This window comes from Oreochromis niloticus, linkage group LG12 (genome assembly GCF_001858045.2).
Source record: "Oreochromis niloticus isolate F11D_XX linkage group LG12, O_niloticus_UMD_NMBU, whole genome shotgun sequence".
Taxonomy (NCBI): Eukaryota; Metazoa; Chordata; class Actinopteri; order Cichliformes; family Cichlidae; genus Oreochromis; species Oreochromis niloticus.
Window position 1 is genome coordinate 14,546,495 of NC_031977.2, and position 60,163 is coordinate 14,606,657.

General features: G+C 41.4%; 5 protein-coding genes and 2 non-coding genes across 14 annotated transcripts; 4 read left to right on the forward strand and 3 right to left on the reverse strand.

The window, feature by feature from the left end:
• Nucleotides 1-11,368: 11,368 nt before the first annotated feature.
• arrdc3a (arrestin domain containing 3a) lies at nt 11,369-19,231 on the reverse strand. 2 transcript variants are annotated; one of them, XM_003452618.5, is made up of 8 exons: nt 18,709-19,231; nt 16,723-16,804; nt 16,457-16,604; nt 16,052-16,154; nt 15,635-15,891; nt 14,866-15,022; nt 14,625-14,767; nt 11,369-14,526 (listed from the first exon to the last, which is right to left on the reverse strand). In XM_003452618.5, exons 1-8 carry the CDS (start codon nt 18,986-18,988, stop codon nt 14,458-14,460), a joined length of 1,239 nt encoding a protein of 412 aa, XP_003452666.1. In that variant the 5' UTR covers nt 18,989-19,231; the 3' UTR covers nt 11,369-14,457. The 2 variants fall into 2 exon arrangements, with proteins under 2 accessions (XP_003452666.1, XP_005457541.1); XM_005457484.4 differs by having other exon boundaries at nt 16,723-16,875; nt 18,709-19,229.
• Nucleotides 19,232-20,650: 1,419 nt separating this feature from the next.
• On the forward strand, nt 20,651-25,093 carry arsk (arylsulfatase family, member K). Its single transcript, XM_005457485.4, has 8 exons — nt 20,651-20,894; nt 21,102-21,231; nt 21,325-21,484; nt 21,727-22,012; nt 22,111-22,282; nt 22,617-22,841; nt 23,369-23,584; nt 23,891-25,093. Exons 1-8 carry the CDS (start codon nt 20,727-20,729, stop codon nt 24,160-24,162), a joined length of 1,629 nt encoding a protein of 542 aa, XP_005457542.1. The 5' UTR covers nt 20,651-20,726; the 3' UTR covers nt 24,163-25,093.
• A 654-nt stretch (nt 25,094-25,747) lies between these two features.
• On the forward strand, nt 25,748-42,765 carry skic3 (SKI3 subunit of superkiller complex). The gene is given in 42 exon segments (XM_005457489.4): nt 25,748-25,807; nt 27,221-27,317; nt 27,435-27,531; nt 27,534-27,577; nt 27,822-27,913; nt 28,077-28,152; nt 28,248-28,394; nt 28,641-28,739; nt 28,890-28,998; nt 29,098-29,238; nt 29,349-29,447; nt 29,590-29,714; nt 29,894-29,980; nt 30,126-30,229; nt 30,356-30,482; nt 30,607-30,786; nt 30,928-31,052; nt 31,139-31,389; nt 31,531-31,633; nt 32,344-32,526; nt 32,669-32,807; nt 32,895-32,973; nt 33,450-33,511; nt 33,598-33,654; nt 33,749-33,817; nt 34,144-34,218; nt 34,447-34,588; nt 34,714-34,807; nt 34,935-35,012; nt 35,114-35,238; nt 35,337-35,460; nt 36,069-36,293; nt 36,502-36,574; nt 36,692-36,745; nt 36,966-37,077; nt 37,443-37,571; nt 37,671-37,795; nt 39,562-39,726; nt 40,376-40,528; nt 41,041-41,171; nt 42,178-42,301; nt 42,458-42,765. Coding segments are annotated over 41 exon segments (4,692 nt in total). The 5' UTR covers nt 25,748-25,807; nt 27,221-27,227; the 3' UTR covers nt 42,536-42,765.
• On the reverse strand, nt 42,616-50,505 carry LOC109204587 (uncharacterized). 7 transcript variants are annotated; one of them, XM_019365922.2, is made up of 3 exons: nt 46,180-46,201; nt 45,853-46,059; nt 42,616-43,695 (listed from the first exon to the last, which is right to left on the reverse strand). In XM_019365922.2, the coding sequence occupies exon 3, from the start codon at nt 43,663-43,665 to the stop codon at nt 42,982-42,984; it is 684 nt and encodes a 227-aa protein (XP_019221467.1). In that variant the 5' UTR covers nt 43,666-43,695; nt 45,853-46,059; nt 46,180-46,201; the 3' UTR covers nt 42,616-42,981. The 7 variants fall into 7 exon arrangements, with proteins under 7 accessions (XP_019221467.1, XP_003452709.1, XP_025767775.1 ...); XM_025911990.1 differs by lacking the exons at nt 42,616-43,695; nt 46,180-46,201 and adding exons at nt 46,707-47,407; nt 47,673-47,839 and having other exon boundaries at nt 45,854-46,059; XM_019365918.2 differs by lacking the exons at nt 42,616-43,695; nt 45,853-46,059; nt 46,180-46,201 and adding exons at nt 46,253-46,313; nt 46,707-47,407; nt 47,673-47,839.
• trnai-aau (transfer RNA isoleucine (anticodon AAU)) lies at nt 48,073-48,146 on the forward strand. The gene has a single exon. It is a non-coding gene; the product is annotated as a tRNA-Ile (tRNA).
• A 137-nt stretch (nt 50,506-50,642) lies between the features above and the next one.
• On the reverse strand, nt 50,643-52,371 carry LOC109204588 (uncharacterized). The gene is made up of 2 exons (XM_019365923.2): nt 52,249-52,371; nt 50,643-51,698 (listed from the first exon to the last, which is right to left on the reverse strand). Exon 2 carries the CDS (start codon nt 51,679-51,681, stop codon nt 51,013-51,015), a length of 669 nt encoding a protein of 222 aa, XP_019221468.1. The 5' UTR covers nt 51,682-51,698; nt 52,249-52,371; the 3' UTR covers nt 50,643-51,012.
• On the forward strand, nt 52,364-52,437 carry trnai-aau (transfer RNA isoleucine (anticodon AAU)). The gene has a single exon. It is a non-coding gene; the product is annotated as a tRNA-Ile (tRNA).
• Nucleotides 52,438-60,163: the final 7,726 nt, after the last annotated feature.

A 60,163-nucleotide genomic window follows, 5' to 3' on the forward strand; every position in this document is an offset into this window, starting at 1 on the left:
ATAGGAGTCAAACAAGCACTTGAATCAATTCGCATGGATGTGTGCGCGCGTGCAGGATGGAAAATAATGACCTTTTCCTTAACGAGATCAGAACATGATTCTCTTTCTGTTCATCAACAAGCCGAAGTGATTTAAACCATCTTGTCATGTACCGTCAATAACATGGCACTCAACACCATGGCGCTGGTGTTTCTGACATCATCAACCGCTCCTGGAGGATATCCGGTGGCCTCATCCATGCCAGCAGTGTCACAGAGATTGAAAACTTTGAGTATGTGTTTATTCTTGGGCGCCTGGATGAAGACTTTGACCTTCTCCAGCCCAGTCTTGAAGTAAATAGACTGCCTTTACATGAGACTTGCAGTACATTATAATAAAAGGATTCAGTGGCAATGTTTTGTAGATTAGTTCGAAGGATTTTTTTTTTTAAAACTTAGAGTATTCAATCATTTCAAATATTAGCAAGCCACAGAGCACAGCCCACGTCAACATCAGAAGATATGGCAACAAAATTACTATCAATCTTTATCTTCTAGACACAACATTAAGCTCTTGGCTACATGAAACCTGTAATGAAACGTTATGAAATGCTTTACTCGGTTTGCTGACATAATTGTGATGGATTAATAACACTAACAGTACCTAAAAGTTGTGTAATCGCTTCACCAAAATTCTGCAGTGAGTATCTTAAAAGCCAGCAGGGAGAAGGAATCAGGAGTAAAATCGATGAGCTAACAAGCTAAAAGGCTGACAAGAACTGTATTTGACTGATAATAAATTAATCTAGTACGCCTCGACGATACCAAGCAGTGTGTTTGTGATTCTTTAAAGTTTTGGCTCCAATTTGGCATGTTTGGGAAGCGCCCAGGGCAGCAGCTCTGTGGGAACTGGTGGCAGGCAAGTCAAATTGTATATACAGATTAGTACAAGCTTACTGAAATATCTCAACCCACGAGAAAACATCTGAAGTATTTTTTTACAATATTGAGACAGTATGGTTCCTGTTATATGGCTGGCAGTTTTGTAACAATCCAAACCAAGAAAGAAAAAAAATGCTGGATGAAACCTTCAAAAATAGAAGAAGCAAAGGTGCGATCATTCTTTTTGGAAAATTCTTCAACCACCAGCAGCTCAATGCAAGTGGTATTTTAAGGGAGTCTGAAAAATAACGGCCAAAAGAGGAGACGTGGCTCGACACCTCCCATCCGCAAACTCCCACAGCAGGCGGATTGAAAGAAGCTGTGCGGCTCAGAGCGGGGGAGACTTCACAGCTTCTGTTTCTGAACACTTTTTATTGTATAGCTATTATTAACAGTGTCCATGGTATCGTGTCCATCAAGGGGTTGTAAAGGCAGAGCCTGTATACAGCCAACCGGACTCTCATATCATGTCACTCTGTCTTGTTCTCACTGTGCTGTTTGGCTGCCACGATATCTGGGATCTGGGTGTGTAGGCATGTTTTTATCCATGTTGACATCCATATAAAAGTCAGCACATTGACTCTCGTAACTCCTCTCATACTGACAGTACATCAGGGCCACTATGCTCACATTTTCACAAACCGAGTGCTCATTAAAGTCCTCCATTTGATCCAGACTAGCACAAACCTTCCACATGAGGCTCTCTGATTGGCTGTAGTTTTGGCCTACAGACGTGACAAGGTTGGCAACTTTTCTCGATTCAGAAGCAAAGGACAGAAAGAGTACACATGATGCCAGCCACATACGTTTTTAATTTCATCCCAGGCCAGTCAAGACTTAATCAGGATAAACGGCCTTGCTGCCGAAACGAGCAATTCTAGTTTGCCTAGGGTGGAAGAGCATTTTCTGACCTCAGCGGTGAGGGTGTGAGCGCTCTATAAATATCACATTCTAGATACAATAAGGGGAAATTTGGGCTTCCAGGTTGGCACGCCTGGCTGATATTAAACTGTAAGAGGATGGAGACTGTGTGAAAAGCTGCTGGAATGAAGGAACGTCGAGGGAAACTAGTGGTGACCCGAGTGTGAGACAAATGACCTTTAGAAACCAACGGAAGTCACACATCAGAGAGACAGCCACAGTGTAACTCTGTGTGTGTCCAGCCAGACTCAGCTGGTTTGATCCGGCCGTTCTGCATCATGCCATGTTGCTGCTCCAGCCCAGTTACGCTCCGACTGCACACAAGAACAATATTGTTTGTTGTTGCCCGTCAGTGGTGAAATGTCAGATTCACGGCGGTCGGGGCAAGACGCGAAGGTTTATTGAGGAGGAAGCTGACTGACCGAGTCACACAACGGAGGTAGTGTTATAAGAGGGAATGAGAACAGAAGTTAACTTTTTTATTATTCCCATTCAGCCCGTATGTCCCTCTGTTTCTGTGACTCGCGCTCAGCGACACGCTCTTAGTCCAAGATCTGTCCTCTAGATCAACCAGCACAAACTCTGTCACGTGGGTGTTACATATTTGACTGGTACCACGAACATCTTTACCAGGAAGTTTTGCTCCGTGTTAAGACGATCTTTTTATATGCCGCATGCTTTGGGGGTCACCATTTTTGCAGTCACCCACCTGTTGTTTCATGCTGGCAGGCACCGAGAACAACAGAGAGAACTTCATGCAAAGTGTCATTTTGGTAGGATGACAGTTTGTTGTGCAGACAATTAATCAGAAATGTGTTTTTCTTCTTTCTATCTTGTTCTTCTTTTTTTGCATGTAAATTGTTCTTATTATATAAACTGTATAAAAACGATAAAATGAGAAAATAACAGGTGCTGGTGCCACTGGTTAGACTGTTGCCACCGGAACTATTCTGATTCGCGTCCCGACTCATTCGCTTCCTGTTTGTGTAAACAGTGTTAAGCAGTAAGCTAAATATTGTCATATCTTCATGGTTACGAGATGAAGGTGCTGGCCTCTTTAATAATCATTTACTACCTCAGCAGCTCAGTCCCTTTATCAGCTTATGTGTGTCTCATTAATCTTTTGCTCAGTTGCTGCAGGCGTTTATATGCAGTCCCAGTTAGTTTCACCCAGTCTGCTTACAGTGGCCATCCATCAAGCAATTTTCTTCCACTTAGGATAACAGTGGGGTTGCAGCCTATCCCTCCTGTCACAGGGCGAGAGATCCGGTCCACCGTGGACAGGTCAACAGTCTATTGCAGATTTAACCCAAAGAGACAGACAACCATTCACACTCACACCAGTTTACACCTAACATGCAAATGTTAGTGAGATCGTGAGAGGAGGCCAGAGCGCCCAGAGAAAACTGGGAGAACAATCAAACCCGACACAGAAAGGCCCCGGCCAGCCTGTGGATCCAAGCCCAGAGCCTTCTTTCTATGAGGTGACACCATCCACTTACACGCCTCACTGATTTTCACTGACCGTAGCTGAGAACAGAAGCAACTTTCAAGTCATTCGTATGATAAGACAAGTCGGCTAACAAGCTGTGCATGCGAAGTGAGTGTTTAGTTCACCTGACGCTTAACTCTTGAACTAGTAGACAGTTACATAACCTTTTCTCGTGTTGCACTGACCCAGTTGCACTCCCACAACATATACAGAAATAGGTTTGTGAAGATAGTGGCTACAGTGTCAGGGCGTTTTAAAAGTTGGACAGCAACACAATACGACTCGCCTCATAAATGATCCGCATCAGATATTCTCATCGCTCAGGAGCGGGTACCAGGACAGGCCGAGCAGAGAGTGACCTGATCAGAGGTCAGACTTATGTGCAACACATTCCTGCCTGTCTGCTCAGCTCACAGTCATGATAAACGAAGCTCTCTGCAGCAATGACTACTGCAGCTCCGCTCGTTCAGTTGCCAAAAACTGACTCAGATGAAATGAGAGAGACCTTTTAGTTTTCCCTGTTTTTTTTTTTCTTCACTGGGCAGTTGCTCCAAATGATTAAATGAGTCATGGAACTGGTGCAGACCAGACCAGGCTGCTCTTGTCCTAAAGTGACTCTTGTGTGAGTGTGTGTGTAGTGTGTGTGTGCCTCTCTCTTATAGAAAAAAGAAAAAGTTAGAGTGCAGAGAAGCAAAACTTTTTTTTTTTTTGCTTTAAGAAATCTAATATCTAACTTCACACTTCTGAGGCAACCATACAAAACAAAAGAAAAAAAGAGTTAGCGAGGCTGACTTCGTGAAAGTAAAGACAAATCACACCATCCACAGGGGTTAATTTGTGCTGTGAAAGAACAACAGAGTGTGTGTGTGTGTGTGTGCAACCAGATGTTTAAGAAGGAGGCAGCATGGCTAAAAAAAAAAGTGAGCGCTGTTTGTCCCCTTTATCCTATTGGCTGAGGTCTGTCAGCTGAACCATGGAGCCATAGCCCAGCTCTGGACCCTCATGCCTCAGCGGTGGTTTCTGGTTCAGAGGAGAAGAGAAAGAAAGTCAACAGAGATTTACCTTTATTTTAACAGGAAGGCCCACTGAGATCACGGGATTTTGCCGGGATACAATACGCCGCCTTAATAAATCACAACAAGAAAAGTAGCTTCCATAAGTTTGACAGATCTCAGAAAGTTATAGGAATGAGTTTAGCCGCATCCTCCCTCATCTCCTCACGGTCCTGTCTGGAGATTTAGCTTAGCTCTCAATCATTTCACATCATCTCAAATGATAATTAGAATGAGAGCCTTACTTGTTGTTTTCTGCCTGCTGCTGCTGCTGCTGCTGAATCTCTGAAGGACAGGTATGCAATGCTTTTCTTTCTCTGTAAGGGAGAAAAGGCACTGCATAAATATGTTTGTGCAACAGCAGCAACAGGGAAGGGAAAAGTTTAATAATACTGACTTCTTGTAGGTCATTTATCTGTTCTGTGACACCGGTCTGTTCCTTGTTATTATAGAGCCAGCTCAAACCCCATTAACATTTCATCAACTCGCACTTTGTTATGATTGATATCCTTTGTGGCTTTCATCAAATTGTAATTTGGACACAGCCAAAAGTGTTGCTAGAGGACAATTTGGATGCACTCATTCTTATGATGACGCACGTGTTTTGCTTGCATTTGTGTGAGGCTCTGTGTGTCAGTGAGGCTGTCTGAGCCACCTGGCCATTCCTATCCATTCTCCTGGATTTAGCTTTACAGACACCAGCTGGGCTGACTGGCAATATTGTGTACATGTCTGTCCGTCTGACCCGAGTTGCAAAATATGGGTTCGGGAAATGCCAACTGTCCAGTCCAGTTCAGACCAGACAGACGGAAACTTCTGGAACACGAGCTGGAGTCCCGGGATACCTGGCAACAAATTTAAGGACAAGAAATTTAAGTCCTGCGATTTTTGATGTTCTGCACCATTAATAGCATCTTGATCCCTGCAAGGTGTCAGGAAGCAGCTCTGTTAACCCTCAGCAGAGAATACAACAAATAAGCAGCTCCTCTAAAGAACTAGTTTATTCTCTACAACAAGACAGGCAGAGGGATTTATAAAACTGTTGAACTGTTGAAGTATTGGCCAGCTCTTTATGAACAAAGGCTCTGTTTTATAATTGTATTTTTCAGCTAATATGTCGAATATTCATCCTGAGGGTTGTTAAGAGTGTCTTATTTTGTTCTAGACGTACAGCTCTATGATGATCTTTCGAGTGCAGCAGGATGTCTTAAGTGTACGTATGAATATAGATTCAAAACATCAAGGCAACACTGCACCTCAAGCTTATCAGCATCCTTGTAAACTTTTACACCGGATGTAGAAACACTGGCCCAAGAAATAATAGTCTGTGTTAGAAGTAAACAGATTTTTCAATGCCCAGCTGACATACTTTTATACAATATTAATTCTTTTTCACTACAGCTCCTCAGTTGATACATTTTGTGTATATCTGCAAGCCACGAACCCACTCGAAAGCCCCTTGCAGACTTATAAACATCTGTAGTTTCCCCTGTGGAGATGTATTGTAAGACTCGCCCTGTTTACAGCATTGATAAGGACTTTTATGGACATCACTGAGCTATCACCTAGTAGGTCCTAAATGGACGGATACACTGTATGTTAGAAGAAAAGAAAGGCCACACGATGTTTGGATACTACTGTGTTCCCAACGTTACGAGTGGCCTAGAACAAACCGAAAAGGCTCGAGCCTTTTGATCCACAAACAAATGCTTTATCACCACGTTGGAGAGCACTTAAGTGTGACATTTTATAAAGCACACAGCAACACAACTGAGGCCGTGCAGTGTGCAAATATCACAATAAAAGTGTTATAGTATGCAGTAGTGGACAAAGGGGGTAGAAAGAAAAAGAGAATTGGGGGAGTAACTGCATCATTTAAGCTATTTTTAAATAAAAGGTCATCACCATGGCAAGCATTTTTGCTTTGCAGGCGGGATTTTAAAGGACAGCTTATAATTTGCCTGGAAAGAATGTGAATCCAGTGAAGAGGAGGGCAGCAGAAGTTGGAGATTAGAGGAGCAGAGGAGGGGCAGGCAGCGCAGGGACAGAAGTGCTGGGATGGACAGACGGGGTGAGGGAGGCAAAGGGTAGGGAAGAAGTGACAGATTGGATGTTCGGAGGCAGAGGGGTGGAATAACATGGAGAAGTGACTGGAAGGCTCGGACAGGCTGCCCACCAGACAGCCCCGCCTTCTCTGTGCCCTGATGTACCTGTTGTTTTTTAGGAGCAAGACACACAGGAGGGTGGGGAGAGGAGAGAGAGCTGAAGCTGAGCAGGGACTTTGCACAAGAGCAGAGAAGGGGGATGGGAGCTGTGCTATGAGTCAGCCGTGGCTAAAAAAGGAAGCTGAGCAACTTCCACCGGGGGACCAGCTGGGTAAAATAAGACAAGTGGTGAAACAGCACTCCTCAGCCTGACCTCTCATCCCCCTTGAAACAGAACATAAGGGGGCCAAGGACTTTCAGAAAGAAGTTGTATTTCAACTTGCATAATTCCTGCTTGATGTGGCGTACTATTAGTCACATTTTATATGTTACAGATTTACTGACCAGCACTTCATATCAGACATTAAAAAGGATGTTAGAACAGCTTTATTGAGAAAGATCTTATGCTTCTATGCTTCCTCCCTGACTGAATACAGTTATGAAAGAGATTACAGATATTACCTTTTTTATTAAGCAGCAATTTAGGGACATGTCACCAATTCACCTAATTCAAAGATATAAACTCTAGTATCGTCGCTGTTTTTATGGCAACGTTTTAGTGTCCTTTTACAGGCTACAGCAGAATTTCACTCGCTCTGTGTTAGGTGACATAACAGAGGGGGTAGAGTGTCACTGGTGAAGTCCCCTTAAGCCTCCAGAATAGAGCAGAGCACCCGGCATTGCTCACCATGGTGACAAAATCTAGTAATGTGACCTGTGTGGTATAGCTCTTCAGTTTATGTTGTGCAGTGCATTACAAGTCAGGCTCACTTTGTTTTTCTCCTCAGTTTCATGTAGAGTGCCCTAAGTCATCAATCTTTCCGACCTGGTTATCGTACTATCTCATGCAGTGTTGCCGTGACCGTCTGGGCCTCTGCAATCCTTCAAATACTTCAAACACATCTGGTGTTGAGCTAAGACTCAAAATGGAAACTACGAGAGTGAAAGAAAACAGCGTGGATGCACAAAAAGCTGGAAAAAAGAGAGAAAGAGCGGGGGAGGGGGACTTGTTCAAGTACAATCTGTCCAAAATGAACCCTGGGTCACTCTTTCCCCCTCGTGGCCTGGCTAACACTACTGGCTTTGTTATTCTTCTGCAGTCTGCAATCAAGCTGTCATTTGAGCATCTCGATATAAAAAACACTTTACAACTAGATTCACAAGTGCATATATAGATTCAAAATCCCTTCTTTAGGTCATACAGACTATCTGTTGGCACAATTAAAATGACAGTAAATCTTTAGCACACTGAACTTGATCTCTACTTTTTGCTGATTTCAGCTATTGCTGCCACAAAAAGCTTTTCGGGAGTCACTCATAATCAGCCTGTTTTGATGATTAGTTCTGAGGATGTGCTGGCAAAGAGATGCACAAAGTGTGCAGGACCTTTCCTACTTAATGGCATGGCAAAGTTGTGGTGCTGCACATGAGTTGCAAACATGCCAGGGGAATGGGGTGCAGTGTGTGTGTGTGTGTCTGTGTGTGTGTGAAGGATGGTTGGAGGTGGAATGCTGACCATGCTGGGACTTTGGTATGGCAGGGATGGGAGTCTTGGCATAAGAACATAGCCCACTGTAATTCTGGCTATCATGTTCCTGTCCTTACTAAACATGGAGACCGACAGCAGCCCACGCAGCTCCACTGAGAACATTTAAAAGGATTTTCAATTAGCACCATCATCTTAAATTATGGATGGTCTATGTGTCAAGGGCGAGGTGCCACAGACACAGCCAATTTCAGTCCATTCTTAAATATATATATAATTATGTTTTCTTACTATAAACAGACAGATCAGTGAGGTGAGAACAGACTCTGGAGACTCGAGGCTGAGATTAGCCGAGGAATCTGACATCTGTCTTTCATGGAGCAACTAACTTAGTCAATCAGGCTAAAAACTGACAACTGACATGTACTGTTTAATCGCAGCGGCAGCTGCTGCTGACATACATGCAATTTTTAATATCCATTTACTGATGTCATTCATGCAAGGACTAAAGGTCCCCATGAGGTTTAGCCTAATATTCACCAATCTGCCACAAGATTAAACCCGCTGACAGGTGAAGCAGATAAGTCTGATCGCGTTGTTAAAATGCAAAGTTCTGCTAGCAAAACTCTGTTCCCGGCATTTCTGTGAACGTTACTTTAACATGCTGGCTTCCTACCTAAATGTAGTTACAAGCAAAGCACACATCCACCATGGCAACGGCACTCCCTGAAGACAGCTGCCTTTCCAAACCGCACAGATTCCAGCCCAGTCAAGCTTCTAGACTTGACTGGAATCTGTGGCGTGAATCTCCTGGGAAAACCCCAATCCATGGACCCTGAGACAAACTGGATCCAAAAGATCCTCTGGCAATGCTAGACTGCCAGACAGATGACCAAGATCCAGCGTATCAGAGATGCTTTCATGGCATCAAAGTGGGTTTGCCCAAAAGTAGGCAGGTTGTTTTAATGTTGGAGCTGTATCAAGCACAATCTCAGCACAGTAAACGAGGAAATTAAGAGCTTTGTCCTACCGTGTGGCTACTTCGCTTTTGGCTGTCCGATGTAGCACATTCGGTGAAAGTAAAGTGGGAAAATAGTCTGGCTTTCTAGCTCTTTCTTTGCTACTTTCTTTGTGCCCAGTAATAAAAACAGGTGGCGATCTGGCTGAATTTAGATTAAGATCACAGCTGCTGGCTAATGTTCACGTTCATGCAGGCTGTATCGTCTAAATACTTTTAAAAATTCTATATCCTTCCAGAATATCTGCATCCCTCTGTCACTGAAAAATGTACTTTTTAAAACTTCATGCGAGCATGGTTCAGTGACATGGCAACTAGTTTAGCAAATAAGGTTATCCAGTTACAAATGTGATGTAGAAAGGCCAGAGTTTGTGAGTCTATCTGTAGTAAAATGGGTTTGTCTTGAGAGAAAAGCGTATACTTTAATGATAACTACACAGTAGCTCAGTTCTGTCTGTATCAGCTGCAGAGGTCAGGCTGTGTCATCAAGAGGTCAGACCGTATGGCTTAGATTATATATGTCTGTAATATACTAAATCAATGTGTGGATCATGCTGAAATGCCTCTCTCATTTTATAAAAACAGTGGTCACAATTTTGAGTTTCTCAGATACATTTATGCCTATTCCCAGATCTGTACTTCCATTGCATTATTAGACCTGTGGCTATGCTGGCTGTCCAATTGTTTCATAAGAATGTGTGAGTTCACATCACTGCCGCGTTCCAGTCCCCCCAGCGTGTGTGTGTGTGTTTGCATTTCTATTATGTCACAGTGATGATGTGACACTGGCAGGCAGGCTTACAGGGGCCTCAGCCCGAACATCCCCGTCCACGCTGAACGTGCCTAGTCACACCAGGTTGCCGAGAACCTCTGGATCACACGGGGGCTTCTGGGTAGTGGGATTAGCCTGTGAGAGGAAACAGCTGAGGCCTGTGTAGCGTCAGCAATTGCTAATCAACGCTCTCACCACACACACATGCATGCACACTGCCACAATCTATGGTTTCCCTTAGTAATCCCCTCCTCCTTTTTTTCTCCCCAGTCTACAGGGGTCACACACCCACAAAGGCCCGGGCCCACAAAAGTCAAAAGGGGCCAGGGGGGGATTGAGGGTTGAGAAGAGGAGACAAAGAGAAAACTGAAGTGCTGGGTCAAAGCTGGCCAGGCTGCTGAGTCATCACTGAGGCTGGCTTGAACTAATACTTTGCAAACATTTCCAGTAAAAGTTGATGAGCTGTCTCTTCGAATTTGCCATGTTAATTTTGGGGAAGAAAATTGAAAGCGGTTCCTTCATTCCTCCGTTTCTATTGCACGTCACAGAGCTTTGAAGTATCAGAAACTGTGAGGTCCAGTTATGCAACAGCACCGACATTCTTGGTGTCGGTGAGATCATTTGTGCATCTTGTTCCAGCTGGATTTGCGACAAATACAGTAGGCCCTACAACACATCCTTTCACATCCTGCGGGATCGAATTTGCTGAGCTCACTTGTGCACACATTCACATAGTTTGTAAAGAAAAATCAATCAGTAAAAAACTGGGCTGACGTAAAATGCAAGTCGATACATTACGGATGAAATTGACTTACTGGTCTGCAGAGACTGTTAAACATAATAAAGAGGTCATGTGTAGACAAACCACCAAGAGAGCAGCTCTATAAAGTTAGAAAGCTGCAAGTTGTACAAGTTAAACATTTACCTGAGTTTAAACAATTAGGGCCAGTTAATGTAGGCAAACTTTAACACTGTCTTATTTCAGGACAGACTGAGCTAAAACAAAAATACTGCAGTATTTTTTTTTTTACAAAAATTACAGGCAATTTGAAGTTGTATCAACACAAATGTTTTTGGTTTTAACACAAAATGTGTGCATCGTCCAATATCTTAGTACTTGTGATCAAACTAAGACCCACTCAGTGTCCGTCTTAGTACCTTGCATCTTTTGCCAGTAGGGATCAGTGCTACCTTCAAACCACCTCTAGGGGCAGTGTTGTACTACTTTTCAAGACATGATCTGCATCCAGCAGGTTGGCTGCCTGTGTGCTTGTAATTCTCTTGTGACCCATTTGTATAGATTTTTGTTTTTAAGTAAAGCACTGGATGATGATTAGACATTTAAACACCATTTGCTTTTGTCTTTAGAGGCTGCTTTGCTGTGATCAGTTGTACACGATGGCGGTCAGTGAAACGCAGCAAAGGTGAACAAGTGTGCAATTGACCTACACTTATTGTGTGTACAGCCTTGGAGGGAAAACACACACACACGAACCACAGTTGTGTAATTTAGAACAAATGTTTATTCAAATCAAGAGGAAGAACTAGACGAAAGGTTAAAGCATTCAGAACATAGTATATTCATAGAATATCAATACATCATCAAGATGGAAAAAAAATGAGAATGAAGAAAATTCTTTGAGTAATATTGCACTTTGTTTCTAAAATGTTTCAGATCCCATCTCCTACATCCCATCTCTCTGAACATTTCAGTTCCCGCCTTCTTCAGGTCAGGAATTTAGCTTAGTTTTGACACTGGACTACTCTGAGGCCCAAGCAAATGGACTATGGAATTGACCCACCTGAAACAAATATGTAAGCTTATTCATTACCGCGTAGCTTGATTCAGTTTCCCTAAGATAAAACCCCCCAACAAAGAATTGCAAAACAAGTACATTAGTTACCACAAAAAGAAAGTGTTTTGTCCCAGGTTACATAAATGTTTCTTGAAGGGAGAAGGGTGCTGATCAACAGCTGCCACTCCCTGGCCTGAAGAGCATCAGACAGGTCAGGGAGACCAACCCAAGAGGCTGTTTGTTAAAATTATAAAAACCAACCTATCAATGCCCAGAAATACATGGAAAAAGATAATAGTCAACCCTCATCAGCTTCAGAAAAAAAATAAAATGACACAATCAAGGCCTGTCCAAGATGTCTTTTTTTTGTTTCTTTGTTTAAAACAACCCTTGCTTTAAAGGTTTTTTCTCTCTTCCCTTTTTGTCCATTTCAACAACAAAAAAAAACCCACGGAAAGGTCTGAAAACATACAAGTGTTAAACAAAGAGAAACGAAAACAAGAGTTGCAGAGACATTGAAAAATGAAGCATCATGATCAAGTCCTTTCTGTGTCAAGGCCACTAAGATAAGATCACTTTAATAATCTGCAGTTCACTGAGCACTGTCAGAAGCTGTATGGTTAGTTGCCAGCAGGATCTTGATAAGAGCATGCACACACCGAGCACACACACAAAGTCGCCATAGTTACGTTTTGAAATGTAAACTTAGGGGGAAAAAAAAGTTACTAATCTTAAAAAGACTGAATAATGCATTTGCGTCCTACACAACACCACTTTACTTAAAAATCCTCTAACACATGGTTAATACCAAGTAGTTTTTAAATCCAGACCTTCACCACTGAATGCTACGTTTTTTCTTATTTAGTGTTTTTTTTCTTCTTTTTTTTAAAGTGCTGCTTGTCATCTTTTCCTGAATATGCTGAACCTCTGTTACAGCTGGTCTTTTATCATGAATGAGTTAGGAAACCAATGTATTACTCATTTCAATTTACTACTACTACTGCTACTACTACTACTACTACTACTACTACTACTTGCTCTGACCAGCATGAACAGAAGTTTAGCAACATTCCCAGCATTTCATTTGTGCCGGTTTTACTTTCTTATTTCAAAAACATTTTTCCTTCTTTCCTTTTTTTCTTCTTTTTTTGGAATTAGCATTCTGGCTTCACTGGTCTGGTAAAGTCTGTAATGGATGAAGTGGGAAAGTGCAGCAGGACAAAAAGGGAATGTGATTCGTCTCAAAAAGAAAAAGCTGCCTCGCTCCTCTACAGGTCTGCCTCTCATTTTGGTAGTGAACAAAAACTTCATTATTTTTTCTAAGCAGTGCAATTAAAACAAAAGCCTCACAACATTATCTTCTCTCTCTCTTTTCCCCCCCACTCAACTGTTTAGCAAGTGAGAAGACCACCTGAGACAGTACTATTTGGGCAGGTTTGCAAGCCTGGCTTGCCCTGAGATTAGGAGTAGAGGGGCTGCAAACAATTAGGGTGAGTCCCTCAGTAGGGCACCACTTTATGTCTCACACACACACACACACACACACACACACACACACACACAAATTATACACACACGCACCCACGCAAGCAAGCGCTTTTCCCGTCAGCTTCAAATTGAGTGGCATAAGTCTGCAACCCTGCTAGTCCAAATCCAGAGCCACCACAAAACTAAAATTGCTGCAAGCTTTTCTGTGACTGGAGCGAATACAAGAACAGAATAACAAGAAAAGCTAAACTCAAGAGGAGGGAAACCACAGATTCAAGCTTAGGAGGCAACGAAGTAAAAAAAAAAAAAAAAAAAAAGAGCGAGAAAAGAAAAAAGCTTCCACGTGGAGATTGAGTGTGCTGCAGCTGTTGTACAAGTACTGTCTGGTTGTTGTTAGTCACAAGAAAATGAAATTTCTTAAACAACTTAAACAAATTCAGTGCATTGTTCTTGTACTTTTCAGTCTTTGTTTTTTTTTCTTTTTTTTTTTCTGTTTTTAAAACAAATCCTACTCTCAGCGATGCTCAGAGTGATGCAGATCAAAGTCTTATAGTCTCATAGTCTGGTGCGTTGCAAGGCTGAAACTAAACTATTAGTGATTATTTTTTAAACTCTCATTAAACAGAGCCACACAACTCAAGTAAAGAACAAGATGTGCAAAACAAATCCATAAATGAGGCAGAAGGACCTAGTATTTGCTTTTTTTTGATGACTGATGCTGCTGCTGCTGCTGAAAGCTTACTTTCAGGACTACGGTGGTGACACTTTTCTCTCTTCATCCCATTTCCTTAAGGTGAGTTCTGCTGATGAACGGACATGACAAGTTCTGTCCTTTGTGAGAGGAGCTAAGTCCTTATGTGCCACAGGTACAGAAGAGTCAGGGGTGAAGAGGAGCTTGGCAGGCTGAGCCGTGGCGGTTCTTCCTCGTCATCGTCATTGTCAATACCATCACCAGGGCTCGCGCTACTAGAGGGTTTTTGTTTTTTTTTTTACCCCGCCCTCTTCGCATACAGAATGGATACATGTTCATCTGTACATATGTCACCCTCAGCAAGCTGACACAGGAAAGGAAAGACACCCGGAACTGGTGACTCCCATTTCTCTTGCTGAGGGAAGCCAGGAACAGATTCGTCCAACCCGACTCACTCGTTTTTGTTTGGTTTTTTTTGGTTGGATATTCTTGTTTTTCCTCTTATTGTCGACAGCATTTTGTGATCGCTGTCAACTGAGAAAATAATCAAAGCTGAGCCTTACAGCTAGGCTTCTTTGAGTTTCCCCGAACATCTCAGGGGAATTGCTGGGATATCCTCAGCGTGATGGGCAAGCATCAAGTCTGCGCTCCTCTGTACGGCTGGCATGATCTGGGTTAGGATCAATCTAGAATGGGGGAAAAAGAGGGGAAAAAAGGTGTTTATTCAAGAAAACAAACTGTTCTTGAGACTCTAAAGGAAGGTCATTTGCCATTTGGTGCTTACCTCAGAGTACAGAGGAGGGGGCTGGAAGCGGAACTCGTGAATATAGGCAAAGAGAGGTCCGTCCAGCTCCTCGCGGGCTGCTGGGACATCCAGACAGCTCTGCCTCTGCTCTTCTGTCACAATTTCAGCGTAGCTTGGAGGAGCTACAAATGAAGATGAAACAACACTTCAGCATTCTTGCGATTACGATCCCTTGATTAAAATAGAAAAAGATGTTTCATGACAATGAGATCAAACGTACCTTCAGGCCTTTCAGGCAGACCCATGCCCAGCCAGCTCATGCTGCACTGGCTGCTGACGCTGGAGGTGCGGGAACCAAATGGGTGAAGAGGGATGGTTCCGATAACAAGAGGCAGGTTCAGGGACAGGTTGATCGCCCCAGGTATGTCCACATACACCTGAGCACAGACATGAGAACACCACAACAGTTTAGCATATGCAAAAAATAAAATAAAATAACATGTCATACAGGGTTATAAAAAATGTAAAGGGGCTATGGTCAGTCTAATAAAAGGCTCTGGAGCTGAGCAGTCAGCACAAAATGAAATGGGTCCTTTATCCTCTCAGAAGTACTCGAACCAGGACTGGGTTAGGCATTAGTTTGACAATATGTGGGTCACTGTCATGAGGTCAATCGCTTACACAACGTATAAGCAACCTAGCATTTCTGTTCATGGTGTAAAGCAGGTATAAGCACCCTGATGGCAGGTGCTGCCACAGATATTCTGGGCTAATGCTCTTAGCTGCATGTGGAGATAACAACTGGTGCAATCCAAGGCCTAGTTTTGGCAATGTGAGCTGAGTCAGCCAGGTGCTTTACCAGAAGAGATATTGACTTAGTAGGAAATATAACTTCTACAACAGAATGGCACTTAAAACAAGTAATAATGGTGGTAAGGTCATGGGAGTGTATTGGAAGTAGCAAGACTTGTGCTTCCAAATCTACAATATCAGGATATGCACTGAGAGATTACGTGAAAGTGCTCTAAACGCCTCATTATTGTGCTCACCATGAGAGAGTACTCCACTCTGATAATGCTGCAGTCCAGGATGGAGGGGGAGACTGGCGGGATCTTCAGCATCTTTCCATTCCAGGTCTCCGTTTTGCCCGAGGACAGAGATTCTCCCCGCAGGTTAGCCACCAGCTGCTTAACCTCCTTCATCTTCCCTTTGGCGTAGAAGGTCTGAGTCTGGTAGATGGCCGCCTTTGGCACGACCATGCGTGATGAGCAGTTCTCGATCTCAGCAAAAATCTGGATTGACTCCCCTACGGAGTTAAAAGGACAGGAAGCAGGTTAGCTGAAGTTTATCTACATTTATTTATCAGGTGTGTTTTTGCTAATCAATGCACAAGCTGCAGGGACTTCCACTTGCTTATCTGGTTACGAGATAGCTAAGAAAGTCATTAATTATTCACTTATTCTTACCTGGGGTGTATCCTTTCCTCTCAATTTTGGCACTTAGGGAAATAGGACCTGAGGTGCAGAACCAACAGCAAAGTGTCTTGTCTTTTGTGCCGGCCTGTGGTGACTGGGGAAGGTGGGGGGAAAAAATAAAGACATTATTTTTTGCCACAATAAAAGCTAGATTGATAATCAAACACCAGCTACTCCATGGTTATAACAATGAATAGCAGCTAAATGTTTTCAACACTTGTTCTGTATTTATTTTTCCATGATTCAGGGTGTGTACAGTCTAACCTGCTGAAATTCCCCATAATTAGGAAAATTATGCCCTAAGTGACTCATACTAGGTTTTTATTTCCTTCATTCAGTGTCATCACCAGCTAAAAAGCTCATTCACTGGTCAAGTGAATTGAGTCGTGAGCTTACCAGCAATAATGGAGTGTTGATGTCAATGTGCTCAAAGACTGTAAATTCTTTCTTGGTCTTCATGGGTAGGAGCCATGGCCTGTGGAGTTCCGCCTTTACCCAATAGCGCACACTGCCATGCTTCCCTTCGAAAGAGGTAGCCAGAGGTCTGCAGCAAAAGAGCAGAGCAGGAGAGAAGGGAGAAATAATGTTATAATCACAGTACAGCCAAAAAAAAACCCCAAATAAAATAACTGCAGGTCTCCTAATATTTATGAAACACTTACGTCTGTGGAAGCTCAAGGCTGAATGCATACTCATGTCTTCCTGAATGAATAGTGGTGAGTCCTTCCTCCGAGTTATCATCGTCTGAAAAACAAGGAGGACAATAGTCCAAACACATATATACCATACCTGCGCAAAATGCTCTACGAAGGCATCTGAAAGTCATACCAGAAAAAAAAACAAAACAAAAAAAAAAAAAAACACAGGGTGGGGGAGAAAAAAGAGAATAAAAAGGAATTTACTATAATATCTGGCCGATTTAAAAATTATTGTATGTATTGAGAGATAAACAGTACACCGATATTTAGAGGAAAGTAAAAGAAGTTGATTGTTTGGTGGTGTCAGAAACGGAGCCCTTTTCCCTTCCTTCTTCTAGTGTTATTCCCAGGAACAAAGAAGTGAATCAAAGAGATCCAATGTATGATGCCAATACATTGAGGCTATTATGGGCTGTGTGGAGGTTCGACAAAAATCTTAAATCTGCGTTTTAAAAATAAATAAATAATACTTTTAAAAAAATTAAAAAATAAAAAATTGGGCAGAAGTACAGGAAACGGTGTTAGGATTTCACTGCCCAGCAGAAGAATGAAATGTAGTTTTCGACAGGGTTGTACAATTTCGAGTCTCAAACTGCATTTTCTTTTTTTAAAATACATGAATATATATATTTTTTTCAGTTAAAACACAAAGAGTGCTTTTCGTAAAGAGCTAGGTGGACAGCTAGGGTGCGCTTCTGCCAGCTCAGCACTCCCTCCCTCCTCCCTCCAAGCAGCAGCAGCCGTGTGGTAAACAAGTGCAGAGCTGTCACTCAAACTGCAGACTCCGGCAGGAGGAGACCGGCCTAAACCGGAGCGAGCAGCTTCCCACAGCCACCCAGCCTTCATTACGCATTCAATGTGCGACACCGCAGTACCTACCTACTACACGGCAACAACGTATCAAAGAGCCTACTCCGAACAACTGCAGCAATTTCCCCACTTTAAACGACAATATTTAGAATTTATTAAAATTATCTTTTATCTATCACAATTTTTATGAGTTATCATGTTTGCTTAAGGGCTGAGCTAGTATATATATATATATATTATTATTATTATCGTACAGTATAAATGTTACCTGCCTTAACTGTCTGGGTTTCCACCCCCTTTTTTGCACTAAAAAAAATAAAAGTACAGAAATGACCGTTGGTCAAGCACAGTTAGACCGCTAAACACACCTATAACATGACAGCATTTCGCCTAGTATAGACCCTAATAAGCAGCAGAATACACGTTCACCAAGGGATTAACCATAAGGATAAGTATAGGAACAAAGTATCAAGCACTGCAGCTCCTTATACGTTTCAAACCGCACGTACTTTCATCCGGTAGCTACATTTTACAGCTTTTTTTCCCCTTCACCGAAAAGTTGCAGAATTTTCTGTCTGCAGGATAATGATGTCATCAGCCACAACCAATGGCAGGCAGCCGGAGGTAGGGGCTTGCGTCTTTACCCCGCCTTTCCCGGTCCAGTTTTCTGAACAGGATTGAACCGCTTTGAACAATAGGGGGAAACTTAAGAAAAGCTACAAAGACACACTCTTTAAGATGTGGTTCTGCAATGAAATACGCTTAAAGAGCCTCTAAACACTGCTTTATTTCTCTGGGCCTAATAAAAAGAAGCAAAAACAAAACAAATCTTACGCTGGACGTTAAATACTTCAAAAAATACATCGAGCCGAGCTGCTGTCATTCATTCTGACACCTTGACACAAACAAGCAACCACGGAGCTGTATGTTACGAGCGTAAAAACATCATACATACAAGCACCGTCAAAAAATGCAGCATTATGAAAGTTGGTCAACTTTTTTAATCGTGTCTATCACTCTTGTTATCCTTCAGCTACACCTTTCACTGAGACCGAGCCCACTAAGAGCATCTCACCCATCAGCTCAAGTGAGATGCAAGAACTTCTGCAGGAAAATAAAACCAAAAAAACAAGTCCTCACCTCTTTCGTGTCCGATTAGGATGTCTTTGTGGTTCAGATATTCCACTTCTTCTGTGTAGTTTTGAGTGTAGGCAGTGTTGGATCCAGCATTTCTCGATTCAGTCCAACGAACTTTTGCAAATCCTTTCGCGTGGATTTTGAGAGATTTCACGCGGATTTCTCCGGTGACTTCGATGATCACCCTCCCTGAGACGCAGTCCCCGCTCGAGAAAACGGGAACATTGCTGTCATTGAGACAGTCATAGCTTACTGTGAAGCTCTTTACCTTTCCTAGCACCATGGTGGAAAGAGGCTACACAGACCTTGAAATACTAAAAAAAAGAAAGACTCAATGAAGAAATATCTCATAGAGCCGTTTTTCTGGACACTGATCAGTTTACCACCTCTGCAAAAAGCAGCAGGCACGATCAGTGGCTTCTTCGAGGGCAGTTCATTGAGATCTAGTAACAGCAACTGATGCTGTTATCACCTGCCTATCTGCTCGCTAGTCCCAGTCAGACAAGGAAACCCCGGTAGCTCAGCGCACTTTAAACGACTGCCAGTGTGGGGAAAAACAACCTCTGGGCGCATGCGCGGGGCTTCACTGCCCCCTCCTTCCGCCTTCTGGAACAAGTGTGGCACACAACCAGATGATAAGTAAAGTCAAACAGCTGAAAGACTACACAAAGAAATGTTCGCCAAAAAATATCGTTTAAGAGGCGAGGCTTTAAATCTGATTCGGTTTATTGAAAATACACGAACAGATCTAACAAAAAGTATCACCCAGACTTATTTCTAGACTTTTGATTCAAAGAATGAGAGAAGAAATGTAACCCTCCTGGCCCTCGATTTTAATGAAATTACAGATGGCTTTATGGTATGTGATGCAGCAACGATTCATGGCTCATACATCAGCTCTGAATCTTCTTATAGGTCTACAGCTACAGCCCCAGCCCTGCATCGGCATTTGGTCTCTGTGCACACACATTACATCTGCGATGTAATCCACACAAATAGTTTCACATTATCAGATTTACAGCAGCGTCTGCATCTTTGCACAATCACCAAAAATAAGAAGAGCTCCATTTTGTTGGATGATGCCTGCAGCACTGTCAATAGTATGAATTGTTTCATAGTGTTTAGCCTAGAGATCTAGGGTGAATATACCAGCCAGCTTCTTATATATTCGCATGTAAATCAAACATATTATTTTGTGTAAAGATCAAATGAATCCACGGCACGGGAGACATCATCCTTGTGCTGAAGTCCTAGTGTAAAGATAAACAACTCTGAGGATCAAGACGCCACCTCGCGGCGGTCGTAGTTCCCAGCGTGGGCGGCAGTATCACCTGTTGAACGTCACTGCAACTTACTGTTGATCCAATAACAGCTAGTGAGGGCCAAATGACATAACTTCTGATTTCAATTCAGTGATAATTACAGGGTATAACATAACATTTCGTAATGTTATGCTGCCTAGAGCCATCTTTCCGAGAGCCTTTACAGTTATAGTTAGTTACACAGAATTTGCGATATGTCTCTGTGTCCATGGTCCGTAATTAGATCTACAGTAAAGAGTGGTGCTAATTAATTAAACACAGATTGTATTTGATTAAGAGTTACATCCACACATCCTTTGCTTATCCAATTCGGGGTTTGGAGTTTGAATACATCAGTGGTGCGAATTTGTGGTCGAGCTCTTTTTATGCTTAGATAAATGCTGCCCTCTACAGTTGGCATTTTGTAATGACAGGTTAAGGTAAGATTGGTGTTGATATTATTTGTGTTCTTGCTGCTAAGTTCTTTTCATCTCCTGCTGGTGTTAGAATTACTGACAGTTGGTCTGATTTATGTTATGTTAGATTTTTTCCGCTTAAACGGTGATATTTGCATAAATAGTCAGTTTTTAATGCAAGTTAGAACGTCAACAAAAATGAAACCTCTTATTTTGAAAGTGTAACCGGGATGTGTATAACATATCAGGCTGAGGCGCTTGTAGGCGAGCAGGAACTTTGTGGTCGCCTACTAATAAAAGTCGGATGCTTTTCCGACAAGTCTTTTCTTTCACGTCTATAACTTCAGGAGGACACGAAGCTGTCATGAACATAATAGTGCTGGGTTTCATTTTCCTTTCTCAGCAATGTGGTCAAAGTATTTGCCAGAAAGCATCCAAACCCAACATTGTGATGGTGATGAGTGATGCATTCGTAAGTATGACTTAAATTTCAGTGCTTTATTATTAGATAGTGACTCTTAATAGTTTAAAACAGAATGAGAAAGCTGTATTGTCCATCAAAATTCAACAGCATTGCAGAGATGTTTTATATTTTGTGGTTAAATATTTCCTTATTATCTTCATGTGTACCATGCATCTGTGTATCTTGATCCTCATATGACCTTTTGTGTCTCTTGAGGATGGCCGGTTGTCCTTTGACCCTGGCAGCAAACTTGTACAACTGCCATACACAAACTATCTCAGGCAGCTCGGCTCCACCTTTCTCAACGCTTACACCAACTCTCCCATCTGCTGCCCTTCCAGAGCAGGTAAGCGACATATTTGCCCTCTAGAAAAAAATCTACTTTGACTTTCTTTTAAAATTGCATGTTGTAATTCAGCCGCTTAAACTTTGCTCTCAGCAATGTGGAGCGGTCAGTTTGTTCACCTCACTCAGTCGTGGAACAACTACAAGTGCTTAGATGGAAATGCAACCACGTGGATGGATTTGCTGAAGGAGAATGGGTATCGTACCAAGATGATAGGCAAGCTGGATTATACATCTGGGGCTCACTCTGTCAGGTACTGCCGTAAATGTAAGGTTTAACGTGTAGCATGGTCTCAGTAGGAAAAAACCTTTGCTTTCCTCTTCTTATTTTTCTTTTCCCAAATTAAGATCAATATTATGCACAGACACACACACACACAATCACACAAGGAAAAAATGCTAATGGCAATAACAGACTGTCTGTGTGCATTTGCATTTGTTTCCAAACAGTGCCTTTCACATTTTTCCACTTCCTGTTTTTGTACATGTGTTGCAGTAATCGAATTGAGGCATGGACACGAGACGTTCAGTTCCTCCTGCGCCAAGAGGGCCGGCCTGTTTCTGAACTTGTTGGGAACAAGTCGACTGTAAAGATCATGAGCAAAGACTGGGAAAACACAGATAAGGCCACGCAGTGGATCCACCAGACAGCTGCGCCCACCACACCCGAGCCTTTCGCTCTTTACCTTGGCCTCAATTTACCTCACCCGTATAAGACTGAATCCCTGGGGCCGACTGCAGGGGGATCCACCTTCCGTACGTCACCATACTGGCTCACAAAGGCATGCTTTTTCCATCTCTGTTTTTTTTTTATTTGATTTTTGTATGTCAAAAATCACTGAGTGAAACTAATTTTTGTTTTCTTTTTTCTTACGCACAGGTGAATTCTGACCTCATCTCTGTTCCCAAATGGTTGCCTTTAGCTGCCATGCACCCTGTTGACTACTACTCCACCTTCACCAAAAACTGCAGCGGTGTTTTTACTGACGATGAAGTCAAAAGCATTCGGGCCTTCTATTACGCCATGTGTGCCGAAGCCGATGCCATGCTGGGTTAGTTGACAGCAGTAATCCGCTACAGTCTGGTCTCACAGCTGCTATTTTGGACTCAAAAGATGGTTTTGAGATCTTAAAGAAGAAAACCAAACATGCCTGGAATGGTGTTTTCTTTGAGCTTACAAATGCAGTGTAGAAAAAAAAAGATACAAACCATCATTTTTACAAGACTTAAAAGTGGAGAGTTAAAGCATATGACCCTCACAGACACACTGTCTGTGGCACTGTTATCTTTTCTCTACTGTTTGAATAAAGTTTTTTGATTGAATTCACAGAAAATCCCAAAATGGACTGGCTCTTTCTCCATCTTCTACATGCTCTGTCTCACCAGGTCAAGTGATTTCTGCACTGAGAGAGACCGGCGTGCTTAACAATACAGTTGTGATCTTTACAGCTGACCACGGGGAGCTGGCCATGGAGCACCGGCAGTTCTATAAGATGTCGATGTTTGAAGGAAGTTCCCACGTTCCCCTTCTCATCATGGGGCCTGGGCTCATCTCTGGCCAGCAGGTCAACCAGCTTGTATCTTTGGTTGATCTCTATCCCACTGTGCTGGGTAAGGAGGCAGACAGACAACATAGGATTAAATAAATTCTATTAGGATTATAAATGATTAAAATATCAGTTGAATCGCAGTGTCAGTGGGCCAGAGCTGTCACAGTACGGAGGGATTTAACCTGAATGACTTCTCTCGCCTGCTCCCTTTAGGGATCGCCACAGTGGATCACCTGCCTCATCTCACCCTCTCCCTAACATCCTCTTTCACAGCAGCCCTCTGCATGTCCTTCTTCAGTACATGCACAAACCTTCTCTGTGGTCTTCCTCTTTTTCTCCTACCTAGCAGCTCCATCTTTGAGATCTTTTGTTCCATTTATCCACTCTGCACATGTCCAAACCATCTCAGCCTTGCCTCTCTGATCTCGTCTCCAAACCAGTTGACCTGTGCTCAGCTCAGCCTCCTGCCTTTTTGTCAGTGCTGCAATTGCTGCCTGACTACTGTCTATAAAACAGCATGAAAGTGTTAGTAAATATTGATTAGATTATTTCAAATTGAAAATTGTGACACATTTTTATGTTTTGCAGAGATTGCTGGGATTTCAGCAGTAGGGAATCTAAGTGGCCAGTCCCTCCTTCCTCTGCTGTCCACATCCACCGCTTTTCCTAACCAACAGCAGAGAGCCTGGGCATTCAGCGAATATCATGGTTGTAACGTCAATGCCTCTACTTACATGCTGAGAAGTGATCAGTGGAAATACATCACGTACGCTGATGGCCTGAGTGTTTCCCCGCAACTCTTTGGTGAGCCTAAAGCTTCCGACACTAACTTCAGCTTGTCTTCGTATGTGTCTGTGACGACCTGGCTCAAAAGCCTCAACATAAAAAAGGAGACGAATGCCAGAGTGTTAGTGAGAAGAGGTTTTATCTTAAAATGGCATAGCAGGTTGGCTAAAATGGCTGGTGCCACCAAGGCAAAGACTAGTGAGTTTCTCGAAAGCCCGCCTCAGGTATGCTTTTATCCACACCTGACTAGGTCTGGCCAATTAGGGGCTGCAGAGGGGCGTAACAGTGTCCTTGAATTTTTTTTCTCCTGCTTTTCTTTTGCAGATCTTACACTGGACAAGGATGAACTTCACAATGTGGTTCACAAATTCCCAGATGTGCAAGCACATCTGGATAAGCTGTTGCGTAGCATCGTGGACTATCCAAAAGTGTCTGAAGCTGTTCACGTCTACAATAAAAAAGCATTCGGTGCATGGCGCCTGAGCTTGGGGAGAAACTATAACCAAGTCATTGGTAACCTCCGGTGGCATGTGGATTGGCAAAAAGATGCATTAGCCAATGAGAGAGCCATTGACAAGTGGCTCAATGGCTATTAGTGATATCTTTTTTCTATAAGTAACTATTAGAACAAATTGAAATTGCACTTTGATAAAGTTTGGATATTTGTGTAAGTCACTGATCTGTTCTGCGGTGTCTCATGTTGTTACTGCAGTGGTTACAGTGATGAATAACCTACAAATGTCCTAGGCTCACGGTGTGACACACTTCAGTCTACGTCTCTGACATCGTCCCCTTCACACAAATTTCCACCAGTGTTTTAGGGACTTTACATGATTTTCTTTGTAATGTAGTGTAAATTACTTCTATTGTCCTTTAAATTTAAACCAAAATATCAATTATAATTAATTATTGTCCATAGCCCAGAGGACAATTTGCACAGTCCAAAGACATGCGGTTAATTGCTCTTAAGTTTGAATGTGAGTGTGAATGGTTGTCTCTTTTTGTGTTGTGCCTACATACTGGTGTTCAGAGTGTACCTTGCCTCTTACCCTATGCAGCTGGGTCTTCCCTTCTGTCTGAACTGCTGCCCTGAAGTTTCAGAACATTAAACACAAGGAATAAATAATTTTCCTCCAAAAACTAAATGCTGTTAGGACTGTGCATGCTTTTCTAAGAGAATCAACTGTGTAGTGTTTGCCCACAGAATGTAAAACATGTTGTATCAGTGGCATGATGTACAGTTTACTTTACCTTTTTAGAATTTCTTATGGTGAATTTTAAGGTATTTTTGTACTCTTTATATATGTATATAATTTTTGGACATTTTTGTAAGTCATTTTCAGATGTCTGCACTGATAATATAACATCCAATTTCACTGTACATGTGAAATGACAACAAATATTATTATCATTATTATTGTTATTGCTTCAAACTCCATGCATTTGGTGATGGTGAACTGGCAATGATGACTGGGTTGTAAGAACAACTGGAGCACAATTTAGGCTTCAAAAATAAAGGTAAAAAAATAAAAAATTCGACCCTTTATTTGATCATTTTCTGCAGTGAAAGAAAAACAAATAAGAAACCATGAAAAAAAAAGATCTGTCTAGTTGCATAAAAAGTCAAACTTTTTAAGAAATATTTTAGTTCTTGTGTGGTATGCTTGGTATAACCCTGTTACCAATACTCTAGAACCTGAAAAACGAGATTTAAAAAATAGTGTTTAATAAATAATTATTCAGTTACAGATCAGACTTAAAAAAATAATTGAACCCGTTACTTCTCCGTTCATTTAATCTTGTCAAATTTCACGCTGCACTGGTAGTTGGCTGTGGACAAGAACATGTAAAGCAGACTGTAAACCAGGGGTCCTCAATCTCAGTCCACGAGGGCCGGTGTCCCTGCAGGTTTTAGCTCTCACCCTGGGTCAACACACCTGAATCACATGATTAGCTCATTACCAGGCCTCTGGAGAACTTCAAGACATGTTGAGAAGGTAATTTATCCATTTAAATCAGCTGTGATGGATAAAGGACACATCTAAAACCTGCAGGGACACCGGCCCTCGTGGACTGAGATTGGGGACCCCTGCTGTAAACAAAGCTCAGCAATTGAAGAGGCTTTCCAGCTGAAGCGCCGCTATGAATTTTATTTTGAAAATCAAGTCTCGTTTCTTTTCTTCTACTTCCGTGTCAGGCTGTGTCAGCTGGAGAAGGCTACGCAAGCTGTCAATGTAAACAGTAGGTGGTCCAACTTTTATTGTTTTTTTTTATTTTTACGCATTTTCAAAAGGCACAGGGATTAAAGTTAACTCGGTCAATTGAGAAAGTTGAATATTAAGTGTATATCATGGTTCTAAATTTACTTGCATTCTAAAATATTTTATGATCGGAACAAGCCCACAGCTCAAGCTAATGTTGCTCACTAGCAGCATTAGCCGACAGCCATCTACTAATATAGATAGATAGATAGATAGATAGAACTTTATTAATCCCTCCGGTAGGTTCCTCTGGGAAATTCAGTATATAGAAATTCACTTCAGACTCCTGCAATATTGCAGGAGTCTAACATGAACCTCTTTTGACATACACTGCTCAAAAAATAAAGAAATGGAAATACAGGAATTTTTAAAAACGTTTTTCCTGCTCATGTTTCCTGGCTAATGTTAGTGTCAATACTGGAAGCATGAGGCGACATCTGCACCTACAGAGGTTGTAAAGGTAGTCCAACTCTTTCAGGTTTGCTCTGTCTCGCAGCACAATATCAAGAGCATGGAGGAGATTCCAGGAGACAGGCAGGAGGGCTGGTCAGGGCTGGTCAGGGCCGTAGAAGGTCTTTAAACCATCAGCAGGACCAGTATCTGCTCCTTTGTACAACGAGAGACATGATGAGAACAGCCAGATCCATCCAGGGACCATACAAGTTGCTGAGTACCCTCTTGAGTTGCTGCAGTGTATGTTTTTGTTGCAAAACTGGACTAGCCTGCCCCCCCACTTGGCTTTTTGGGATGTTTTTAGCTCTCTGTAGGTTAATATTTTCAACTTCCATCAAACAATGTGGCGTAATCTCTTCCCTAACACACGACCCAGTCCATATCAATATAAATATGCAGAGAAATTTTAGGCTTCAAACGTTTTGATAACACTTATAGTTAGGGCTGGATCAAGTGACCCTGAAACTTTGCTTAGTTACAATGCAATAGACATAGGTTGGCTGTGAAGGGCTTTCTGCGAATCACTGACCTCACTTCTTTTTCACTGTGTCTATACACACAGACTGAAATGCGAAGTCAATGCATATTACTGCAAATGCAGTACGTCTTTTTTTGTGTGTTTCTTCCCTCACCTCCAACCGGTCCCATCAGATGGCTGCTTCTCCCTGAGCCTGGTTCTGCCAGAGGATTTTTTCTTGTCAAACGGGCCAAGTACTTGCTCACAGGGGGTTGTCTGATTATTGGGGTTTTCCCTGTATTATTGTAGGGTCTTTACCTTAAAATATAAAACTAGCTTATACAGGTGACTGTAGTAGTGATTTGGTTCTATATAAATAAAATTGAATTGAATTTTATTGATTTTTTTCCCCATTGAGATCTGATCATTGTGTAGAGTTTTCTGTTTTTTTGAAAGGTGAATTGCTTTGTTGTCTCTTCATAGCCACAAGATGTCTAATAAAGAAGTGAAAGCTGCGCTGAAAAGTGCCAGAGAGGCCATTAAAAACAAAGAATTCAAAGAAGCTCTAAAACACTGCAAGGTAAAGTATCTCTTTTTGTTTTTAAATAACAGTAAGTTGAAAATTTAATATGCTCTTCTCAGACATACTAGGAATAAAAATGTAAAATTGACCTTCCTTTCTGCATTGTGGGTTTAGACTGTTTTGAAAATTGAGAAAAACAATTACAATGCTTGGGTCTTCATCGGCTTGTCAGCCAGTGAGCTGGATCAACCGGATCAGTCACAGGCAGCCTATAAAAGGCAGTGGAGCTGGAGCCGGAGCAGCTGCTGGCTTGGCAGGTAAGGTACAGAATGTATTAGTTAATGATAACTGGTCTTTCTAGCCATTTAATACTACGCTACTATGATCAGTTAATTTGATAATAATAACCACTTTAAATTACTTCAGATTTAATCTGCATGCCTCTTATGAATTTTTTTTCTTTAAAAAATAGATTCATCTTTACTCAGGATGTTATCCCGTATAAAATACCTCTGTCCTCTATTAATAATGCACAGTGTGAATATTTGTTTTTTCTTTAAGGGCTTGGCAAATTTGTATGATAAGACTGATCAGTGGGACTTCAAAGTTGAGCTGCCTAATGTCTACCAGAAACTTGTTGAGTTGTATGCAAGGTAAGATATGGAAACATTTTATTACCTGAAATGTTCTATAACTATATAAAACAGATAAAAAATAATGATTAATGAAAAATCAAATTGAAAGTAATTAATACACTTTGACAGTTTGCAGAATATTATGAGGTTACTGATTTGTCATCATGTTCTCGATTCGCAGCTCAGACAAAAACAAATGTTATGAGGTGATCGACAAACTGACAGAAATTTATGAGTCTGACAAAGAATATTTAAAGGTATGCAGTTTCAAGACTAATGAAAATAGATTGTTTTGCATATGTGTGTGTTTTATGTTTTTAACACATGTGAATATGTTTATGTGTGTGAACAGCTGGCCAGGGTTTGGCTGCAGCTCATACAGCTGAAGGAAGAGGAACCCGTGGATAAGAAGGAGTTAGTGCAGCTATTGCAAAAGATGACCCAGCTCCTCTCAGACTGTCTTAAGGAGGTGGAGCAGGATAGTGAAACTCAGCAGCATGTAAGACTTCCAAAATGTGGACTTTTAACTTTTAACTCACCATTATGTTTCCTTTATATCAAACACTTTACAGTACTTGAGATTCCATGTCTTCTAACAAAATCCAATGTAATAGGCTGGCTACTGCTGGCTCGCCATAACTTCTACATATCATAACCACCCACTGATTAAGAGAAGCAAAAGTCTTCATGGTGTTTCCTACTGCACACACATCAGTGCTGTTCTTGGTTTCTTTGTGCTTATCAGTTAATCACAGCATTTGAGAAAGCTCTGGTTCTCATCGATCCTGTACCAGGAGAGGACCACAAGAAGGTCTCAGCTGACTATGTCAAATGTCTTTCTCTAGTAAGTGCTGCATCTTTTATGTCTAGCTAACTATCACAGAAACTTAAGGATCATTAGAGTCTGGAAATGTTTATCCAAAAAGGCCAGCTCATTATAGGTAGTTATGCTTCTCAAAATGACCTGTTAATCATGAATCTGGTCTTACTGCAGCTACCACAAGAAGAAGCCAGAATGACTGCAGCATGTCAGTCCATGATTTCCCTCTACCCCAACCAAAGTTATCCTCTTGAGGTTCTTTGTCATCATTACCTTAAAACAGGTAAAATAAAAAAACAAAACAAATCCTTGCCTTTTTGTACTCATAATGGATGTTCATAAATGGCAGAGTCATATGTATCTTCTTCTCTTTTCCCCAAAGGAAACTTTAATGAGGAGGCAGTTAGCTCTTTCTCCCGCCTCATGGATCTGGTCCCTGACAGTGGATTGGGTCATTTGTGTCTGGGGACGAAAGCATTGCTGGAAGGAAGGTATAAAGATGCCATTGATGACCTTACACAAGGTGAGTTGTCACAGTAACAAACAATGTAAAAAACATACCTTAACACTTTATCCTTTAATATGTGCTCTTGATGGTCATGGTTCATTATCTGTCTCCTCCACTTTTACTAGGATTGAAGAAAATGAGCTCAACTACAGGATGGTACAGTCTGGCTGAAGCCCAGTTTAAAATTTACAGATACGCTGACAGCGCTACATCATGCTCACAAGGTACATTTAACTGTGTCCACTCAAGACATCACCAATATTTAATTAAAAAGAGAGTGAATAAAAAGGGTCTTAAGCACTGACTTTAAAGATCAATGTCTTTAATCCCTAAAAAGACACTTCAGTGTGTGTCATTTTTTATTAGGTTTGAATGTGTGTGACTCTGAAGAGAAAGAGCTGAGGATCAGACTTCTTCGACTAAAACTAGAGGCTTTAGTGAGAAGTGGAGGAGAGAAAGCTGGAGAGCAGGCTTTGGAGACATTTAAACAGGTAATGAGTTGGTAAATGCTCGCTTTAACCAGCATTGTATAGCTATAGTATTTTTTAATTTTCTTGCATATTTTTATGTCTAATTCAGTGCATAAAATTGTTGTGGAGATTGTTAGAAGCTGTAAAAAGTTGATATAAGATCAAAGGAAATGCCACATCTGTGTCTGTTTGTTTTTTAGATTCCAGAAGCTGAAAAAGACCCGGTTCTGTTAGCCCTTAAAGGACGTGCATACCTTAACAAAGGACAGACTGATCAAGCACTTAAGGTTGAAATTAAATGAATACTTACTGATTCTGTCAATGAAAACAACATATTTCTGTTATTTTAACTAAGTTATGATTGCAGGACGCGAGGAGTATGCGTCTGGTAGTGATGGACTGGCCAGCATTAAACTAGTCTGTCCTTTATAGGTGTCATCAGAACTGGTGGCTTCCAACCCAAACCTAGCCCAAGGATTGGCTCTGAAAGGACTGGTGCACTTTGCTAAAGGTGAAAAGCAGCTGGCAGAGCAGAGGTAAAAAAAAAAAAAAAAGACAAATAAATCTTTTTTAATTCATACTTTCTATGGCAGTCTACTGTCTTAAACTTATGTAAAAGAGCCCATTTGCATGGCTGTTTTTTGAATTTTTTTTTTATGTAGTTTCCTAAAGGCTGCAAGTCAGAGCCCAGACTGTGGAGAGTATTTTTTTTTGCTTGGACAGCTCTACTGGGACATGGGAGAAGAGACCCGTAAAGACCGGAGCAAAGCTCACACACATTTGCTGAAGGTTTGTGAAATTATTATTGAAAGTGTATGTGGTAGGAAAGGTGAATTCAAGTGCTAATGGGTCAGTCTTTGAAAATAAGAGGTTAATGGCATTTTAGTTTGAAAGCTTTGTTTGTCCATTTCAGGCTGCAAAGCTAGATCCACACCTTGGCTGTGTATTCCGCTACCTGGGGCATTATTATCGGGACATTGCAAAGGATTATGGCCGTGCACAAGGCTGCTACAAAAAGGCCTTTCAACTGGACAGTGAAGATGTGGAGTCTGGCGCTGCCTCGGTGGATCTCAGTATGGGGCAGGGAGACATGGTGAGTTGTCTTGGGGGTGAAAAAGTCACCAAATTCTGAGAATTGGGTGTCTTGTTTGGCTCCTTGTTATTGCTTATAGTCTCCTTACAAGTTTTTCCCCCCTGTTTTATGCCTTCTTTCTCTCTTTGCTGATTGACACAGGACACTGCCTTAGCCATTCTTCAGTCTGTGTTAGAGAAAGCCACTCCAGGCTCGGCTAAATGGGCCTGGATGAGACGAGGCCTTTACTACCTGAAAGTTGGAGAAAATCAACAGGCCATAGCGGAGTAAGATTTACACATCTGAGACAACTAAATTTATTACCACGGTCTAAGTGTATAAGTGCTGTTGAATATTTTATTTATAATTTTAGCCTGCAGGCCGCTTTAAGAGCAGACCCAGAGGACTGGGTGTGTTGGGAGTGTTTAGGTGAAGCATATCTAAACCGCCGGAGCTTCACAGCAGCTCTGAAAGCTTTTGGTAAAGCCCATCAGCTTCAGCCCTGCTCCATCTACAGTGTCTACCAGGCTGCTGCAATCAAACAGACTCTGGGCAAGTTCAAAGAGGCTGTCGCAGAGTACTTGCTGATCACAGCAAAGCAGGACTATGTCCCTGCTCTTAAAGGTAAGTGAATGTTTCATTGTACCCTTTGGATGCACTTTATTTGATTTAATGTAATCTATTAGCCATTTTATTGCACATCTTCTGGGAGTGATATGTCTAAATCTGGGCATTTAATTTTACTTAACATGGTCTTTTATTCAGGTCTTGGGGAGTGCCAGCTGTCTCTGGCAAAAAGTTTAATGCAGGACTGCAGAGATGGAGGAGCCACTGACCTCATTCAGCAAGCAATACAGAACCTCTTCAGGTAATGACGACACACTCATTCAACCCCCGAACCCTAGAGGCTCTATATATGACATTTGTAATATTATTATAACAGCAAACAGGTACTTGCTAGTGAAGCTATGGTGGAGTAATGGTCCTTTTGCAGTGAATATACTGACATTTGATCTGTGTTTTGTAATAGGAGCTCCTCTGGTCCATGTTTTAGTAGGCAGTATGGCTGCTGCACATTAATGGAATGTGATGCTGAAGCAAAGAGTGTGGCCTCTGACACTAAAGCAACATATTGTAATGATTTAGTCAGGACGAGGTCACTTTAGCTACCTAAAAGGATATTTCACTTCATACTTTTAGGGAGGCTCGCTAGCCTAAGAAGGAGATGGTCACTCAGCAGATCAAGGCAATATCTTAACAAACTGCATATGTTACAAAATTAAAATGACAAAAATTACTCTATATGGTAAAAATTAAGATTCAAATCAACAAAATAAAAGCGTGTTCATCCTTTTTCTTGACTAATCTATTTATTATACCACTTGACATTATTTGGCAAAAGTTACTTTATTCCAACACTTATCTTGTTGCTGGAACAAGAAGAAAGGGCAGCTCGGGGGATGGTGTGGCCATTGCGTTTACTGTAGGGCTGTTCCTCGATGCTAAATCTGGTGGTTCTGAACATTATGCATAGCACACTTAGTCTTTTTCTAAGATTCTTTACTTCGTGATCTCCAGAGCTGTACAGCTGCGACCAGACCTTTCCTGCTTGTGGAAGCTGCTGGGCGATGCTTGCACTGCAGTTAGCACCGTCTCCCCAAACAGAGCCACGGTTATAGTGCCAGCCCTACTTGCTGGTTTAGATGCCAACACTGAGAACCAAATGCTCAACCAGGCCCAGACACTAAAAGTCGGCGAGAGGTATGGCCATTATCATATCATTATAAGGCTGATAATGCATAAGAATAGTCAGTTACTATATATTTGTGCTTTCTTTTACACTGCTTATCCTACCTGCCCCTGTTGGCCAAGCAGAAATTGAAACTGATATGTTTTGCCACAGGTGCTATGCTCATGCTTTGAAGCTGATGCCTGAAGTTGCCAGTCTTTGGTATGACTTGGGGCTCAACTATTATCACCAGGCCAGCCTTACACAGAATGACCAGAACTCCCCAGCTATGGACATAGAGAAGGCCCAGCAGGTTATTTGACGAATCCTGTACAACATCTTTGCATTGTGTGTTCCAGAAAGAGATCTCTATCTCATGGTCTTTTTTTTTTTTATGCAGTGTTTAAAAAAAGCCATCATGATGGACAGCAGCAACCACAGCTACTGGAATGCCCTAGGAGTTGTTTCCATGAACAAAGGTAACGACATTCTCAAGTAACGGGTATGTTTTTAGAATAAAAGCCTGTATAGCTTGTTTTATTTCCCTTGTCTTACACTTAGGAATGAAGCAACATTGTACCCCTGAAATCTGTTGAAAGCTCTGCCTGTTATTATTTCAACATAAAAAGAGTCAAAATGTTGTGGCATTTGAAAAATATCTTTATTTCTCTGACAAGAGTACTAAGGTCTCTCAACTTAATGGACTTAAGTTTGATATATATGTTGTTAAATTACAAAAAAAGCAAAGCAAAAAAGAAAAGCAAATCTTATAAATAAATTTCATTTCATTTAAGTCACCTCAAGATTTTTAGTCTAATAAAGAAAAACCTTGCAGTTTGCAGTTCACTTTAAAGGAGTCTTTCTTTTCTTTTATTACAATGATAAATAATTATATACTTCTAAGCAATCTTTATAAAAAAGAACAAAATATTTTCTCCTTCTTTTCTCACATCAGGTCTTGAGAACTATGCTCTGGCTCAGCATTGCTTCATCAAGTCCATCCAAGTTGAGCCTAATGTACGTACGGCACATTTGGTGTAGAGATCAATAAAGTATTAGAAAATATTCTGCTGTTTTTATTTGACTCTTATATCTCATTGCAGAATGTTGTGGCCTGGACAAACCTTGGTAGCCTGTATCTGAAGAAGGAAAATATAGAGGTATGTGATTACTTGGTTTGTGCTGTATATTTCTTCTGTTTTTATCATAGGTGGATGACATTTTCATTGTTCAAATGTGGATTTATTGTTATAGCTTGCACACGAGGCCTTCAAGATTGCTCAGTCCTTGGAGCCACTTTATGTCAACTGCTGGATCGGACAGGTACCACTCTCAGCATTTATTGATAACTTGAAAGCCTCCAAGCCAAGAAATATCACATTACAGACAATGGTTCACTGTAGCTGATGAATGTATACTATTTCTAATAAATGCATATACATTCAAAGCCACAGCTAGCCGAGTGAGGTGAAATTATTCCTTGGGCTGTATTTTTGGAGTAGTAAGGAATGTGAAAGACATCATTGCTCGGTGAGGGAGCTCCATAAAGTTTGATTACACTGAAAGTACTGGCATAACACTGTGACTTTTTTTGGCCTCTTTGTCTTTATCTGTCTAAATTATAGTTTCATCCTTTGTCCTCCTACCAGGCGCTGATAGCAGAACGCGTGGGAAGCTATGACACCATGGATCTTTTCAGGCACACCACTGAACTCAGCACACATGTGCGTGACCTGCTATTGTAATAACCACTTATTAGCAAGATAATAACAGTCTTTGCTTCACCTTTCTTAGTCGCTGTGCTTAATTTTAAGCTCCAAGCCTTTTAGTTGTAAGGATATTGTAATGATGGCATGGTACAACACAAAATGATGTTTTGCTTTGCTCTGTCAGACTCGATATTCCCTTCATTTCTGTCTTTCCTTATCAATCCTGACATCTTTCTCCGTTAGATGGAAGGCGTGAAAGGATATGCCTTCTGGGTTTGCTCCACGCTGCTGGATAAGAGCAACAGAGACTCAGAACTGTACCGTTACAACATCGTGCAGATGAATGCCATCTCTGCTGCTCAGGTGGCACTCAGCAAGTACACAGGTACATCATGTCTTGCGTGCTGATTTGCACACAGGATCCACAGATGTCGTGGTTTTCATTTAGCTTTGCATGTGTTACTGGCAGACTTTTTGGGTATTTGTATGGTTTTTTTGCATCTCTTTCAGAGAGGATTCAATCAGATCCTGATGCCTTCATTATGCTGGGCTATCTGAATGAGCATCTGCAGCTGAAGAGACAGGCCTTACAGGCTTACCAGAGGTATAAATTTGAAATACAGTTACTGTCTCTGCTTTCTAATTGATGAAGCAGTATAACCGAGAAGGAACATAATGTTATATATATTGGGTTTTCAATTGACCTTTTGCAATCCAATATGCTTCCTCAGAGCGGTTGAACTGCTTCAGTCCATGTCCTCTTCAGAAGAGTTGGCATTCTCTCTGGGCAGCTATGGCCGTGCATTGTGGTAACCAGCTGTCTCATTATCATATACTTAAACTGTTTTTTCAAATTTCTTATCTTTTATCCTAAATGTCACTTTTTTATGTTCCACTCTGGCTTTTCCAGCACTTCAGGTCAGTGGGAGGAGGCTGTGCATGTTTATAATTCCACTCCACTGCAAGAGCTCAGTGACCTGGTTGGGTTGGCTCTGGCCTACTGCAAGGCAGGACTCATCTCAGAGAGCATCAGCGGTAAGGACTGGAAAACACCAAAGTGAAGAGATTTCATATGTGTTTACATATCAGTGGGGCTGTGAATAAACTGCTGCATGTGTGTGTGTATATTATAGCCTATGAACGCGCCTTGGCTGTGGCTTCTAGTGAGAAGGAAAAGGCTTATGTACTGACAGCTCTGGCCTTGCTGCAGCACCAGCAGGGTAACCTAGACTCAGCCAAGACTCTGCTGTTTAAATGGTGAGTCGTAGTGAGTGTTTTATGGATTGCACTAGTTTTATGTCCTATTTATCTGTCATTTTAATAAATAATGTTGGTTTTTCCCATCATTTATTTTCAATATTTGCTAGTATTAAAAAAAAGATCAGAAAGCTTTATTGGTTTTTGTTTTATGTTTTAATGTTGATTGTAAAAAGAGCTTGTTTCTTGCCAGTATTGCTGAACCTGGAGCACAAAACATTTGAATCTCCTTGAATCACTTATATTGTGCTGTATGGTTGGGTTGGAAGAGCTTATTTTATTGTGCACATACTGTTATTTTTCAGGTTTAGACTTGCCACAAATGATTCCTATTTTTTATTTTTATCTGCACGCCACTGGGAGTCTGTGCCCAGTATCTACACATAAGCTCTGGCTGTGTAAACCATAAAAATAAATCAAAAATAGATATGTGTGATAGGTTTCTACTTTAAAAATATGCTGTTATTCAGGAAAACTGTCAAGAAAACAATTTAATTATGTCATGGGAAACATTTTGAAACCATCTAATGATAGATAGAAATAAATAATATTTGTACTAGTCTTGAATTTAAGCTGAAACTATTTGTTTTTACTTTTTGTTCCCATAGTTCGATGTTAAAGGAGCCGATTTCAGAGTCCCTGGTTTGCTTATGTGCGCTCGGATTGGCCCACCGCGATGCTACACTTGCTGCTGCTGCGCTTACTGAGCTCCTAAAGCAAGGTTCAGCCTCTGGGAGTGCTATCGAGCAACGATGTCTACTCACCTGCACCTTGTTGGCTGTGCAGGGGAATTTTAGTGCAGTGCCAAGGGAGGTTTCAAGAGCTGTGCACAGGTATTTCCCTTTAATGAAATTTGCATTAATGATAAGCTTTACCTCACCTCAAAAAACAAATAATTTTGCTGGTATGTACTCTGTTACACTATGTGCATTTTATTCTACACTCTAGTGATCAAACAAAGCAATCAACCACAACTGCAACAACCCTGGACACTGCAGCAACAGATCATAAACTTTCCATGTTTTCCTGATTTATTTACAGCAATCCTGGAAATGCTTCTTTGTGGGCGCTTCTGTCCAGAGTGGTTCCACAGTACTACCCTAGAAAGGCAAATGTAAGGCTGTGTACATACACAAACATAATGCACTGCAGGCTAAGCCTAACAAATCAATTATGCTCAAACACATTTGGTTCATTGGGGTTCTTGTTTTTCACTTGTTTCATATCACAGGGTGGTGCAGTAGCTGGCCATGTTGCCTGTCTCTCCAGTATGACCCAAGGAAAGGTAAAAATGTGACTTTTATCTTATGTCTTGTGTTCTCCGGTAAACTTTTTAAAAAATCTAACTGGCCCGTTTAATTTAGTAGTAATTTCTTTTTCTCAGTTTTTGTACATTGTAGATATATTTTAAAACTTTTAACAACCGAAACATCCAAAAGGTATATTTTACTCATGTATTCACATTGTTTGCATGTTAAACGGTTGACTTACTTGTGTGACTGCAGAGGGCGTTGTTGTACAGTGGAGTGAACCAGCTGGCCAGTGGCAGACACTCTGGAGAGGACAGTAAGAAGAATGCATTGAAGACTATGCAGAGAGCTGTGCTGCTCTGTCCTGGTAAACACACACATCATTTTATTACACACGATAAGCATGATATTCTTTTTATTGTCTTTTAAAGCTGAAAATACAACAAATACAAAAATATAACAAATACATTTATTTAACTTGTTAAAATTCAGTAATTTAGTACAGTTCTAGTGAACTATGTCGTATATGCGGGAAATATTTTGATAGGATAGAGCAGGATACATTTCCTTTCCTTGCCAGGAAAGTTTGTTCATGTTTATTTATATCAGTGGAGTGTAACCTTACCTACAATGGAAAAATGGCTGTTTTGCATTTGACATTTATTGAAGAACACGGGTGTGTGAGATACTTGCTTATACGTATTTGAGTTGTCATTCTGCTCTCTACTTTAGATGATCCAGCAACGTGGGCCGGATTAATGGCTGCTTGTTACACCGAAAACACTTCCTGTTATCTTTCTGGTTCTGCTCCTCGCAGACAAGCGCTGCAGCAGACCCTTATGTCAGTGGTTTCTGAGAAAGGTATGCTCACTGGTGCTCTTTTAGTGTCGCCCGATTTGTGTGCTTGTCTCTGCGTATTTGACTGTGTAGCTAACACCTTTTTGCGGTTTTGTGTCTCAGTGCGTAGTGTGGATGAAATAGAGCGGCCTCTAGCTCAGGCTCTGGAAGGATGGGTGCTACAACAGGCAGTGACTGGTCTCATGCTGGAGGGACAGCTAGAGCAAGCAGAAGTCCTATGCACACAGGTAGGATATTGGGGACTCGCACACACTGTGTGCACACCTCTAACTTTGTCTCCAAAACACTCTGAGGTAGAGCTGGGCGATAAAACGATAACGATATGTATTGCGAAATAACTTTTTCTCGATAGAAAAATTAAACTATTGCGATAGACCTCATCTCTCTTGTCCTCTTAAAAAAAAAAAAAAGAACAGCCAATCCAAATTAAGTAGCGCAGAGCCGAACCAATCACAGCCGCAGCGTCACGTCACATGACTTGTTACGTACAGCACAAGCGCCAAGGCGCACATGTGTATTTGTTTTTGCAGCCGGGCTGCCCGGGTAATGAAGGAAAGGAGTTTGCCGACTAGAGAAAAATCAACCGAGAGGGTGAGCGAAGGTTACCGAAGAAAAAACAGATGATGGTTCCAATGCTGGAGAGATTGTCAAACGGAAGGGCCACAGAAGTTCCGTAGTGTGAAGGTATTTCGGCTATTTCGAGTCTGACAAAAAACAGAGTAGCGCGCACTGTAAATTGTGCCGAAAGCAAGTCTGGATATACAATAAAGCGGTGCATGCTCAATCTCTGACTGAAAGCGCTAATTCGTCATTCGGCTTTTGTCAGACTAAAGTAACTGTTAAAACTGTTTGAAAAGCTAAGCTATACAACAAGGAGAGATTGATGCTACGTCCACACGTACCCGGGTATTTTTGAAAACGCAGATTTTTCTATGCGTTTGCACCTTTCGTCCACACGTAAACGGCGTTTTCAGTCACTGAAAACGGAGATTTCTAAAAACGCCTGCCAGGGTGGATATTTTCGAAAACTCCGTTTTTGCATTTACGTGTGGACAAGAAAAACGGAGAAAACGCAGCGTCAAAGGTGTGCGTCTTTTTTGATGTCACACTGTGCGCCACGTTATTGTTTCGGTGAAATGAATTTCTACAATACTGTTACTGTTAATTGTACTCTCTGCAGTGTTTAAATGCTTACATATACACACATAGTTACTGTCCCTCCACACATACGACTCGGTTCTGTTTCTATGCCCCATCTTTGTTTACTATTTCCTACCGAGGCTTCTAGACTTCTGATTGGCCAACATTTCTACACGGTTAGGAATATATCGCCACCTGTTGCTTTGGCATGTTCCTAGCAGCGTTTTCCTTCATTTCTGCGTTTACGTGTGGACGGGATTATTTTTAAAACGAAAACGGAAAATCTCCGTTTTCAAAAATACCCGTGTACGTGTGGACGTAGCCTGAGAATTTCCCTTTAGTTCTCAGTTTATTTGATATTGACAAAAGTTAGTCAATTTTGTCTGTTCTTCTGTAAAACGACCTAAGATTTATTTTTAGAATTAAAATTTTGTTTCTAAGTGGAATTGACAATTTAGTGGTCTGTTTTGTTTGTTCTATTTTGAAACTTAAACGCTTTAGCGGCTGCCTTTTGTGTAGTTTACAATATTTGCCTTTATCTGAAACTGAAGTCTCATGTTCCTTAAGTACATCTACCCTGTTGAACTTATTATGGGAAATAAATATTTTAATTAAAACAAGCTGCTAATTATTTCACATTTTACTTGTGAGCAACGGCACATTTAAATCTTACAAATATAGTTATTTGGCTTATATCGTGATATATATCGTTATCGCCTGAAATGAAAAAAGCATATCGTGATATGAAAAAATCTTATATCGCCCAGCTCTACTCTGAGGTACACTGAGCTGAGCTGTCCCTCAGATAGCCAATCTTGTCCATTCTGGTTAATATGTTTTACCTTTATCACAGGTCTTGAATGTGTCCCCTGAGCACGCAGCAGTGATGTTATCACTGAGGCAGGTGCAGTGTCAGCGCCTCCTTATGACTGATGGTGGTACTGTCCTCCCAGAGCCTGTGTTGGAGCAGCTCAGCAGTGCTGTGATGATGAACCCTACCAACCTTGGGGCATGGCATGTAAGTGTTTACATTTACCTGCTTATCCATTTAAAGTTCTCCAGCAAGGCTAGAGTGACTAAGTGATGATCTCTTCTTTGCTTTCAATTGCCAGTATTTTAATTGTAAATTTGAATACTGCTAAACCATGTTGTTCACATGGACACATAGATGTGTCAAAAGAAGATAAGACAGCATATTGGAAAAAAATGTTTTGTTCTCATGCTAAAATTATGTTATTTTTCTCCTCTACTGCCATTTTCTCTTGCTTTCACTGAGACTCTGAACATTCTTTACTTCACTTGAAAACCTCAAATTTCTGCACTTAACATCAAGTAGTTGCTACCAGTAACAGGGTAGCAGCAAAAGCCTTGAACATATTGGCAGCTGGTGCTACCGTGTTACAGTATATATGTGGAGAATGAAAAATATAGCATTTGAGCTTCACTATTAATATTATAATGAAAATGACAATATTATGTAGTTATAAGGATTCTTCTAGCCATGTTATCTTTTGATTAGATGAAGATATTGGCATCTTAAAACAATAATTATGCTTGTCCTCTCATATCCCCCCCCCCCCCTGGTCACTCAGTGAATTCTTGTCTCTGTTCCAAATCATCTTCATTTATTCTGTGAGTCCTCTGCTCTTCTGCTCCCCTCTGCTCAGTGGCTGGCTGAGGTGTATCGCAGCCAGGGCCTACTGGTTCAGGCGGTCATGGCTTACAGACAGAGTCTCCAGCTGGCCTCGCAGCTTGGCATGCACAGCTGCCAGGTAGCCAGCCTCCTCCGACTAGCCCTGCTAGCTCTCGGGCCTTGTATGGTAAGTATATGTTTGGGGTTCAAATCAGGATCTACAACTTTAAGGTGTCAAATTACAGCTATTAAAGCAGGATTATACTGTAGCAATACAAACCAAAAATGTTATATTGCATTATTTAGGGAATAATGTATTTATTTGTTCCAGAAGTAGCATTTTAGCAATGAGGACTCAGTTGTGTTTCATAAAAATTACAAAATTCCATGAATATGCACAAAAAGCCAGAGTCGGCTCTTTTTTACATCCCTGTCAAGTAAGGAGAGATTCAAGGTAGAGGAGATAAAAGATTGATGAATCATAGGATGAGCAGCCAAGGCTAAGTGGCTGACAAGAAGCTCTTGCTAAATAGAGATTTTTGCTTGTATCCAAGACTCCTGTGAAAGTTGCTGCATGTGTTATGCATGTTGTTTGGAAATAATATAGCTTGACGTATTACACCTTTACTAGATGAATTTATTTTGTGTAGATTTCTCTTTCCTAGTTTTCTCTGAACCATGTATGATCTGACTTCTAAGGTGGGTGTCCCAGGAAATGACTGGAAGGACTTGGTGCTGGAAGCTACTACTGAGGTCTTGAAGCTGGACTCATCCCCTGTGGCCCTTCTTTTCCAGGCTCTGCTCCAGTTTGTGACAAAGATGGCTGCTAGGTCGGTGCAGCTCCTTATGCTAAGTTTATTTACGTACATAGAGGTGCAGGTTGCAGTGCTGTTGGTCAGCCCACATAGCCATGCAAATGATTTTATCCCTGTAGATGTTTAATTTAACGGCTTAAGTGATTAAATGAAGCATAAGATTCTTAAAACTTCAAATCCATGCTTCCATCTGTCTTTTTAATATATTGGTACTTTTGGAACTGCAAAGCAACATTTTGTGTCCTGGTAGTATTATAGCATTCTGTCACCCTCAGAGGACTGCCAGGACGGTTAATTAGAGTACATTCATGAGAATGCTGAGCTGAGCAAATATGCCAACCATGACCTGGCTAAATTCCTTGAGAAATGCTGCAGAAACTTCTGTGCCAAGCATAATCACAGTATCAGGAGCTCTTTTCATTTCACGTTGTATATATTAGTTAATACTGATGGAAGAGAGATAACAGTTACAGTATCAGGCCAGACTGAGGTGGAGCAGGTGGAGACAAGTATCAGGGTGATTTGTGACACGAGGATAGCAGATAGTAGTTAGACCTGCTACGACGTACGGACAAAGGCACCAACAAAAAGACAGGAGTCCAAGCTGCAGTTGAATATGTTATGATTTTCATTGGGATTTAACAGAATGGACATGAGAGGGATAGCTCAGGTCGAGTGTTTTGGAGACAAAGTTGGAGAGGCAAGGCTGAGATACTTTGGACATGGGCAGAGTAGAGATAGTGGATACATTAGTGTGCATAATGAACTGCCATGCAGGAGGAAAAGGGGAAGACAATAGAGAAGGTTCATGAATGTAGTGAAGAAGGACATGCATAGGGCTGGTGTACCAGAGGAGCATGCTGGGGATAGGGTAAGATGGAGGCAGATGATCTGCTGTGGTGACCCGTAAAGGAAGCAGCCAAAAAAGGAAGAAAAACATTTACATGGGAACAGGCTGCCTAATGGATAGCAATCATGTTAAACAAGCTTAGCTTGTTCAGGTCTGCTGTGTCTTCTATAGGGAAACAAGACGCTTGCTGGAGAGGCTGGTTTACATTCAAGATATACCAGCAACAGTGGTGCAGGTGGCCAGTTGGTATCTCCTGAGACACCTGCATGCCAAAAACGACGAGGAACTCATGAAGGTGAACATGCAGCTACCTCATTCCTACAGACACCACTTAGGAACATTTGTTTGGGAGAAACGTTTGTGGAAACGGTGACAGCATACACATAGTCCAACTAAAAGTAATTCTTGTGTGCTTGCCTTTGTAATCGTTTACCACCATTTCTTTTTGCAGGTCCTATTGCAGCATGCCAAAATGAACAGAGATGAAAGATTGCTGGAGTTTCATTCAGTCCTCAACTCTTCATCCTGAACTTTGTATCCATCTCATTATGCTTTATGAAATCATGTTGCTTAGCAGGTTTATCACCAGACAAAAACCACCACTAACAGTGGGTCTTTAAATAATGGCTTTAATGGCTTTACATGATCTAATCACCTCTTTAAGTTGAAGTCATGATTGTCACATATTTCAAAATGTGCTTAAAATGCAGGTACCGCATCTACATTCAAAGTGAAATAAAGACATTTTCCCAATATCTAACAATTGTCTCATCTTGATTGCACGTAAACTATAAAAGACAGCAGTGTAAATTAGAATGAGCAGTGACTTTTAAAATTCACATAAAACTTTGTAAACAATATTCAAACATCCCTAAAGTGGAAGAAACAGAAGAAACTTTGAGTCATATGCGTTTTTGAGCTTTTTTCCGACACTCTGCCAGATCATATATGTGAATCCATCCGTGTCACTCACTCTCAAACGCTAACTGGACATACATGTTTGCTCATAAGAATACAGATGTTTTGCCCACAGCCCCAGCATGGTGTCGTGATGTGTGGAGACCCCTGCTGCTGCCTGCGTTTGCATAGTGAACACACGTCCAAAGCAGCAGCACCATACACTACTCCACCCGGGACTGTGCTGGAATGGCTGATGTTCTGAGCCACCAGCTGCTTAAGTTCTGTCTGCACATTGTGTGGAGCCTTTGCAATGCCCACGACTGTCACTCTTTTGGGGTCAAACACACAGTCCTCTTCCAGGCCGCTGGGCACAGCTTTCATCCCACAGTTAGGGGGTACCCAAGCAGTGTCATATCCCTGCGTGCTCCAAGTGTACTGCATAGGATGGTTGTCCTTGTCAATGCGTTTGACACGGCCAACAGACACGCGTAACTCGAGGACCACACGGTCTGTAGGGCTGTTGTTCAATGGATAACGTTCTGCCTTTTTCTTATCACGGCTGACGTACACACCCTTTCCTAGCATGCCCCCCTGCGACTGCTGAAAGCCATTGGCAATGATGAGACGTGCATTGGCAATGCTGGTACCATGGTACATGGTGTAGACACCCTTATCTTTGGGTGCCTGGGAGGCTGTCAGCTCCACACTGGGAGACTCATCATCATAGGTAACCTCCCATCCAAAGAATTGTAGCGACATCCTGCTTCACAAATGGATGCTGTTTAAGCCCTGCAAAGACCAGAAACCATGTAAGGCAGGAACAGTAATGCCAGTAAATTATAACAAATTCAGAAGAGGTTCGGGGCATACAGTTTATTGCACATAGCTCAGGACTTTGACCTCAGTGAATCAGATTGGGTCAAATGTTAATTGTGACAACAGCAACTGCATTGTTAGCTGTACAGATTTCAATATATAAGTCTACGTGACAAGTACCTTGTTTATGTCAAAAACTAGTCTATATTGGGGAAAAATAGCTGAAAATCCCCAAACCTTGACTTTAAGACAGCTGCTTAAAGTCAAATCTACAGTTAAAGTTACATAATGTATCCTAATACTGTAAACCATACTGTACAATATAGTGAATTTGGTAGTACTGAGGATTTAGATGCCCAGAAAAGAACTAACATTATCTGCAGAAATCAAACAATATTTGGCTAAATTAGCGTTAGCCAGATTTTATCCAACACAGTAGGAGTTTAAGGTTTGTCATAAAAACCGAGCACCGATTACTCGCGATAAATACAACGAAACATCTGTACCTTGTGTCGTTTAGGCTGGTTGAAGTTCAAAGTTAAAAGTTAAAGGCTTTTGTGAAGAGCCGTCTGTTCTATTTAACTTCCACTTTCTGTTCAGGTTCAGAATGGGAATCTCCTCCCCTTAACTTTCAGTTTCGTATCAGCCGTTCTAGCATGAAGGGTCTCAAAATAACGCCCTGCACGGGCCGGTTAGCTCAGTTGGTTAGGGCGTGGTGCTAATAACGCCAAAGTGGATCCCCGTGCGGGCCATGACCCTATTCACGTATATTATACTCTTAATCACTCAAAGTGCTTTTAACAATGATCATTTTTAAGCTACGTTATCATTCAAACGGTTAGACTAGAGTACAAAGCACTAAAGAAGTGACCGTATTAAGGAGAGGGAATGAATCAATACAGCATACTACTGCAATATTATATCAATACAGGGACACCAAGAGGGCTCATCTCATGCACCACCATCCTCATATAATTTTAACCGAGTACAGTTTCATTAAATCAGCTCACCTGAAAAACCACCCAACAGTGCACACACTTAGCTCAACAAAGTATCTGATAATTCAGAGCAAACTAATAGCACAGTCACAATGTTGTTGTGTTGCACACACACGACTTCTTTTTATCTAAAGGCAATTTCACAGGCCGCCAGATAGGAGGCAACCTTTCTGCAAACAGTCACAGTCTGACTTGGGCTAGCTGCAATCACAGATTGTCAAAGGTTTGCCAATAATTGCTGTCTAATTTATAAATGCAGCCAGATTTCCAAACATGTTACTGGTTATATTCTCGTAGAGCAGGAAGCTTGCTGAGTGCAAATGTAACAGTTAAATGTGAATTTCTGTCTTTAGACGGCAACACTTTATTATCAGAAACAGATTGCATGTAATTTCCAACTAGACCACATTTAATTTCAGAATGATCAAACTGATTCTGTCTTATGAAAAAAGAAAAATATCTGGCACCATATTTGATCAGTGTGGAGGAAGCGTGATGGTTTGGTAGTGCTTGTGTGACTGTAAAAACAAGGAAATGTATCACTCCATTTTGAAAAGCCACTCGATTTGCTATGGATGCTGCTTGACTCTGGAGTAAATTTCCTCCCAAAACAGCACAATGATCTGGAGCCCAGCTCAAAACTAGACAATCCCGCAATTCTATCCATAATCAATTGTCCGTCACAGTCACTGAAGGTCAACCTTACTCAGGTGTTTAGTTTTTATGAGTCACGTGACATTTTTTGAGCTTCCCCTCAAATGTCCCAGTGATAATGCACGTTGCTTAGATACAATTCTGAAATGAACCAATTTGGTCTCTTTTTAAAGAACTGTATCAATGCTACTGTACTATATTTTATGTCAATTATATGAGTTACATGGATGTTGGCTTGACTATACTGGGAAGGACCAGTATTTTATGTCACTTTGCTGACCAAATACATTATGGCTTTGGAACATGTACCACTAAAAGCACCATATTTTTGTGTTTGCATCATGTACATTGCTAAAGTAGTTTATGTTTAATCACACTAGCTTACAGAAAATTTGAGGTTAGGTTAACAGAGGATTAAAGAGCAGAGAGGCTTGTAGGGAGATATGATTAGCAAATCTGAGAAAAACACCCAGGTCACCTTTTTCTATTGTGTTGATTTCACTTGTAGTATCCTGTAGTACAGCAGTTTCTCCTTTCCTTCCTTCTTACTTTGCATGACTCTCATCGCTCTGTACCATCTGTTAGGACATTTACCTTTGAAAAACTTTTTTTTTAAATTATCTTGAAATTGTGATTTGCCCCCACGTCTTCAGCTTTGCCTGTCGGCCACAGCTTCCAAGACTTTCTGTTAGTGACACACAAATGGGAAATTACTTAAACTTAAAATATTCAATTCAATTCAATTTTATTTATACAGCTTATACAGCTTTATATTGTAAGTTAAAAACCCTACAATAATACATACAGAGAAAAACCCAACAACCATATGACCCCCCTATGAGCAAGCACTTTAGCCACAGTGGGAAGGGAAAACTCCCTTCTAACAGGAAGAAACCTCTGGCAGAACCAGGCTCAGGGAGGGCGGCCATCTGCTGCAACCTTTTGGGGTGAGAGAAGGAAGACAGGATAAAAGACATGCTGTGGAAGAGAGCCAATACGTCTGTTCTAGTTGTTATTTTTAGAAATCATCAGTTTATGGACTTTGATATGACAACAATGATATTTATTGTAATTCTTCTTTTATTTTGGTAAATACAGCAGATCACCTTTCTTGTTTCCTTATAACAATAGCATGAATAAAAATCAAATAATCTAAAAGTGATACATTCGGGATATGAAATTAACGTTTTAATAAAGTAAACAAGACGCATCCAGCATTAACTATTGGAAAATATTGCACCAGCTGTGTCAGCTTTAGTCCGCTGTTGGCCCTACTATGACACATCGGTTGATAAACAGGCACATGGACATCGCCTATCCAGTTTTTTCTACCTTACTGGACTGTCATGGTCTTCCTGGACAGACGTGCTTGGACATAAGAATGCAGAGGTTCTGCCCACACTTCCAGCACTGTTGCTTGATATGTTGGGCGCCCTGCTGTGTCTTTCTCTTGCAAAGGGGACACACATCAGCAGAATCACCATCTCCTCTTCTTGACTTTTTGGATGTTTTTGCAAGAAGCTGCTGAAGCTCTGTCCTTATGGTGGTATCTGGTGCATTTGCAATGGCCACCACAGTCACTCTTTTGGGATCAAACACACAATCTTCCTCCATGCCACTTTTCACAGATGTCATGCCACATTTGGGGGGCACCCAGGCAGTGTCGTAGCCATGTGTGTGCCATGTGTGCTGCATAGGATGGTTGTCCTTGTCAATACGTTTGACACGGCCAACGCGCACACGCAGCTCGAACACCACACGGTTTGAAGCGCTGCAGTTCAATGGATAACGTTCTGCCTTCTTCTTATCACGGCTGACATACACACCCTTTCCTAGCATGCCCCCCTGCGACTGCTGAAAGCCATTGGCAATGATGAGACGTGCACTGGCAATGCTGGTCCCATGGTACATAGTGTAGACTCCCCGGTTCTGAGGTCTTTGCGACGGCTCTAGCAACACACCAGTAAAAGAGGCACCATCGTCTACCACCTCCCAGCCATAGAATTGCACTGACATCCTGATATGAGAATGGCCTGCAGAGGATGAAGAAGATTTGCAGCAGTGAAACACAAGAATGCAATAATTTGCATATTTTGATGAGCAAGAAGAAGAAGGAAAAATCATTCTCACTACTAATAACTACGCTCACTACTAGTAACTCATTGCTAACTAACTACTAATAACTAAAGATGACAGCATGAACTCCATTAAAACGCTTTTAGAACTACCATTTCCTGAATGTTTCTCATTTTTCACGTTCATATTCACATACTGTAAACCTGTGCAATTATTTCTCACTTTTCATGTGTCCTCTTCATCCTTTGTTTCATCTTCCCTTACATTTTGCTCTTTTTGTGTATATTTAAAGACCATCTTGCTGTATTTCTTTGATAGCTTTTCGTACCATAGCTTGCTCTTCCCAGTGTACTTTATTCCTTCCTCATATTCTTAGACTAAATCTCCTGTGTCAGCGTAGTTTTCTTCTACAGCATAATTATGTACCCCCATGTAGAAAAAGGCTGTCTCATAACTACTTTATCAATCTAGCTCAAGGCTGATTAACGTTAAAAACGTAAACCTTACCGTAAATACGGAGAACTTTTACCTGTTTGTGTCCTTTAACTTTCTGATCAGTAGGTTTCGTTTACGGTGTTTGATTACGTCACTCAATGGTATGTGTTTTTTGCCGTCGGCGTTAGGCCGGTTAGCTCAGTTGGTTAGAGCGTGGTGCTAATAACGCCAAGGTCGCGGGTTCGATCCCCGTACGGGCCACGGACTTATCTCTTAATCATTCAAAGTGCTTTTAACAATGATCATTTTTAAGCTACGTTATCGTTCACACGGTTAGACTCGAGTACAAATTACTTTTGCACACTGAGTCTTTGTAGAGCAACTTTCTTGTTGCCAAGTTTGGGGAAAAAATCAACAATATTGATACCAAAACTGGTATTGGTATTGGATTGATACTAGTGTGATAGGAAGATCGATAGGATAAGATACCGTTATAGGTTTAGTATCGGCCCCAGTGTTTACTTGGTATCCAAATATTGCAGCACTACTCCCAGAGCAGCATGAACTGGGTCTAGCTAGAATAATCTTTTCTGGCATCGTTGTAGTTTTACTCAGTTGTATATAGCATTTGTACTCTATTTTTTATCTCATTGTATATTTTATTCTACTGTATATAGTATTTTATTTTATTCTATTCTGTACAGTTGTGTACTGTATTTATTCTTATTTTATTTTATTCTAATTTTTGCTTCATAACTTTTGCACTGTCCACTTCCTGCTGTGACAAAACAAATTTCCCACGTGTGGGACTAATAAAGGTTATCTTATCTTATCTTATATAAAGTGAAGTGGGTGGCCCTATTAGGTAAATGAACAAAAAGACAGGTACATCATTATCACTACATTAAGAAACATATGCCACAGAGCCCAGGAGTCTGACAGCTTCATTAAATAGTATCCGCAAAACACCAGCCTGAATTAATGTCAGCACTGAAAAAGTGACCGTATTAAGGAGAGGGAATGAATCAATACAGCATACTACTGCAATATTATATCAATACAGGGACACCAAGAGGGCTCATCTCATGCACCACCATCCTCATATAATTTTAACCGAGTACAGTTTCATTAAATCAGCTCACCTGAAAAACCACCCAACAGTGCACACACTTAGCTCAACAAAGTATCTGATAATTCAGAGCAAACTAATAGCACAGTCACAATGTTGTTGTGCTGCACACACACGACTTCTTTTTATCTAAAGGCAATTTCACAGGCCGCCAAACAGGAGGCAACCTTTCTGCAAACAGTCACAGTCTGACTTGGGCTAGCTGCAATCACAGATTGTCAAAGGTTTGTCAATAATTGCTGTCTAATTTATAAATGCAGCCAGATTTCCAAACATGTTACTGGTTATATTCTCGTAGAGCAGGAAGCTTGCTGAGTGCAAATGTAACAGTTAAATGTGAATTTCTGTCTTTAGACGGCAACACTTTATTATCAGAAACAGATTGCATGTAATTTCCAACTAGACCACATTTAATTTCAGAATGATCAAACTGATTCTGTCTTATGAAAAAAGAAAAATATCTGGCACCATATTTGATCAGTGTGGAGGAAGCGTGATGGTTTGGTGGTGCTTGTGTGACTGTAAAAACAAGGAAATGTATCACTCCATTTTGAAAAGCCACTCGATTTGCTATGGATGCTGCTTGACTCTGGAGTAAATTTCCTCCCAAAACAGCACAATGATCTGGAGCCCAGCTCAAAACTAGACAATCCCGCAATTCTATCCATAATCAATTGTCCGTCACAGTCACTGAAGGTCAACCTTACTCAGGTGTTTAGTTTTTATGAGTCACGTGATATTTTTTGAGCTTCCCCTCAAATGTCCCAGTGATAATGCACGTTGCTTAGATACAATTCTGAAATGAACCAATTTGGTCTCTTTTTAAAGAACTGTATCAATGCTACTGTACTATATTTTATGTCAATTATATGAGTTACATGGATGTTGGCTTGACTATACTGGGAAGGACCAGTATTTTATGTCACTTTGCTGACCAAATACATTATGGCTTTGGAACATGTACCACTAAAAGCACCATATTTTTGTGTTTGCATCATGTACATTGCTAAAGTAGTTTATGTTTAATCACACTAGCTTACAGAAAATTTGAGGTTAGGTTAACAGAGGATTAAAGAGCAGAGAGGCTTGTAGGGAGATATGATTAGCAAATCTGAGAAAAACACCCAGGTCACCTTTTTCTATTGTGTTGATTTCACTTGTAGTATCCTGTAGTACAGCAGTTTCTCCTTTCCTTCCTTCTTACTTTGCATGACTCTCATCGCTCTGTACCATCTGTTAGGACATTTACCTTTGAAAAACTTTTTTTTTAAATTATCTTGAAATTGTGATTTGCCCCCACGTCTTCAGCTTTGCCTGTCGGCCACAGCTTCCAAGACTTTCTGTTAGTGACACACAAATGGGAAATTACTTAAACTTAAAATATTCAATTCAATTCAATTTTATTTATACAGCTTATACAGCTTTATATTGTAAGTTAAAAACCCTACAATAATACATACAGAGAAAAACCCAACAACCATATGACCCCCTATGAGCATGCACTTTAGCCACAGTGGGAAGGGAAAACTCCCTTCTAACAGGAAGAAACCTCTGGCAGAACCAGGCTCAGGGAGGGCGGCCATCTGCTGCAACCTTTTGGGGTGAGAGAAGGAAGACAGGATAAAAGACATGCTGTGGAAGAGAGCCAATACGTCTGTTCTAGTTGTTATTTTTAGAAATCATCAGTTTATGGACTTTGATATGACAACAATGATATTTATTGTAATTCTTCTTTTATTTTGGTAAATACAGCAGATCACCTTTCTTGTTTCCTTATAACAATAGCATGAATAAAAATCAAATAATCTAAAAGTGATACATTCGGGATATGAAATTAACGTTTTAATAAAGTAAACAAGACGCATCCAGCATTAACTATTGGAAAATATTGCACCAGCTGTGTCAGCTTTAGTCCGCTGTTGGCCCTACTATGACACATCGGTTGATAAACAGGCACATGGACATCGCCTATCCAGTTTTTTCTACCTTACTGGACTGTCATGGTCTTCCTGGACAGACGTGCTTGGACATAAGAATGCAGAGGTTCTGCCCACACTTCCAGCACTGTTGCTTGATATGTTGGGCGCCCTGCTGTGTCTTTCTCTTGCAAAGGGGACACACATCAGCAGAATCACCATCTCCTCTTCTTGACTTTTTGGATGTTTTTGCAAGAAGCTCCTGAAGCTCTGTCCTTATGGTATCTGGTGCATTTGCAATGGCCACCACAGTCACTCTTTTAGGATCAAACACACAATCTTCCTCCATGCCACTTTTTACAGATGTCATGCCACATTTGGGGGGCACCCAGGCAGTGTCGTAGCCATGTGTGTGCCATGTGTGCTGCATAGGATGGTTGTCCTTGTCAATACGTTTGACGCGGCCAACGCACACACGCAGCTCGAGGACCACACGGTTTGAAGCGCTGCAGATCTTTGGATAACTGGCTGCTTTTTTCTTATCACGGCTGACATAGACACCCCTTCCCAGCATGCCACTTGATGATTGTTTAAAGCCATTTGCAATAATGAGACGTGCACTGGCAACGCTGGTCCCATGGTACATAGTGTAGACTCCCCGGTTCTGAGGTCTTTGCGACGGCTCTAGCAACACACCAGTAAAAGAGGCACCATCGTCTACCACCTCCCAGCCATAGAATTGCACTGACATCCTGATATGAGAATGGCCTGCAGAGGATGACGAAGATTTGCAGATGTGAAACACAAGGATGCAATAATTTGCATATTTTGATGAGCAAGAAGAAGAAGGAAAAATCATTCTCACTACTAATAACTCTTCTCACTACTAGTAACTCACTGCTAACTAACTACTAATAACTAAAGATGACAGCATGAACTCCATTAAAACACTTTTAGAACTACCATTTCCTGAATGTTTCTCATTTTTCACGTTCATATTCACATACTGTAAACCTGTGCAATTATTTCTCACTTTTAATGTATCCTCTTCATCCTTTGTTTCATCTTCCCTTACATTTTGCTCTTTTTGTGTATATTTAAAGACTATCTTGCTGTATTTCTTTGATAGCTTTTCGTACCATAGCTTGCTCTTCCCAGTGTACTTTATTCCTTCCTCATATTCTTAGACTAAATCTCCCGTGTCAGCGTAGCTTTCTTCTACAGCATAATTATGTACCCCCATGTAGAGAAAAGCTGTCTCATAACTACTTTATTAATCTAATTTAAGGCTGATTAACGTTAAAAACGTAAACCTTACCGTAAATACGGAGAAGTTTTGCCTGCTTGTGTCCTGTAACTTTCTGATCAGTAGGTTTCGTTTACGGTGTTTGATTACGTCACTCAATGGTATGTGTTTTTTGCTGTCAGCGGTAGGCCGGTTAGCTCAGTTGGTTAGAGCGTGGTGCTAATAACGCCAAGGTCGCGGGTTCGATCCCCGTACGGGCCACGAGCTTGTTATGTGTGCCTATGCCAAGAGGCACACATATTACTATTCGTCGGATTTATTATGTGTGCCTATGCCAAGAGGCACACATATTACTATTCGTCGGATTTATTATTATTATTATGTGTGCCTATGCCAAGAGGCACACATATTACTATTCCTCGGATTTATTATTCTTATTATTATTATTATTATTTTCCTTTTTCCGCCTGAAATTTTGCAGTGTATCTCGACCCGCAGTTTTTGGACAAGCTTCATATATGTTACCTCATTTTGTGCGGCTGGATCTGGAATGGTGTGCTATGACTTTTGGTGTTTATGAATATTATAGTTTTTTAAATATTAATATTTTAGTGAAAATTTTCCCGCGCTCCTCTGCCAAACAGTTTTGACAATAGGGGTACATATGTTACATCATTTTGTGCGGCTGGAGCTGGGCTAGTATGGTGTGACTTTTGGTGTTTATAACTTTTATAGTTTTTGAAATATTTAGATTTTAGTGCAAATTTAGGCCAATTTCTAGGCTCCTGAGAAAGATTCTGCTTTTGGCACCATAGAAACAGACTTCATTTGTGGTGTCTTGGCTCTCTCTAGTGGTATACCGGGAGTAGTACAGCCGAAAAGATTTTATCCTTGTGTTGAAAACTCCATATCCCACAATTCATAGCACGCCTCTACAGAGTGAACAATGGCGGCCACCACTTCGTTTTATATGTCTTTTATTCATGTTTCTAGGTCACAAAATAAACTTTTAAGATATTTTCAGGCGAGAATGTAGGTGTGTAAACTTCAAATATCTGCTTGTTTTATCAAGACATCCCATATTTAGCGACAGTGCTCTGACGACGTCGGTCCTGCCTGACAGCTAGCCGGCTACCTAGCTAGCTGCTGCACTTGGCTGCAAATGGATAGCGAGGGGACTCTCTCTGTCGTTTCACCTCCCCGGTCTCTCGCAAATGCTCGCATAGAATCGGAGTTACAGCTGGATGTGGAAAAAATAACTGAGTTGTTTGGTGGTGCTATAACGCGGAGCTACAACAGTGGGCAGCTATCCACCGGTGTATGACAGAAAGGACATGCCGCGACCGCCGATCGACCGGTGTTTGCTAACGCGGAGGTCAATCGTGGATCAGGGAAAGCGAAGGCAGGAGCGTGAGGTGAACTGAATTTGAGGTAAGAAGTTATGACCTGCACTCTATTTGGGTCAGATATAAACCGAGTTTAGGTGTAGTTTATTTAGCAGCAGTTCTCTTATGTGTTGCTGATAGCCGGCTAGCTAGCTAGCGCCGCTAGCATAGTTAGCTAGCACCGCTAGCGACCCTTCGTGAAAAAGCACCCAGGCTTGGCTTATATTGAGGCGGGTGAAACTCGTGTCAGCACCCGGTCGCTCGCCGACAGTATGTGTTTTAGCTGGACTTATTTTTCGTTTATATGGACCGATGATTTATTTATTTATTCATTTTAGTAACGGTATAAACAGTGAAAGGTGGTGGATTGGCCAGATGTAAACTTCAAATATCTGCTCGTGTTACCAAGACATCCCATATTAGCTCTGATGTTTTCGGTGCCTGCAAAGAGCTAGACAGGTAGCTAGCTAACCCGAGCTGGCTGTCTTTTTGACTCAGGGTCATAGCTGGACTTATTTTTCGTTTTTATGAGCCGATGAGGGTTTTTTTTTTAGTAACGGTACAAACAGTGAAAGGCGGTGGATTGTCCAGATGCTGGTCGATGTGGAAAAAATAACTGAGTTGTTTGGTAGTCGCTGACGCGGAGCTACAACCGAGGGCAGCTATCCACCGGTGTGTGTCAGAAAGAACATGCGGGGAACGAGGCGGCGAGGCGACCGCCGATCGACCGGTGGTAGATCGTGGATCAGGGAAACCGAAGGCAGGAGAAGCAGGCGGCTGCCGGTCGGAGCGTGAGGTGAACTGAATTTCAGGTAAGAAGTTATGACCTGCACTCTATTTGGGTCAGATATAAACCGAGTTTAGGTGTAGTTTATTTTCGTTGTGCTGACTTTTTACAATCAGTTATAATAACTCGTACTGCGTGGTAGCTAGCACGATGGAGTTTCTATACAGCTGTGTGCCCGCTAAGTTACTGATGTTGAACTTTATGACAGCCTCCCCTGTCATTCTCTCGCCTGTTCAAACTTCAGTCATGAAACTGATCAATGATCGGCTTTTCTCTCTTGTTTGTTTATCGCGCTAAACAACAGCAGCACGTTTAAGCTTGATCAGCTGTTGTTAGAATTCATTTGATTTTAATTTCTAGTATCAGCTGATGTTTGCTGGAGCCACAGCTGTAGAAGCGGCTGGTCGAAACCAGGAGATGACTTTACTGAATCATCAGAGCTGAACTGGTGATGGAGAAACAGGTTTACCTTTTTTTTAGGTGACATGAATGAGTTGAAGGGAAGTTATGAACTGTTTCTGAGAGAAATAAACACCAAGCTCCTTTTTTTATTTAGCTGACAGCTGGTAACTGTGCAGGGGCGGATCTAGCAAAGCTTTTGCCAGGGGGCCAGGTAGGGCATTAACAGAGAAAGGTGGACACAAAGATATACTTTTCTTTCTTACTCTCATACAGGGAGTGCAGAATTATTAGGCAAGTTGTATTTTTGAGGAATAATTTTATTATTGAACAACAACCATGTTCTCAATGAACCCAAAAAACACATTAATATCAAAGCTGAATGTTTTCGGAAGTAGTTTTTAGTTTGTGTTTAGTTTTAGCTATTTTAGGGGGATATCTGTGTGTGCAGGTGACTATTACTGTGCATAATTATTAGGCAACTTAACAAAAAACAAATCTATACCCATTTCAATTATTTATTTTTACCAGTGAAACCAATATAACATCTCCACATTCACAAATATACATTTCTGACATTCAAAAACAAAACCAAAACAAATCAGCGACCAATATAGCCACCTTTCTTTGCAAGGACACTCAAAAGCCTGCCATCCATGGATTCTGTCAGTGTTTTGATCTGTTCACCATCAACATTGCGTGCAGCAGCAACCACAGCCTCCCAGACACTGTTCAGAGAGGTGTACTGTTTTCCCTCCTTGTAAATCTCACATTTGATGATGGACCACAGGTTCTCAATGGGTTCAGATCAGGTGAACAAGGAGGCCATGTCATTAGTTTTTCTTCTTTTATACCCTTTCTTGCCAGCCACGCTGTGGAGTACTTGGACGTGTGTGATGGAGCATTGTCCTGCATGAAAATCATGTTTTTCTTGAAGGATGCAGACTTCTTCCTGTACCACTGCTTGAAGAAGGTGTCTTCCAGAAACTGGCAGTAGGACTGGGAGTTGAGCTTGACTCCATCCTCAACCCGAAAAGGCCCCACAAGCTCATCTTTGATGATACCGGCCCAAACCAGTACTCCACCTCCACCTTGCTGGCGTCTGAGTGGGACTGGAGCTCTCTGCCCTTTACCAATCCAGCCACGGGCCCATCCATCTGGCCCATCAAGACTCACTCTCATTTCATCAGTCCATAAAACCTTAGAAAAATCAGTCTTGAGATATTTCTTGGCCCAGTCTTGACGTTTCAGCTTGTGTTTCTTGTTCAGTGGTGGTGGTCTTTCAGCCTTTCTTACCTTGGCCATGTCTGTGAGTATTGCACACCTTGTGCTTTTGGGCACTCCAGTGATGTTGCAGCTCTGAAATATGGCCAAACTGGTGGCAAGTGGCATCTTGGCAGCTGCACGCTTGACTTTTCTCAGTTCACGGGCAGTTATTTTGCGCCTTGGTTTTTCCACACGCTTCTTGCGACCCTGTTGACTATTTTGAATGAAACGCTTGATTGTTCGATGATCACGCTTCAGAAGCTTTGCAATTTTAAGACTGCTGCATCCCTCTGCAAGATATCTCACTATTTTTGACTTTTCTGAGCCTGTCAAGTCCTTCTTTTGACCCATTTTGCCAAAGGAAAGGAGGTTGCCTAATAATTATGCACACCTGATATAGGGTGTTGATGTCATTAGACCATACCCCTTCTCATTACAGAGATGCACATCACCTAATATGCTTAATTGGTAGTAGGCTTTCGAGCCTATACAGCTTGGAGTAAGACAACATGCATGAAGAGGATGATGTGGACAAAATACTCATTTGCCTAATAATTCTGCACTCCCTGTATAAAATATTTAGCTTTTATTAAATAGTTATCTGAATCTTACAACCAAAGTTTGTATAATAATACACAAGATTGGCTGTAGACCATTGTTCATCATTCAGAACACTGTGTAAAAATAACAAAAAACAAAAAGTGAATGCAAAAGTGCATAAATATTTATTTTACGTGTTTGATATGTGTGGCGGGGCGTGGTCTGCAGTGCCGCTGCAGGGGAGGTGGACCCACGGGTGTAAAGTCTGTGCTCTCTTGGCTGTTTTTTGGGTGTGTGTTGGGCTATGAGTTGAAAAGCTACAGCTGCCTGTGTGGGTACACCAACCATGTGTGAAAAGTGGTCCATAACGTAATGCTTCAAAGCGTGTTCATGCAAACATTGTCGGGTCTGCCGTGGTACAATGGGACTTCTGCTCATGAACCTGTGTGCACAGCGTCTGCAAATCGGCGCTGTACGAAGTAACTTCATCTTTACACAAAACTGTAAGCTGTCATCTGTGAAGCGTGAGCGGTGTTTGTTTTTACCATAGTTCATGGTGGAGAATGGCTGCTCTTCTGAGTTTTGCTCTCTGTAGCCGTATGAATGGCAACTACAGTGATTAGCAGCGGCATAGGCACACATAAAATTTCTTCTGAAATTTTCGCTTTCTAGTTATTATTATTATTATTCTCCAGTTTCCGCCTGAAATTTTGCAGCGAATCTCGCCTCGCAGTTTTGAGACAAGCTTCATATATGTTACCTCATTTGTGCGGCCGGATCTGGAATGGTGTGCTATGACTTTTGGTGTTTATGAATTTTATAGTTTTTTAAATATTAATATTTTAGTGAAAATTTTCCCGCGCTCCTCTGCCAAACAGTTTTGACATTAGGGTTACATATGTTAGATCATTTTGTGCGGCTGGAGCTGGACTATTATGTTATGACTTTTGGTGTTTATAACTTTTATAGTTTTTTAAATATTAATATTTTAGTGCAAATTTAGGCCAATTCATCTTTTGGCGCCAAATAAACAGACTTCATTTGTGGTGTGTTGGCTCTCTCTAGTGGTATGCCGGGAGTGGTACAGCCTGTGTACCCTTATTTGGATTACCGTAATGATGACAATTTCAACGGTGCGCACAGCGTCGCTGCTTTCAGGAGCCCTTGGAATTTTTAAGGTTGCGCAAATCATTCAAAAGTTACGGTAATGCTTGGTGGAAAACTCAATATCCCACAATTCATAGCACGCCTCTACAGAGTGAACAATGGCGGCCACCACTTCGTTTTATATGTCTTTTATTCGTGTTTCTAGGTCACAAAATAAGCTTTTAAGATATTTTCAGGCGAGAATGTAGGTGTGTAAACTTCAAATATCTGCTTGTTTTATCAAGACATCCCATATTTAGCGACAGTGCTCTGACTACGTCGGTCCTGCCTGACAGCTAGCCGGCTACCTAGCTGGCTACCTAGCTAGCTGCCGCACTTGGCTGCAAATGGATAGCGAGGGGACTCTCTCTGTCGTTTCACCTCCCTGGTCTCTCGCAAATGCTCGCATAGAATCGGAGTTACAGCTGGATGTGGAAAAAATAACTGAGTTGTTTGGTGGTGGAGCTACAACAGAGGGCAGCTACCCACCGGTGTGTGACAGAAAGGACATGCCGCCAACGAGACATATGAGGCCGGGCAGGCGATTGCTAACGCGGTGGTCAATCATGGATCAGGGAAAGCGAAGGCAGGAGCGTGAGGTGAACTGAATTTCAGGTAAGAAGTTATGAACTGCACTCTATTTGGGTCAGATATAAACCGAGTTTAGGTGTAGTTTATTTAGCAGCAGTTCTCTTATGTGTTGCTGATAGCCGGCTAGCTAGCTAGCGCCGCTAGCATAGTTAGCTCGCGCCGCTAGCAACCCTTCGTGAAAAAGCACCCAGGCTTGGCTTATATTGAGGCGGGTGAAACTCGTGTCAGCACCCGGTCGCTCTCTATTTGGGTCAGATATAAACCGAGTTTAGGTGTAGTTTATTTAGCAGCAGTTCTCTTATGTGTTGCTGATAGCCGGCTAGCTAGCTAGCGCCGCTAGCATAGTTAGCTCGCGCCGCTAGCAACCCTTCGTGAAAAAGCACCCAGGCTTGGCTTATATTGAGGCGGGTGAAACTCGTGTCAGCACCCGGTCGCTCTCTATTTGGGTCAGATATAAACCGAGTTTAGGTGTAGTTTATTTAGCAGCAGTTCTCTTATGTGTTGCTGATAGCCGGCTAGCTAGCTAGCGCCGCTAGCATAGTTAGCTCGCGCCGCTAGCAACCCTTCGTGAAAAAGCACCCAGGCTTGGCTTATATTGAGGCGGGTGAAACTCGTGTCAGCACCCGGTCGCTCTCTATTTGGGTCAGATATAAACCGAGTTTAGGTGTAATTTATTTTCGTTGACCTTTTACAATCGTAATGCCACGGGAGTTTATATACAGCTGTGTGCGTACTAAGTTACTGACGTTGGACTTTATTTATTCATTAGGGTTAGTTCATAGAGTTGCCGTGCCGTACAAACGGAATCGTCCCACATTCAGAGAAAACATTATGATTTATTCTGTCGTTACGAAGCCTCCCCTGTCATTCTCTCGCGTGTTGAAACGTCAATCATGAAACTGATCAATGATCGGCTGTTCGCTCTTATTTATCGCGCTAAACAACAGCAGCACGTTTAAGCTTGATCAGCTGTTGTTAGAATTCTTTTGATTTTAATTTCTAGTATCAGCTGATGTTTGCTGGAGCATGAAGATGAAATCAGGAGATGTCCTTACTGAATCATCAGAGCTGAACTGGTGATGGAGAAACAGGTTTACACTTTAGGTGACATGAATGAGTTGAAGGGAAGTTATGAGTTGTTTCTGAGAGACAAAGACCAAGCTCCTTTTTTGTGTAGCTGACAGCTGGTAACTGTGCAGGGGCGGATCTAGCAAAGCTTTTAGGGGGGGGGGGGGGAGCTAGGGCATTAACAGAGAAAGGTGGACACAAAGATATACTTTTCTTTCTTACTCTCATATAAATATTTAGCTTTTATTAAATAGTTATCTGAATCTCACAACCAAAGTTTGTATAATAATACACAGGATTGGCTGTAGACCATTGTTCATAATTCAGAACACTGTGTAAAATAACAAAAAACAAAAGTGAATGCATGTGTGAAAAGTGGTCTATAATGTAATGCTTCAAAGTGTGTTCATGCAAACATTGTCGGGTCTGCCGTGGTACAATGGGACTTCTGCTCATGAACCTGTGTGCACAGCGTCTGCAAATCGGCGCTGTACAAAGTAACTTCATCTTTACACAAAACTGTAAGCTGTCATCTGTGAAGCGTGAGCGGTGTTTGTTTTTACCATAGTTCATGGTGGAGAATGGCTGCTCTTCTGAGTTTGCTCTCTGTAGCCGTATGAATGGCAAACTACAGTGATTAGCAGCGGCATAGGCACACATAAAATTCTTCTGAAATTTTCGCTTTCTAGTTATTCTTATTGTGTGGATGCTGGAGGCATCCACACTATTGAGTTCCTGTTTCTCTTTATTCTTTATACTTATTATTATTATTATTATTATTCTAGTTGCCACTTTTTGTACTTTT

Bases quoted from the DNA above. Each gene is read 5' to 3' on its own strand.
- arrdc3a (XM_003452618.5), bottom strand. From the start codon at position 18,988: ATGGTGCTAGGAAAGGTAAAGAGCTTCACAGTAAGCTATGACTGTCTC. The intron at 16,805-18,708 runs GTGAGGACTTGT...CTTGTTTTTCAG, and splicing joins CCTAATCGGACACGAAAGAG to ACGATGATAACTCGGAGGAA. The intron at 14,768-14,865 runs GTACGTTTGATC...CTTCATTTGTAG, and splicing joins TCTGCCTGAAAGGCCTGAAG to CTCCTCCAAGCTACGCTGAA.
- arsk (XM_005457485.4), top strand. From the start codon at position 20,727: ATGCTTTTCCGACAAGTCTTTTCTTTCACGTCTATAACTTCAGGAGGA. The intron at 22,283-22,616 runs GTTAGTTGACAG...CTGTCTCACCAG, and splicing joins CGAAGCCGATGCCATGCTGG to GTCAAGTGATTTCTGCACTG. The intron at 23,585-23,890 runs GTGAGCCTAAAG...TTTCTTTTGCAG, and splicing joins TGTTTCCCCGCAACTCTTTG to ATCTTACACTGGACAAGGAT.
- LOC109204588 (XM_019365923.2), bottom strand. From the start codon at position 51,681: ATGTCAGTGCAATTCTATGGCTGGGAGGTGGTAGACGATGGTGCCTCT.